This window comes from Oreochromis aureus, linkage group 23 (genome assembly GCF_013358895.1).
Source record: "Oreochromis aureus strain Israel breed Guangdong linkage group 23, ZZ_aureus, whole genome shotgun sequence".
Lineage (NCBI taxonomy): Eukaryota > Metazoa > Chordata > Actinopteri > Cichliformes > Cichlidae > Oreochromis > Oreochromis aureus.
The window spans coordinates 29,780,581-29,852,669 of NC_052963.1; the positions used below are offsets into that span (position 1 = coordinate 29,780,581).

General features: G+C 38.5%; 1 long non-coding RNA gene across 1 annotated transcript; it reads left to right on the forward strand.

Moving 5' to 3' along the window:
• Nucleotides 1–19,207: 19,207 nt before the first annotated feature.
• LOC120436476 lies at nucleotides 19,208–51,506 on the forward strand. The gene is made up of 4 exons (XR_005610473.1): nucleotides 19,208–19,553; nucleotides 23,899–24,020; nucleotides 26,115–26,210; nucleotides 50,994–51,506. It is a non-coding gene; the product is annotated as an uncharacterized LOC120436476 (long non-coding RNA).
• The last annotated feature ends 20,583 nt before the right edge of the window (nucleotides 51,507–72,089 follow it).

Below are 72,089 nucleotides of genomic sequence, written 5' to 3' on the forward strand. Positions count from 1 at the left end.
ATATAAAAATCCAACTTTACAGAGTAATGTGGTTTCTGAAGCTTCATCATGTTTTAACCACATGAGTTGTGATATTTTGGCAGCGCTACTTTTTTAGTTGTTGCAGCTGAATGTTATGCAGGGTTTTGTTTTGCGTGTTGCGCAAGCAGTGGAGTAGGAATTGCAACACTGAGCATCTCTCTGTTTCTCTCTCACACAGACACACACACAACTTTACTTCTTTTACCTTGAGCATTTTATTCCAGACACGTTCAGTTGAACTCCTCCATCCTCCTAGTTCATCCATGATATCTGTCAATAGAGCCTGAAGCCTGCAGCTGTGGAGGTTTACACACAGGCACTCGCACAGGATCAGAGAATGTAGCATAACATTACACTTTCTCTCTAAAAGACACAACCAAACATACAGTTTCTCTATGTATACACACACACACACACACACACACACACACACACGCAAATCCCTAATTAAAAATCCACAGCAATGTGAAACTTTCCTTACCTGGTGATCTCTGTACAGTGTGTACCAGACAGTCGCAGTGCTGACTGAAAGTGTTGGGAAGGTTACTTTTAAAATGTATTCCACTACAGATTACAGAATACATGCCCCAAAATGTATTTTGTAACGTATTCCGTTACGTTACTCAATGAGAGTAACGTATTCTGAATACTTTGGAATACTTAATATATTATCATGCTTTTTACAACTACATGAATGTAGGCGAGACCGGGGATAGTTGTAACGTGGGTCAGTTGTAACACTTCCAATTTCTCCAATCAGGGCTAAGTTTCAAATGATGTGACTCATCCTGTGCATGCCCAATTCAGTTCTGCTATCACATGTGAAAAGTCAGCACATTTTGTCAAACACAGACAATTTAACACGAAAAAAAGTAATTTGTTTGCCAAAAAGTAAGTTTTTCTACTTTATTTCAATTTCTAATAGCATTATCTGCTTTGCAGTTAAACTCATCAAACTTAAATTATGTTACTTGTATGTCTATGGGGATATATTCTGTGTAGGTCTTTAGTGCTAATGTTTTAGCCGTTGGCTGTAATGTTAGCTAGTTCATGGCTATAGGAGTCTGGGTCAGTTGTAACAGCAACAGTCTGGGTTAGTTGTAACAATAATGCAAATGTTACAACTTACCACACTATTACTTTAACTTATATTAAACAAGTTGGGGCAACGACATCAGCAGAGAGAGGTTCACTGGTCACCTTTGTATATGCGGTTAATGCCATTGGCAACACAATTCCTCCACTGTTTGTGTTCCCACACATACATTATGCAGACCACTGTGTCAGAGATGGACCAGTAGGAAGTATTGGTAGTGGAAATAAATCAGGATGGGAGCAAGAAACAGATTCTTTCTGAAGCACTTTGCAAACCACACCAAGGTAAGCCATGATAAAAAGTAATGGAATTGCGATGCTGGTGAACAACTACATTTTTTCAGCTTCATTGTTATGTTCAAAATTGGTGCAAGAGTTGTAGGTTATAATGCCCACTGAGGCCAAACTCAAGGAAGACCAACCAAAATTTATGAAATATTCAGTTGCAGAAAATTCCATAATTTGTCTTTTTTGGGGGGTTGGAATATGTTCAAAAGCTAGATTTCTGCATTCTGTCACACACACACACACATAGCTACATAAATGGCTCTAAGTGCATTCATGTGTTGAATAAACAAAGATTACATGTTAATGTTTTGTCAGTACCCTTATTTCATTGTGTTACATTTCACCCCAGGATATGTTACAACTAACCCAGACTATGGGGTTAATTGTAACATTTCACTCTTTGTGTTTGAGACCATACTATGTAATGGGTAATTGTGCTGCAGAGAAAATAGCTGTACTATTTAATAGCAGAGACATGTAAATACTTTGCATTACATTTTGAATCCACTACCTTAAAAGAGCTCCAAGTTACAGACAGAAATGTCAAAAATGTTACAACTATCCCCGGTCTCCCCTACTATTGCTGTGTGATTTATTACTATTACTGAAGGTTACTCACCATACCAATACCAACTAGATTTTTAAATCCATCCATCCATCCATTCGCTTCCGCTTATCCTTTAGATTTTTAAATCTTAATATAAAATGAGTAACAGTAGGGTGGACATTAGGTAAGGCTGCACTTTTTGCAGTGATCTCGTATAGAAAACTAACTAAACAGGTCCGCGGCTTCGAACTGTAGTAAAGGGACCTCTGGCTAATATGTCGGGCTCGTAGCTGAAAACTAGCTTTACTTTGTTGTCTGGGTCAACTTTGCTAGCGAGAGACAGAGAGAGGCGTTGAAAGGCTGCTCCAATGGAACTTATTGTTTCGGAGGAAAACACAAACACAGTGTACAGTCAAGTTTTAATAGCTTACTTACAGCTGGGCTCGTCAGGCATTCTTTTTGGCTGCAGTGGTTATTATTATATTTACATGCTTCCAGCTCCCGTTTCTGGTCAGTGACAACTCGTACTTTTCTGCTTTCCCTTTTCTCCCTCCCTCGCGCTCACAGACACATCACGGGTATGACAGTCCATTCTCCCTGCAGCACGGACTACACTGCCCATGAGGCTACATTCTTTAGGGCTATGCCTGTAACACTCTGCCTATTGCCTTCATATTAAATAATTTTTTGAATAATAATTAAAAAAAATATTTCTTCACGTCATTATGCGGGCCGCAAGTAGGGGTGACATGGGCCGCGACATTGAGACACAGGGATTAGAGCCTCTTGATGTGTGTTTTGTTTGGGTTTCCACCGGCGTGGAATTACCAAAAATAGAGAGGGGATAGCCTAACATATGAAACAGGAAAAGACCGCCGTGTAATCCATTTATTTCAACAAACTAACTGTATTGTGAATACCACTTTTTTAAATGGTAACTGTAACAGAATACAGTTACTCATATTTTTTAAATACGTAACTCTGGTACATATATTCCGTTACTCCCCAACACAGCTAATTGAGAGGCAAACATGTACACATGCAGTCCTACTGGTACTGATATTTTCAGCCTATATTTTCAGATTGTACCCTGGAAGTACTGGAAGGTCAAAGGTCGTTCCAAAGCAGGGTCAACTACTTTGCAAGTGACTGCAGCAATCTATGCCTCTGTCTTGATATGTGGGGCCATAGGATAGATATCCGGGATATTTTACAGGCTGGTTCCATTGTTTATAAATCTGGTATTACCCACCAAAATCTGCTTCCATGCATAAAGTGCATGTTACTGCTATTGTTTGCATGCATAGTGTGCATGACCAAAATAATAGAACAGATGTGACGTCTTACAATGTAGATATTTTTTCTCTTTGGCAATGAGTCAATGTGGGGTGAAAAAAATATATATATTAAATTTATCAAAGTAATTACAATAATAAAATATTTGCTGAAAAGAATGAGACATTAACTTATCACTACCATGTTAGGATTAGGTAAAGTTTACTGTATGTTAGATTGAAGTTAACTGTATGTATTCTGAGAAAGGATAAACCAGTTGAATTTAAGAAGGAATACATTTAAACTGGTAAACAAAGGTGAATTTGAGTCAAATGTAGGAAATTAAATAATAACAAATTGTCCAAAACTGGTACAGAGAAAACAGTGGAAACAATACTGAGAGTCAAAGATGTAAACAAAAAAGAGAAGGAAAAAAAAAGAAACAAAAATCCAGCTCTGACGCATATATGTTTCACATTTAAAGAAATATTTTCAGGGATGTGTGCTCGCTTCAGGCATGGATTGGAGATAAAAGATGAATGTGCCACTGGGGCATCACTCATTGGTTTGTGAATCCTGCTGTGACGCATCAAGCTGAAAAGTACAACCATCACCATCTTGATGAGATCACCACTGTTGACAAGCTGTGGTAATGGTAATAACTGGAACATTTTAGTGCTGGTGCCCTCTTGTTTTGGTTATCCAGAGGCATGAGTGCTGGAAGAATACAGTGGAACATGCACAGATTTTAGTTTCACTTTGCTTTGTCCTTTAAACCCTGCCAAGATCTGCATTTTGGCATGGCTACACATCGCCGTGGTTCCATCTCTACTAGGACACAGCTAGGACCAAACTAAAGATTGATATGGATAGTAATATGTAGACAGACTGATTTGATATCAGGCTTGTATTCTACTTGTGGATGTAATTTACAAAATCCTTCTGTAGGTTTATGTGGGATTTTAGAACTTAATGTACTCTTTCTTTCTTTTTTTTGCACTGTTTGCAGGTGCTATACGCCTTTCTGTGTCCTGTCCTGCATACACAGCAGTCAACCATTCGATTATCACTGAAGTAAAGAGTACAGGTCTTGTTTTCACTAGCTCCACTAAATCTGTTTCCACACATAAGAATCAAGTTAGAAATAGCCAAGCAGCTGACCTTTTTCACATGTAGCACACAGAATACAGTCCACTACATGTCTCCTCACTGCTGGAAGTTTCCTGTTTGTTTCCAACAAAGGTGACGCCTTGGAAGACTGTGCAGGGTGCCTGCGATTATATTCACCTGGGCTATGGGTAAAATTATTTAATGCTCAATCCAAGCTGGACATCAGTATTCACACAAACAGCTGATGTCAGGTATATATGTGGCTCTAGGTCTTTTCTCATGGTAACTGTCAGTTTAATGCACATTAAACTTAAAGTATAAACACAAAAAGAAACAAAGCTAAAAATCAGTTTAGAGATGATGGTTGGTATTGTACTCAGACACTTTCCAAATGGGGAACTGAAGCCACATCCACATCATTTGGGACTATTTCCATCAAGCGAGATCCTATCTAGAAATAACTGGTTTCATTTTGCCTGAAAGCTACATGTACATATTTATAACAGCAAACTGAACTCAAATTTGGAAATCTAGAGCTCCGTATAAAAAAGAAAAGAGCTTAAAAGTCCTTAACTGTCTTTCTGAGACAGTGTCTAGACTTTATAAGCATGTCCCAAAAAAGCTAAGTCATTTAGTATATGCACTTTAATCACCAAACAATTTGCTTCTGATAATCTATCCTGACCTCAAACAATGTGTCATTTAATTATTTTGTTATCTGTTCAGGACAGAACAGGTGCTTTGTTTGCTTTGAATGCTTTTCCCCCTCTGGGCAAACTACTAAACACAGAGTTGTAAAGAGGGACATATTCTGAGAGTTGCTTCCTATCTACTGTGCAGAAAACCAGCTATAACAAAAATAATTATAACTAATGTTTTCTGATATTTCCTATTACTCCCTGTTGTAAATTATCATTTTAAATATTCTTTTGGTGTCCTCGGTGATTCACAACATTAAAAGAGCATTCTGAATGACTTCAGGCCATCACATTTGACCCTTTTCACTTTCACACTCCCTGTACCTTTTCTAAAAAACAAACCAAACACTATTTTTTTAAAGGTTATCAGGAGTGACACATTCACTGAAGTGGCTGCTTATGACAAAAACTTTGGTGTAGCATTTGTTTTGTTACAATTAATTTGCATTAAATGCGAGAGAGAGGTATTGAACTTAGAACAAGTTCAACAATATTTACTGATTCTTCATAAAAATCCCTTTATTTATTTCTCAATGTATTGTTTTGTTTCTGCTGAGGTAACAATGTCAAATTTTGTTTTTTCGTTTTTAACTCTCACTCTTTGGCTCATATTAGTTTTTCCTTTTAATTATTTACTACTTGTCAGTAAAGATTCCATTCAGTTCAATATTATTTATACAGTGCCAGATCCAGGGATTTGAAGTAATGAAGTACAAATATTTTATTACTGTACTTAAGTAGAATTTTCAGGTTTCTGTACTGTACTTGTTTTTATTTTTCTGACCATTTTTTTACTTTTACTCACTACATTTTCACACAAATATCTGTACTTTACATTCTCCTAACATTAAAAAACAAAACAGGGAAATGACAATTTATGTTTTTAGGACATGGAAGGGGAGTTATTATTTCTCAGTACTGTGCACATTTAAACATCAAACCTATTTGAGCTTAAAAGAAGGGAACAGTGATATATAAAAGACAATCCCATTGGCGTATCCATCACCAGTGCTTATTGCATGCCAAGGGACGAAGGAAGAATGACAAAATGACAATTTATGTGGGGTTAAAGTGAGCTGGAGTTATCTGGAACAGCGTTTCTGGCATTGATGTTAATAAGGAGTGGTCTTGGTACTTCAGCGTCAAGCTAGCGCAACAGCACAAGAGCAAGTATAAAGGAAGTAACGTTTTTCTAAAAGTGGCAGGTCATCTCTATCTGCTCGACAAACATCAGTAACCACACAAAATATTTCTCCGCAGTCTGTCGCACATCGTGTCTGCTAGATAAAGGTAAAGCTGCTGTATTTCCCATTGAAAGTATAGAGTGAGGTAACTTAATTTAGAGAGAGAAAGATGTAAGAAGTTATATTTAAATGAAGCTTATATGTATGTTCAATAGGGAAGATCTATGGTCTCGCTTCTGTTTGCTCCCCTGCCAGCTAAATCTAAGCTTTATCACTCCCACTATCCCACGCTGTCAAGCTGTATGTGTCATCTCCGGTCTAGTCCAATCACCTTCTCACGGCCTTCTCCAGCCTAATCAGCTCACTGCGCCACTGTTATTCTCCTTTCCAGACTCCTTTGTGCAACCCACCTTCTCCCTATCTCCACCTCTCATCACTCAAGCTCCATTTCAGCCACCTTCATCTCCACCACCAGTGTCTAGGCTCCTGGGGTCCTGCTCTAATCCCTTTCACAGCTGGGGTTCCGTTCCACCAAGACGGCCCATTGGAGTCTAACCGCCAAACACCTATCTATATTCTGTTCATCAATAAATCATGTTCATTCTTTCTAATGATCTCCCCTTTTTGAAATATAGTTATATAGTCATGAAGGTAAAGACCGCTCAGGGGCATTTGAAAAAGTAGAGCATAAAAGATTATGTGTAATGTGCTCATTTTTTAAATTAAAAAAAAATGAAGTTAAGTTTTTTCATATTGTGAAACATCCTGCAAAAGAACCTGAGGTTTATACTTTGTGTGATTCTGACGTTGCATGAAAATACCCTGCAGTTTAGTGTAAGATACACACGTCTGTTTAACCGGACCGGTGCACAGTGATTTAGTATTCATAATCAGTGTTAGGTTACAGAAAGAATATGATCAGTTTGAGTTTAAGCTGATGATAGTTGGATTCAGTCACTGAATTCAGCCTTTATACTAACCTTATATTGTCTAGTATAAAGTTGGTGTAAACAGTATACTATCAGTGGAGGGAATTTAAATTAGCCAAGATAACTTGTAAAATATTGGGTTACAGCCTGTTGGATTTGACTGCATAAATCCACAAAGAGCAGTAAACGTCAGAGCAGCAGGAGCAGCAGCACAGATCAGCTGATCACAGCCTGTACACAAAGCAAATCTACAGGACCTCTGCATAGATTGTGATTCTTTTCAACACCCTGAGCCACTATAACCAGTCTTAGGGTCCTACTACCTGCCGAATTCCACTTTTTATTTTATTGTCAATAACATATTGGTTTGTGACATTTGCAAATACTTACATTCCATTTTTATTTACATTTTCCAGAGATTCCCAGTTTTTGTGTTTCAGTTTTTTTGGCAACTGGGTTTGTAAATGCATCAGTAGTGAAAAGAGGGGCGTGGCAAATGTTAAGTACATGATAAGTGCATACATTATATTCTGGATTTAACTAAGAACCGCTAAGGAGAGACTAATACGTGAGAAATATGGTCTCTGCCTAGTTCTGGTCAGTGCTCTCTGTAAATGGGTTGTGTATATATTGTATCTATGTTGTTTGCACTTTGTATTAGATGTCACACTGCATTGCATTGTTTGAGTTACATATTTTTTCAATTACATTAAATTTAAAATAGTTTTTATAACAACACGATAATTCTGTTGGCTGTTTAACACCTTTTTCCAGTATATCCACTATCCCTCCTTTGTACGTGTCCAAACCATGTTATCCTTGCCTCTCTGTGTCTCCAAACTGCTCAAACTGATGTATCTCTCATTTCTAATTATACAATTTCTCTTGTAACATTACAGATTAAACAACCTAATGCCAATATAGCTTTGTAATATTGACACAGCTTGGCTGGCAGAGTACACAAATCAGTCACCAGATTTGTTCATTGTGAGTTGACATAAAATAAATATTTCAGTTATTCCCCTGATTCTTTCCATCTCCGTGTTCTGAGAACTATCTTGGGGGAAGATTTCAAACAGTGCTCTTTAATATTCAAAAACTGTCCAAAAGCTGTATTTAAATCACAAAACGTGATTAGCACACTCTCACAAATACACAATCAGACTGTTATTTCAGATTAGATGGGGAATGCCTCACAGTCATGCATTTTTAGGAAAAAGAACTGTAAATTAACTTCTATAACAAGGTCTGCCATTACTGTGCCATGCACACTAAATGCTCTTAACTGAGAGCCACAACGTGACTCTGGGAAAACTTTGGCTAGCGGGAAACAAGATGTCTGCTATTAGATGGAGACCTCTGCACACTTTCTCTCCTTGCACCAGTGGAGTGTATCATTAATTGACAACCTAGTCATGGAGCTACCCACTGCTAGGATGAATAAGGCTGCCCGGGATGTGCTCGAGGCCTGGAAAGCAACACTTGAAGCGGCAAAGAGTCCACTCACATGAAAATTAACTTCCTGCGCTATCTTCACTGCAACAGAGAAAATGGTGGGGCGGGAAATAGTTCTGAGGGGAGGTGGGGATAGGTGGGGAGAGGATCAGAGAAAACGGGCTGGAAGCAGAAGCAGAGGACTAGGGTGGAAAATAAATGAAGAAAAGCAAACTGGGTGGTGGTGGGAAGGAAAGAAAGGAATAAGTTTTCTTGGACAGGGAGTTTTTACCTTTAAATAGGATGACTGATATTGTGTGAGTGTGTGTTTAAGAAGGCTGTCAATGCCTGGGCATGGTGCTGTAAGAGTGAGCTTTATTTGGCCTACTGAAAGTCAGAATTTAGTTTTTTAATGGTTGGTGATAGGTGTAACCAGTGTCATCGCCCTCATAATATACACACTCTGTTGATGCAGCAGCTTTATATAAAATATATAAAAGTGTGCCTGAAATAAACGTAGTTAATTGCTTATCAGGCCCATCTAACCAACCCAGGTCAGGTCAGGTTTTGGTGCTACTTTTGTTATATTTGTTGTGGTAAACTGAAACAGCCCTGCTACCGCATTGTGAAAGTGGATAAACATCAGAAAAGTGACTGAAACTTTCCAGCCTACAATGACAATAAAGTTCAATGATCATCTTGGCTATTTCCAGTGTTTTCATGCAGTTTTCTCCCAATTCGTCTTTAATCTCAACTGTAATTTTTGTAAATCATAAACTATTTGACACTATCACATTATTTTTATTAACTTTTGGTTGCTTTGTTATAAGTGAGTTTCCTTTGGCTCTGGCTAAAAGTTACAGGTTGAGGTATTTTATTTATATATTTTTGTGTTCTTTCTGCCCTAACCATTCATTAAAGTGACCAGACTAGCCAACTACTGGAGCTGCAGAAACATGTGATGAAGAAAGAGATGTCTAAGAAGTACAGCAAGCTGCCTATACCTGAGGCCTTAGAAACTGCTAAGCAAAGACACACACCCTTGGTCGGCCACTTGAAAAGGTAGACCAGAGAGGTAGAAGCCAGGAGAATAAACCAGCTGTAGTCCACTGAACCATCCAAGGTATACTCTGGGGGCAGGGGAACAATATGACAATAGCTACACCGAGGCTAGAGATTGAGCAGTACTGGAAGAATATGGGAGATGGCCAACAATGCTCAGTGGCTAGCAGAGCTATGAGCAGACCTCTTCAGGTCCTCTGCATCTGAATGAAAGAAACAAAATAAAATTATAATGTATTCAAAACAAACTTAATATGCACCCCCTGTGGGTAGCCCAACCGCAGAACACACTGGTGATCCGGAGCTAGAAAAAGGGCCTCCTTCCAGTGGTGCAAAGCAAAAGCAAAAGGTTACAAATAAAAAACATTCAAAAACCAAATATACATCGAAATGAATTAATTTGTACTGGAGAGGTTTTGTCAGATGGTAACAAAGAGAGGGAAGGTAGTCAGGATTGAGGGGATTGTACTACTTGAAGGAAACATTGCAGATACCGAGGAAGCTAAAAGTACCCAGGAAACCCACTGACAAATGGTGACCATAAAGAGGCCACTAGGAAAGCAGTAACCACCGAATACCTGCACAGAGTAAGTCCCATACACCAGGCAATACCCCATGTGCATGTTGTGCAGTTGTCCAGGGTGGTTGAGAATGATCAAGCTAAAATTCTGTGGGATACAGAGGGACAAACTAGTGATGGCTAACCAACCGGACTTAGCAGTGGTCGACAAGCAGAAGAAGAAGGTTGTAGTGGTAAATGTAACTATACCAGTGATGGCATCATTAGGACTAAGGAACATGAGAAGTTCAAGAAATACCAAGGGCTGAGAGAGGAGCTCGAGAAGATGTGAAGGGTAAACGAAGCAGTGGAGCACTCGGAGCAGTGACACCCCAACCCCAAACTGGGCAAGTGGCCCCAGCAGATTCCAGGAACGACATCCGAGATCTCTGTCCAGAAAAGCACAGCCCTAGGAAAAGCAAGGACACTGCACAGTACCCTCAAGTTCCCAGACCCAAGCTTAAAGGAAAAAAGATTGACTGCAATATTAATCTGTCATGCTTTCAACAAGGCAGTAAAGTGAGGTTATTATTTCTAATAACCATACAAGCAGTAATATTTGGTCATATTTATCCTCAAGATCTTTATGTTTTTTAATATTTTAAACATATAGATACAATTCTGCTTATAGTCTAATTTCACAAAAGTCAGCCCAGCTGCAGAGTGGATATTCAATTGCATCGTTTTCCCTTACACACACAGGGTAACACACACACACACACACACACACACACACACACACACACACACACAAACACACACACACACACACACACACACACACACACACACACACACACACACACACACACACACACATTTAATTTCTACCTAAGACTTCTTTTCCAACCCCCACCCACCACCCCAATATACCCCACTCATTACTTGGTTTTTCTCAGATGCACAGAATCACAAACATGTGAAAAGATTAGGAACAGTCTCTGCCTTCTTTTTTCTCCCTTTCAGTGAGTTCATAAATATTCAAAACCAGCCTCTGCTATTGCTTTGCATAATACAAGACTTTATTAAAACTACTGTGCTGCTTAAAAGTATTCCTTGATGATGGTACACTGGAGGCCATGTTGGGTTTCACACACACACACAAAACCCCACATACACACTCACACACACCTACCTCACCTACCCTTTACCAAAAACGGACCGTAATTCAGATACTTGTAAACCTAGGCCTCACTGTCTCCTGTTATATTTTGATATTAGAACAGCTATACATTATAACATTATTCCGCAGTTGTAGAGATGTGGCTGACACCTTTACCTTTACCGCTGTCTCATTTCCACCATTGAACCATGCTGCTTATTTCTTGATAATATAGAGGAATATTTGCAGTGGTGAAAGAAAATGTGCTACCTTACTGACAAAAGCCACAGTTTGCACTTGCCACACCACTGCATATGTTATAGTATAGTGACAGTTGGTCATTGATTTGGGAGTGACTTTACATTTATCTGAAGCTTGACTGCGCAATTAAAAAATTAAAATTGACCAAACTGCATAAAAAGACATGTCATATCCATGCTCTGTATACTGTGTAATCTGCGATTATGGTACAATAGCACTCAATAAAGAAGAAATCGGGCTAAGCAATTTGTTTGTTGTCAACTATTGGAAAACAAATCAAATGTGTAAACCTTTAAAATCTCGTTTTCATTTGGCATTTTCTTTCTTTCTTTCTTTCTTTCTTTCTTTCTTTCTTTCTTTCTTTCTTTCTTTTTCACCATGAACTAGTTCATCCATTGATCAATTTTCTACAGCTTATCCAAGGCTGGGTTGCACGGGCAGCAGCCTAAGCCGAGAGGGCCAGACCTCCCTCTCCCCAGCCACCACCTCCAGCTTATCCGGAGGAACTCGGAGGCATTCCCAGGCCAGCCAAGAGATATCTCTCTCTAGCATTTTCTGGGTCTGTCTTGGGGCCTCCATCCAGTGGGAAATGCCCAGAACAGCCATACCACACAGGTGAGGTAGGGAGGGGAGGGACGAAGATCGACTGGTAAATCAACAGCTTTGCTTTTGTGCTCAACTCTCTCTTCACCGCAAGAGATCAGTTGAAGATGTGTTGCGGTGAAGAAACCCAGAGGATTTATCTTTCTTTTTCCAACCCACTGTAGCTCACATATTGAATTTACTATTTTTGGGATTTGCTCTGCTCACTGCTCACTCTTTTTGGGAACTTTGTAAGGAATTCTACTTCCTCACAAAGGGTTCCATCCTGCATGGCCAGGGGAAGAATTAAGCTACGGTCGGGGTGATCTCTCTCCTCCACCAAAACCTCATCAAAACTAGTAGTAGATGTTTAGCAACAGTTTAGACTTGATTATTTTAAATCTTCCACTTTTTTCTAAATGTTAAACTGATTTGATTATGTGATTACCAGAGGTGTGGACTCGAGTCACATGACTTGGACTCGAGTCAGACTCGAGTCATTAATTTTATGACTTTAGACTTGACTTGAACAAAGGTTGTAAGACTTGTGACTTGACTTGGACTTTTACACCAGTGACTTGGGACTTGAATTGGACTTGAACCTGTTTACTTGAAAAGACTTGATATTTTACCCAAATCTAAAATTTAACATACATATTATATAAAAAGTGCGGACCATTAATTCACTTTATTCATTCATTCATTCTTACCACACTCCGTATGTATGTGAGCGTGGGCTGTAGCACAGCCAATCAAATTAACCAGATTTGAAAAAAACAAGAACAAAAACGCTCGAGCCAAAAATGCTTCCAAGAGTAATTTCTTTCGGTACATAAACTACGAAGTAGTCAACAAAAACGAAATGCAATATGCAAAACATGCAAGAAGAGAATCACAGACGGAGATGGAACAACTTCCAACTTTGTCCGACATTTGAAGTTGCATAAAGAACGGTAGGTGGTGCTTTTTTTTTGCTTTTTTTTTGCTACGATGAGACAGCTGACTTAGCTAACTTCATCTTATTAGCAAATGTTCTTCGGGCTACGTTGATGATACTGTTTGGCTTTAATGATATGTTTGTCATGCTATTTTAAATCCGGTCCTGCAAGCGCATCCAAGAATAACATGCAACTTGTTAGCTCAAAATTGTCGGTGAATGGTGAGCAGGGTCCGTTTCAGAAAGTGGGTTCTGTAGCTGTACTCAGTCTCTCTCCGTCTCCTCCCCATCATTAACCCCGTAGATTTAACCCAGTTTAGACTGACAAATATTTATTTTACCATCACATCACAATTCAAAATCACTGTGTTTAATTTGCAATTAGTGTATGGTCGTGTTTAACTTTTGCATGTCTGAGCCAGGGAAAGTTTTTTTTTTTGGTTAGAAAATCTGGCCCACCTTAGTGTGTAATTGAGTAGTCCTGCTATACATGGCCTTTTTCTTCTGTCATTTATGTCAATACATCAAATAAAACACTTTGATCTTATATTATTAGCTGTTGTTTATTTGCAAAGGTTATTCTCAACAGGGATGCTAGACAAAAACGGCGTTTTCTACAGACAGCCTAGCATACGCGCTCCCACTTGCGAGTGAAAAAAGAAAAACACCCTTCCCTATTGGTGTTAGAGTTTACCATGTCAGCCAATCAAAAAATGATAAGGCAACATGTGACATTTGGTTGTTTAGGGAGAAGGGAAGTTTTAGGAGTGACACCTGCGACGGAAAGCGGGCGAGCGAAAGAAAGAGAGAGAGAGAGTTTTCATATGTGAGACATTAGTGACGTTTAGCGTGTTTGGAGGCTATAGTTAGTTTGTTGTGTAGTTATTGTTTTGTATTGTGTGTCGGTTAGACTGCTGAATTTCATATTTGATCTAAAAAAGCTGTCAAAGGCAGATTCCAGTGTAAACGCTGTCTCCACATAGAAAACTGGACTGTTGCACCTCCAGTTGTCAGACCTGCAGGGTTTAGGCCTGTGGTGTTCTCCTCTGTCTTATACTGAACACAAACTACATTTTTTGGACTGGCACAAATAATTTGTGTGCCTTCTTATTTGATGCAGCACACCTGATTGTTCTGTAAATAGATTTAAATGGTTATATAAAAAACGCCTGAGGCCTTGGCTGCATTTTTTGGTAAATAGTACCATATAACTTTGTTGTTTGCAAAACTTGTGCATAATTTTTAGAAATGTACAATTTCTATTTGCATTTCAAGTTATGAAAATGATTCGTTAAACATGTAAAAAAATATAACTTTTTTCCACTCGGATTCTGAATTTTTTGTCTGAATTTAGATCAACTGTGCTAATATAGTATACCAAAATGAAAAAAATAACTCAAATTTCAGATATTTGAGGTTGTGCTGTAAATAATGATACCTAACAAGGCAAGAAAAACATATTTTAAAAGTGAAATATAGAGGTAAAATCAAAAGTAGTCAAGAACGGCCAATTATACCCGGGACCCCAGAGGGTTAAAAAAAAGACTTGAAAGGACTTGAAATTCAAAGTTTCGGACTTGGACTTGACTTGAAAGTTGTCTGTCTTGACTTGCGACTTGACTCTGACTTGCTTGACTTTACTTGAGACTTGACTTGTGACTTGAGGATAAAGACTTGGGACTTACTTGAGACTTGCAAAACAATGACTTGGTCCCACCTCTGGTGATTACTATTAACTGATTGAGCTGTTTGCTTTGCCCTTGCTTAATTGTTTAAATAAAACATCCTATCTGCAATTAAAGTTAATTTTGTTGACACTCCCTTTTTTAGCACCACCGGCTTAAATTAGTTTCTGACCTATTAGAATAATACTCATAGGATAAAAGACCCAGACCATTTGAATGGTGACCTGGTCCAGACCTCTGTACTGAGTTAACTGTGATTAAGGTATTCCTTAAAGTATTCCATCTATCGCCAGACTATGTCCTCAGTTGAAGTCAGCAGCACCTCCTGAGTTGCCTGACGGTTTGCCAGAATCACTTCAAGGCAGTTCGAAAGTCTTGTTCCATGACCTCACTGAACTCCTCCCCTTGGGAGCATCCTCCCCTGTCACCTGATCCAACTCACCACCATGAACTAGTATTTCATATACAAAGTTTCTAACATACAGTACAACAAAGCAAGACATTTTCTTTCTCAAACCATAACTTAAGATGATGTTAATCCCCTTGGATAAATAAGTACATATGAAACTTACCTACATGGATATATGTGATGGCTCTGTGGTGCTTAACCATTGTAGACATTTGTGAGGATGGTGTTAATAAACTATTATTCTGTTATCCATCTATTTTGTTAACTGACAGCAAAAGAACAGAAAGAAATGAAAAGGAACTTTAATGGTCAATGCTTATTTTACAATTTTCTGGCTGAGTAAATGAAAATAGGAATGAGATATCTCCTTTATCAGCATAATATAGATATCTGCTTACTTCTTTACTACACTTATCAACCAACATGCCCCCACACACACACACACACACACACTTTCCTTGCCTACGTAATCAGTGCTGATGGTTACAGGGCCAGCTTTTAATCAATAATAATAACTAAAACAATAAAATATAGTTAGCTCTTACACATGTGCCAGCAGTAGCGGTTTTTGTTACGGGCGACACGGGCGGTTGCCCGGGGCGGCATCGTGGTGGGGGGCGGCATCGCGGACATTGGCAAAAAAAATAATAATTATTTTTGCTCGTACTCATGCTTCCCCGACGTCAGCCAGCGCATATTGGGAATGTCATAGGCATCAATCGGTTTTCTATCGCCCATTTGCTGGGAGTAAGGGCGCCCTCCGTTTGCGAGGTGCGCCTGCTGCTTGCGGCACAGGGAGGAGAGGGCGGGGCGGCGGGGGATTCTCTGGCTGGCTGGAGCAGCATCTAATAACCAACTCGCAAAATAAAAGAAAATAAAAACAAAACAACAAACACGAAACCACCAGACATTATGATACAGACTTATAATTTGCACCAATGTTTTTTCGAAATTCTATACGCAAAAAGTGAGCGCGAGAGCTTTGGTGCGCCTCCTCGCTGCTGAAGTCAAAGTAAACTTTATTGCTATATACAGTCCAGTATATAGAGAGACAACGAGGCTCCAGTTACAGCAGTGCAAGTAAACAAACAATAAATATAAGAAGAGTAAGAAAATAAATATACACTTTAGGACCAGGGGTAAAGGGATCAATAACAATTTAAAATGTATATTTTACAGTTTGATGATTTAAAGTCTCACACACAACCCGTCGAAAGGGGAGGGGGGCCTGCTTCTTCCAAATAGAGCACATTTCATTCATAATGTTGTAAATCCAAGCCCATTATGTATTCATGATTTGAATCCTGGGTTGTGCAAAATCCCAGAAATAAACCCTAGACAAAGCGAATCTTTGAACTAAGGTGTAGGTCTGTTAGGTTATGTTGTGGTGATCCTCGAGTTGGGGGATGGGTGTTCATACTGGAGTGCAAAATTAAAACCAATGGAAGATGGACAAGAAAAGTTCAAAGTCATCAGGTGCTCAGTTTAGAAAAAAGAGAAAAGAAGAGGAGAAGAAACGAACAAAAGATACAGGTAAGCAGATGTGTCATTGGATAATGGCAGGTCATCCTGAAACAATCAGAATCAGAATACTTTATTAATCCCTAAGGAAATTATGTGGGTTACAGTTGCTCCAAGAAGAAATTCTAAAAATAGTAACAGTAACAGACTAAACTCCAAACAATACAATATGTTACAGATTTTACACATTTAAGAAATAGCACTAATATATACAGGTCACTCAGTTCTAAATATCAAGGATTAACAGAGGTGATTATAAATAAATATCAAGAAAATTGACAAGAATATTACAGAGTAGAAAAGAGTGTGTGTAAAAAGGATGTAACTATTGCAGTGTTCACACTGTGTTAGATGGAGGAGTTGTACAGGGAGATGGTCACAGAATGATTTCCTGTGTTGTTCAGTGGTGCTTTTTGGTAATCTCAGTTTCTCACTGAATGCTCCTGTGACTAGCCAGCATGTCATGGAGTGGGTGGGAGGTATTATCCAACATTGTCCTTATCTTCAACAACATTTGCCTCTCACACACCACCAATGGCTGTTTGGTAGCGGTTTGCACACTATGCATACGCTCTCTCTCTCTCTCTTCATATGTGTGTATGTGTGTGTGTGTGTGTGTGTGTGTGTGGTGGTGGTGGGGGGGGCAGAGGGAGTGTTCGCCCAGGGCACCAAACAGGCTAGGACCGCCACTGTGTGCCAGTATTCAATGTATCTTCTGATCTACTAAGTTGTCCTTCTGAAAAAATTAAGCTACCTTCTGCTGGAGTGGTAGGCTGGTTTATCCATAAACCTCGTGATAGTTATTCAAAAAACATTTAGAAAAATGACTGATTTAAAAGAAAAATCACAAAAGTAAACACAATAATTACTATTTAAATGTTTGCACTTTTATAAAAATGTAATCCTTGGAGGAAACATCAAGCCTCAAGTTCTTCACAGCAGAATCCCCTGATGGAGGAATGGCTGACACAAAGCACAAAACCCCCCCAGAAAACAACAGACTCAGTCTTATGGCTATTTTTTAACCATCTAACTATATAAAAGAAGTGAGACATTGATTAGTATTTTATGTAAATTGTCATGATGTGCAACTCCTGAACTACAAGCATTTGTAACAAATGATATTATGCATGCGGTTTCATGTGATCCCAGAGGCTTGTTAAATCCAGATTTAGTACAACTCATCAAAAACCCACATCTTTAAAGGCTAACGCATAAATATTTACCTATCCACAGATTATGCAACATATATTGGTATACAGCTGTTTACCAATATATTTTCCTTCTGTGTGGTGACCTATAACAGGTAGTGGTAGGAGTGGTGGCAAGCTTATTCTGGCAGCAATGCATTATGGTACTGTGGGCTCTGTGGTAGCCCAGTTTAACCAGCAGGCTGCCATAGTAAAGGCACTCAATCAGCCCTGAGCCACATACACACCTCACTGGGGGAGGAACACAATGAATAATACACACAGGTTAGAGTTGTTGCAAGTGAATGGTTGACATAAATGGACAGTAAGTGACAATTGACAAGCAGATGCACAAATAGTAAGATACATATACAACTAACCAAACACAGATGGGAAAAACGTATTGCCATTGCACTACTCTTGTAAAGCTGTAATGATTTAAATGCACAAATAGAGGCACAGATTGCAGGATAGACATCCCCAGTGTTGCAGTCAGTGGTATACAGAATAAGTGATGTGTGTAAAGTGTGTAAAGAATGTCAAAGAGAGGGTTTCTCCGACAGCCACTTTTGACAGAGTATCCTGTGAATGGCAGAGTCTGTTGCTGTGTTTGCAGAAAAGTTCACAACTGATTAAAGAGGAAAAATATCCAGTCGCAGATTTTGTTCAATGCTCTTGTGGAATGAGCAGAAATTTGGTTCATATCAGCACTTTGGCTTGAGCAGCTAATGAAGCTTTTGTGAATCTGTGCGGTATGGGTATAACTTGATCTTTAAGGCTTGTTTTTGTACAAAGCCAACAAACTTTCAGAGATTTTTTAAAATAATTTGACATAATTTCACATGTGTCTGGATTATCCAGACACATGTGATTTCCATCTTTTGGTGACCACCAAAGACAGAGTTATGGCTCTTTCCCACACTCATTTCAGATGGAGGTGTTTCAAGCCAGCTGGCTCGTTGTGAGACTTGCTTCTAGAAGTACATTGCTGTAAATCTGGTTTCATTCCAAACAGCCCCAACTTGTTTTTAACATATTAATATCCACTAGAGTATTGGTGATTTATCTAGAGCAGGGGTGCCCAATCATAGTCCTCGAGAGCTACTGTCCTGCAGCTTTTAGATTCATCCTTGTTCCAACACACCTGAATCAAATGAATGTCTTGTTATCAGACCTTTGCCAAACTTGATGGCATGCTGAAGAGGTCATCAAACCATTTGATTCAGCTGTGTTGGAGTAGGGATGCATCTAAAAGCTGCAGGACAGTAGCTCTCGAGGACTAGGATTGGGCACCCCTGATCTAGAGTTTGGTCTATGGTTGAGTTTTTTGGCTCAAAGGAAGGGGAAGCTTGGCTGTTGAACATGCTGATGCTGGAGCAGTTCATGGAGGAGCTCCCAGCGGGAACAGTGGAGTAGGTCTGCTGTCATCAGCAAGTGAGCCAAGGGTCATGTGTTGGGGTTGTTGGGGCAGCCACAGCTGGTGGCAGGAAGTCAGCTGATCCCGGCCCCGAGGAGGAGGCCCTGTGGTGCGTCCCCATTGCAGCCGCAGAGCAGTGGTCGCCAACATTTAATGACGCTTCCCCTTCTGCTGTCTGTCCACTGGTCCCAGTGGCTATGGACACTGCACCCCACTCACCAGGAGGATCGTGGCAGGAGTCTTAGAGGTGAGGACGACCAGGACACGTCCGCTGGGTGTGTCCACAGATGGAGGCGAGACAGGTGCCCGTCTGGGGCATTGTTGGAGGCAGGGTTAGGTGTATGCATGGGGAAATCCACAAATATCCTACAGTACAGCTGTAAATTAAATACAAGTCTTCAGACTGAAGAAGTCATCCAAGTGACTTCACGTTTCTCCCACTGAAAACGCTATGTCCAGATGAACAGAATCAACCTTTTGGGATTTACTTACCTTGAGGATGGATCAAGACAAATCGGTTTAATGTTTGAAGGCTCGCAGTAATAACAGATTTCCTCCTATGCCTTAAACTAAAAGTAACGGGCCTGTTTTGAAAATGTGAGGAGTAGAAAGTACAGATATTTGTTTAAAAATGTAGGGAGTAAAAGTAAAAAGTTGTCAGAAAGAAAACTACTCAAGTAAAGTAGAGATACCTGAAAATGTAGAGAGAGTGGGCTAGGCCCAATGGCTCCCACTCTAGGTCAGGCGATGGGGGTGTGTGGCTGGTTAGGTTAACCCTGTTAACTGTTCTCAATCACCTGGTCTGGAGAGAGAGTCGGCTGAAAAGCCTTCCACTGAGTGTGTTGGAAATTGTTTGCACAAAAAAGCATTAACGTGTGAAAAAACTGTCTGTCGGGCTGGGTCCTTGCTACACATACATGTAACATAGGTTAACTAATGATTTTAGCCCGGCTGTAGGTATACAGTATATGTTAGTGTCACCTCAACTTTGTACATTTTTTGATATCTATAAAACAGCCTCACAGAGATACTAGCTGTAGACTGCAGGCTTGTTTCCAGACCACTTATTGTTATTCACATAAGCTGCTGCCAACTTGATGACTCTGTTGCCACATTTAGCAGATTTCAGACATTGTGGAAAGTAAGTTTTGACAAATAACCACAGGGAACATCGTTAATGTGCTCAGTCTTTGAGCATTTGGTGACAAATTGGAAAGGCTGATGCTGCTGGATGTAGATGTGCACAGCTTTCTTAACAAATTTATAGAGGTCTCAATGCAGCATTTCCTGTAAACAGTAAATCTTTCTTTCTGCTTAAAGAGATTTTTAGCATAGGGACAGTATTATATGCAAATTAGCATATAATGTCTTTTGGCTTCTTTTGGCAAGTTTTTTTCAGCAGCCAAAAGCTAGTCTCAACGGGAGCGAGCTGGCACCACCTGGTCAGGGAGTTGTTCAGGGCAGACATGATGGCGAGTGTTTCAGATTACAAAGCCAAAGAAAAAAAGCTGTTTCTTTGTTGATGACAGCAACAGTTTCCTCAGATGGGAGGTGATGAATCCATTCCATATTGTTTTTCAGCTAAGTCTCAGCGAGGCTGGGAGAACTGGCTCAGTTTTAAAGGAGTCAATAATTACTGAAAAACACACAGATGATGCCTGCAGTGAAGCTTCAGCAGCACCAAGTCCAAATGTTGGCAAAGCGTCTGGATGACACCACCTCATAATGTCTGATTAATGCACTGGCAAGATGGGCGAATAGAGATCTACCTGCCTAATCAGTTTCTGCTCTGCTCTTTTTTTCCATGAATTTGGTTAATTGAACAGAAAGGCTTCTGTCGTAAATTCTGTACCCTTATTACTTATGAGGCTTATCAGCACACTCAATGAGGGCAGCAAAGGCTAAGTGGTAATTAGGATAAAGGAGTGTTTCAATTTTAAAATCACAATTGCTTATTTATGCCTTATTCCATTCCTTGCCCTTCTACTGTCTATCCATATTTTCATGTATTTATTCACATAATGGAAAGTAAATTAAAAACCTCAGGTACACCACCCCAAACACAAACATGTTAAACACCAAGCTGTGATTAAACTAGAGATGTTGCATTGTAGCTCTTGTCTGCTGTGTCTTCTACCCCCTCCCCTTATGTTTATCCTGCTGGGTGACAGTTTTCCACCACTTTACGGCTCTTTGATGTTTTTTGATTCCTACTGTTAAGTATGCTGATTATGTTTTTATGCCTATGTGCTGGGCTTTTGAAAGGCTGCATGCTATTCTGAACAAAAGGCCCATAGCTTGAGTAACAAAGGGACTACAGTGACATCGATATGAGTGAGGGGACAGCTGCTGATGTATAAGGATGCATCACTGATATGATTGAGGACTGTTGGACAACTTTTCCACACAGTTCACAGAAGGCTAACTCCCAGTAAGAAAAGCTCAGGTGTTTACATGAGCTCTGTTCTACTCAAGTGTCCCAGTGTGCCATTAAGCGTGGCAGTCTCTCAGCTTTTACAGTACCCAAACACAGAAACTGAAGTGGCTAAATAACATTGCGCTTTTATTCATGTTGTTATTTATACCCCTTCTGTTCATATTGCCATTTTCTATGTGAGACCAGAAGATTACACGTTTGAAGTAAATTTAGACATAAAATCTTAAGTAAACAACTTCACTTTTCACAACTTCATTGGTTACCAAATTGCTCACTGAGCAGAAAAAAAATGTGCAAGCAACCACATTTTGCAGACAGACTTGCTGGATCAAAGATTTCCTTCATACTCTGTCAAACAGACTAAATATCTAACTAATCTACTGCAAACATTAATCTCCTCTTTTCAACCAAAAAACCTTTTGTCCAATCGAATACTGAAACATTCAAATGCATTTAATATGCCACATAATATCGTATACAGTATTTTAAGAAAGTCAAGTTTTGTTTGAAAATGATTTCTGTAATTTAAGCTGCATTAGGCATAAATTTGAAAAAGGGCAAAAAACATTACTGACTGGACTCATCGTACTCTTCCCTCACATACCCAAGCATAGGCCCATATATACACATTTCATATGCACTCTAAATAGCTGAAAGTACAGTGCATGTACTTTCACATAATCAAAACACGTAATCAAAACCCTGCTTTCCTGTGTTAAAGTTCTCTGTTGACTCACTTCACCTTAGTACCACTATACCTCATCTGATCTCACCGGAAAAGATCCACATTTTTACAAAGGCCAGAGGAGGTGCAATGGTTTAGCTCCCAGATCACTTCAATTACAAAATGCTGAAGGGTTAAGCGTATAATGCGGTCAAAGGCAGGAGGGTGTCCTGTTCAATGGTCTCAGAACGGCGTGTATGCATTTTTGCAGATGATGTGGTCCTGCTGGTTCCACTGAATAATAATCCAGTTCACATTGGAGCAATTTTCAGTTAAGTGTGGTGGGACGTCAAAGAGAATTAGCACCTCCAAGTTATAGGAAATGGTTCTCAACTGCCATGTCTGCAGTGGTACCAGTGGCTTGTAAAGAACAGCAGAAGAAAAGCTGTCGATTTACCGATAGATCACCAGTCCTACCATCCATGGCCACGGACTGAGAGACGTGACCAGAATAATAAATTGTGCATATAATTGGCAGAAATCCACCTTAGGGATGACTGAGGAGCTCAGACATTCTTAGAGTAGATCCACTGCTCCTCTCCACTGACTTTAAGTTGAAGATTATCATTTTAATTTATCTGAATTCCCTCATCATTTAATAATTTATTGATGAATTTGAATTCAGTAACTTGATATGGATCTGTTTGTTGGTACATACTGCATTTAAAAAAAGTCAGGGAAAGAGAGTTTACTGTCATATTTCTGGGTCCTTTTGATCCAGCATTCTGAGTTTCTTGGGTTTTTATGACAATTTGTGTTATGGTTTATTATTTAAGGTTCACATAGGTAATCCTGAGTTTATTCTATGTTAGATTTTGTACTTTTAGGCTCCCCTTGTGTCTTTCCCCTCTGTGTCTCTCCCTGTGTGTCTGTGTTTGTATGAGTTCTCGTGCCTTGTTTCCCCTCCTTGTGTTTTACTCCATCATGTTTATCTCCTCTCCTCCTCCTCTCTTGCGTCATGTTCCTCCGTTGGGCAGGGATAGCTCAGTAGGTAGAGTGGTGGCCCCATGATCGGAAGGTCGGGGGTTCGATTCCCCTGAACAGCTACCCTGAGGTACCCCTGAGCAAGGTACCGTACCTACACACTGCTCCCCGGGCGCCCAAAGGCTGACCACTGCTTCACTGAGTGAATGGGTTAAATGCAGAGAGGAATTTCCCCACGGGGATCAATAAAGTACACTTTCTTTCTTTCCTGTTTTATTGTGAAAGTCTCGTGTTTTCGTGTTGGGTGTGCTTCCCCTGTGGCGTGATGTTAATTCGTGTCAGCTGTGTTCCCCGTGTGTTCTCACGTCCCTCGTTATCCTTCTGTGTATTTATGTCAGCGTCTCGGTCCTTTATTGCTATCTCTCTTATGATTGTGCGGTTCCTTGTGTGTTAATGTGTTATTGTATTGTATATTGTAGTTTGTATGATTTTTTTTTCCATCTTCAGCAAATAAAGCTGTTTTGAGTTCACGTTCTGCCTGTGGGTCTGCGTTTGAGTCCTGCCTGTTGTGCACAGCCAAATCATGACAGTCTACATCAAGCCTAATGATTTCCAGTCACCTTCTCAGAGTAAGTAACAGCTTCTACATTTAAATTTGATCTTTGAGCTTGAGTGAGATGGCCTCTGCAATTTAAGCAATCATACTGGATCAAAACTGAAAACTGTTGGATTGGTGATTCTATAATTAGTTTGATTTCAACAGTATTATTTACACTTCCTGGAACAGCGATAGTCAAGTGGAGCAGGCAACATATGTGCAATAACTGAGTTTTCTGGCTCTTTGGTGTTTAACTAATTTCTCAGTGTCATTTTTAAACTTAGAACAGACAAACAACTCACGTAACTGAACTAATAATGTATTCATGTCTGTATATGATGCTAAAGTCATTGCATCCTTGTATCTGTTAAGATTTGCAGTAATATATGGGAACCCACCACTGAATTTACAAACCTATATACAGTACGAAATGGTTTCCCATGAATTCCTTATTGGTTAGGCAGACACACTAACACCTGTGAACATGCGTGCACGTATGTTAACATAAATTCCTTTTTTTTCTTTTTCTTCCAAAATTGTGGTTGTAGAACAATGTCTATGCTCTAAAGTATTTGCATTGTGTGCTTTAAAACTACTCTACCATTATTTATAGTACATATTTTGTTGCTTGCTTCTTGTGTTCTTGTTTTTTATGTTGCTTTTTACATTTAATAAGAAGACTTTGATAAACTTCTGTTTGTTTTTCTTCTAAATGGTGAACTTGAGATTCTGTAGACAATGAAACCGCAAAGAGTGGGTCACTGTGCCATGCCCTGGGGTCAGTGCACCCGCACGCACACACAGATTTTCCCACTCAGTGCTGTAATAATTAAAGAATCAGCTGGAAAATCTGATGTTCTTTTTCTGTCTTCCTCAGTTCAGAGGACAGATTAATTTCCACAGGTCCCAAACAACTCCAAGCTAGAGGTTAATGGAGTCTAAATAACGTGTAATGTATGAACAAAGACATTAGCACACGCATGTTCCCCGAGGTCTGTGTGTTACAGGGAACAGTACTATTATTGAGAAGTAAGAGCAGAACAAACATCAGAAAAAGCAAAGATACATGGACATTTCGGTGGCGGGGACGGGGGGAGGGTTAGAGTTCAAAGGCATTTTTTAAAATATTTTTTAGTACATAAAACGAACAGGAAAAGCCATTTTCCCTATCCAGTGTATCCTGTGGCTGCCTGAGGGTATAGACACACAGACGCACTAAGGCTCAAAGTAATTTCATGAAACAATGTCCTCACACAAATACAGAAACTTAGTTTGGCATTTAAAGAAAAGCTATCCTAAGCATTCAAGCATCTGCATCAAGAATAAACAAACTGGTAACTAAAACTCCCCCCTTTACACAATAGTTTCAACAGTCCAAAATGCTACAAGATAATTACTGAGCCCACTGGTTTAACAGATGTTCCCATTGCTCTTGCACTGTGAAAACTGGGGAAACAACAGCAGAGCTTGAGAAGCTATAGACCTTTTATTCAGTCGTCTAGGCGATATGCTTTGCCATATAGGTTTTGTTTTATTTAACGATGGTGGATGAGGTTTTTTTTTTGGTTGAATTCATAAATTCTCTTATTTGGGCAGCTGGCTCATTAGTGTGGTTTTTCTTCAGTAGGCTACATTTTGGTAACTCTGTGAGAAACCATTTGCATTAACTGTGTTTGTTTGGATCTAATGTTCTTCATGTGCCTTTTTACTACACCGTGGCATACAACATGTCATGTGGTCTAACGTCCAGAGCAAAAAAGACTTGAATCAAACAGAGTCAGGTATGTGAAGGATTAAAGTCTGTGTGGAAGTGTCTATGGATGTATTTTCTGTGTTGAGAGCTTTTTAATGGTTCCTTATTACCTCTGTGTTGCAAACTGAAACATTGGCCACATTATTTTGATATTCCTCTGTGCTGCACTGCACTTTTATTGTGCGTTGATCTGTCTTTAACCCTCATGTATTTTAGTCTCCATTACCTGTTGGCAGTTGTGTTGGCTCGGCACTGCTGCTGAGCTCACTGTGTACCATAATTTCCATTTTCAGTGAAATGAAATGCACTGAATACACAATATACATGAACACGATTTTGATATTAACCAGTCATTTTGATTTATCGCTGCAGGACAAGTACAGATGAAAACTAAAGGCTCCACTCCAACAAATGCAGCATGCCTGGTGACAATACTGAATTCTGGGTAAAAAACTGGATCAACAGTTGGTAAGCAGACGGGTTTAAGTAAACTACTATAATGTAGGTGCCTTATTGCAATTTTCTAATAATGTGAAAGTATTAAATTGATTTTGGAGTTGAGGCTTGCTGTGTAACAGCCAACAATAAACCAAAAAGAGGATATTTCAATAAGAATTACTCATTTAGAAAGGAAATCTGAGTATCTGGCTATGATTAAAAGCAGGAGCACAAGAATTTAAATGACTAAATATGTAAATTATATTAGCGTCTGAATTTGTGTCTGAGGGACAACGACAGGGAAAATGGAGACAAAGAGGAGAAGAACCCAAGACCTCTGAAAATAAAGAGACGTATGGAGGTCACAGTTTAAAAGAGTGAGAAGTAAAGCACCTACAAGCATCTGTATTTAAGATAACATCGCATTGTCCTTTCACAACATTGCACATTGAAAGATGCCACGTACAGATTGCATTTAAATGTGATGCAAAAGGGCCAATTATCCATATGTGACAATTTAGCTGCAAGACCCATTTAATGATTCCTGTTTTGCTATAAAAGATTCTAAAGGACATGTGGATTGTATCAGTCTGGCTTTGAGAACAGGTTGGTTATAGAGGTGAGTTGTGACACTCTGTTTGAAAGACGGTGTAAAAATAAATAAATTAAACAATCCGGTAATAATGAGACTCGAGCAATCGGTACATTTCTTTGTCATGAAATTTTGATGTTTAGAAAACTCTTGGTAAAAGTCATTAAAAGACCAGATTTAAATTGGATCAATCTGAGAAAATTCAAATTTTTGGTAAAATTACTCAGATTTATCACTGTTATTACTATTTGTTTTTTCCTGTAGCATTTTCTCTTTTTGTGTGTGTGTAAACGGCTGTACTTCCCTTGGTAATTAGGTTTCCTGATGGCAGTTTTTTTTCACCTGCTTTGTTTCTGCCAAATAAAAAATATTCACAAAATATTTTTAATTATTAACCCACTCCAACTCAGTTTTGCTCTTTGGTGGTACCTCGCTGCTTGTTTGTCATTATTGAGTTGTCCATATTTTTATCTGAAGTAAGCAGAGGTGTTTCATCACAGCATGCTTGGGGTGCATGGTTACATCATCAGTCAAAGAGCTTTTATAATTGAATTCAGCCTTGGGGCCCAGCTTTACCAAGGGTGTGATTTTCTGTTTATTTAAAACCTTTGAGACTCTTGGCAGTTACCTGAGCTGTTTGCATGTTTGTTCTTGTACTAACATTAATCTGTGTTGCTTGCAAGAGATCCAGAATGGGCAGAATCGTATAAAAGGGTTTCATTTCTTCTTTCTGTTGTCGATTTGGTGGCAGCAACATTCCATTTGCACCCTTTTCTTTTCAGAGCAGACAAAGACGGCAGTGATCAGCTGAATATCACTTTCAGGTTACTTACAAATTCCAGCAGTAGCTCAGATAAGCTCTGCCAGGAGCCTTGTGAACTCATATATTCTTCACATTGTTATCTTGTGCATGTTATAAGTCATGTAAGAGACTGATAATGTGTAATACTACAGCCTCTAAACTGCCAGCAGGCATTGCAGTGCAAAACCCTAATATACACATGTGCACAACTGTGCTTTTATCAAATGAAAGAAAAGAGTGACACATTTGCAGCGACTTACTCTAAACCTTGAACCATGTCACAACCAAATGCTATTTTAAATTATGGTGACCTCAAAGAGAAACCACTTACCTCAAAATGACTCAGCAAATAGCTTTCTGCTTAATGCAGACATGTTTTGGTATGCCTGGCTAACCAGGTTAAGACACACAATAGGATATATCTTATGGCCATTCCTTTTTAAATCATGCTTGCTTCCCTTTTTGGAGCAGATAACCCCATTACCCCCAACCCGAGCAGCTCTGACCCACTTAACTGCTTTCTGTTTAAAGTAAAGGGGGCAATGAGGCGTGGCTATGTAGCCTACTCTAAGTGATGTAGGGTGGGTGGGGCTGGGAAGTAAAATAAGTCTCTAGAATGCTTAAAAATAATGTGGTTGTGAAGCTATTTATTTTGGCAAAATTAGTTATTGTGTAACACAGTTTAATTTAAACTCAAATTTTATCTCTTTTCAAATCCACTTGATGATAAAGTGTATACTGAAATAAATAATAGATGAAGTTCAAATAAAATTGTGGTGGTTTTACAAAGAGCTGAATGAATCTGTCACATTACAGTTAGGACTTGCAACCCTGTAAAACTCTCCTTCATGCTTAGCCTTGGAACTTAACCTTCTTCAAAAAAAATCCTGCTGGAATATGGAGCCTTTTCAAGTGCAAAAATGTAGAATCACTTTCTACCCCAGTGAAGATGCTCCTTATTTTTTATTTAAAAAAAAAAAAAAAAAAAAAAAGTAAACCATAAGCTTTTTGACTGCATGAATATTTTATTTCAAGTTCATTCTTATCTTATGAGACATTATTCTTGCACTTCATCAGCATCAGATTCACTCTGAACAGCTTAGCGCTTGTGTCTACATCCAGAATTTGTAGTTTTCCACATAACTGTCTCTATCAGTTCACTGAATTGTGATATAATGCTTGGTTATATTTATTTATTTATTGGTGGAATAAATATGTATATAATAGTGTACTGTCATCATACATAAGTACACTATTAGGTGATCTATTTAACTGTATATGGTACACAAACCTGTGTGATGGGGACTTATATTTGAGTAAATCTTCAAACCCAGGTTGATCCTAAAACCCAGAGTTATGAGGTACTGTTGGGGTAGAACAGGAGCAGATAGCCAGTCAGTGATGTTGGAGAGGACATGGACACCTCTGGGGTCTGAGGAACACAAGAAACACACGTTAGGACGACTTGCATTAGAATCTGCCTCGATTTCAGGAGTTAAATCTTTTGGCTGCTTAACAGAATGCAGCTTGTTGATTCTAGTCCAGGCAGTACATTAACATTTAAAGTGAACAGTGAACTTTAAAGCTCCCAGTGTGATGCTGACTGTAATTCATCACCTGAGTCACAGTAGGCTAGCCTATCGTAACTCCAAGGCATAATATTTGTTAAAAAATACAACTCTAAGCTTTTGTCAGGGAATGCATTATTTATTTAATGCTTTAGTTTAAAAATATGTGCCCTAAAATGGGGAAATCAGATGAATCAGAATTCTTTTCTTTCCATGGACTAAATGGGTATTGTAGCTGTTTGAACAAACTATTGCTAATCACTGTTTAAAAACCTGGATCATTATGAGATTGTCAACTAGGAATATAGTTTAAGTGATCTCTCAAACAGTAAGACATTTTACCTCAAGAAGTATCACTCGAAGTGTTTAAAAACAAGCCACAGAACTGAATGTGCAAGCTTTACTGCTTTTGTTATGAATTTGAAGATCATTGCTAATAACTTCTACAGTCTTAGGTGTTTTGATCAAATTTTACCTGTTTTTAAATGATGGTTTTGGAGAATGATTAAGTTGTTAATTCAAACAAAATAGGGATGGAAGAAATACACGACAAAAGAATATGCAGTTGCATATCCTTTAAAACATGAGGCTCCTGTTTGAGTTGGATGTTCTCTCCTTTCCTTCAGTCACGATGACTGTTGAGTATAGGAGCTAGTGTCATAGTTCTTATGATAGTGGAAGTGATAGTACCAGAAGTTTGAGATTCTACTCCTGCAGAGGGACACAGATTGAGTACCCTCCAGAGGAACTAGATAACAAGAGAAATCCAATCTATGATAAATGGGATTGTTGGAAAAGTTCATGTTAAGGTCTGGGGGGCAGTGCAAATGAGTAAAGTGGGGGGAAGAAAGAGAGAAAGAGGAGAGGTGAAAAATATCATCACAGTCTATTAAAGAAAAATGTGAAACAGAGAAGAAAGTCGAGATGGATCAGAGATGTGCAGCAAAGGACAAAAAGGAGGCGGGGGGTAGTAGGAAGGAGTCTGGGGCTTATGGCTTATACTGGGGATTTATGATCTCTGGTTGTGAGGCGGACACATCGCCATCTCTTCCACTATAATTTCATTACAATTCACAGGGGAGAGTTTGAGATTCCCAAGGTAGAGATGCCATTTCTGAGGACTCCACTGATGCATTCAAGTGTTTCAGTGGGGTGTTCTGAAATTACATCAGAACTTGACTCCTATATCAGTCGAAGTGTCCTGAAATAAGAAAATAATAGTACATTGAGGTGAGAAGCACCTCTACTTTGTGTAGTATGCACTGAACTCTGCCCTTTTTTCCCAGTATTTGTGTTCTACTGCAACAAAGTTGTCCAAAACCTTTATCTTCTTGCTATTTCTGAAATGGAAAGCTTTCAAAAACTGAGGTACACTAAGTTTATGTGATTATTATCATTGCCTTATTTTCTGTTGCCATTTCTATTTGTCATTCCTGTTTACGTTTGAAACCGCTCACATTGTTTTATTTCATTCAGCTGTGCCTTATGTCTTTTTCTTCCTGCCAGCTTTCTCCATCCCCTGTCATCAATAATGCAAGCAGTATATCAGAATATTTACTCCTTTTTTGGTTCACTGATAGACAGTCATGGTTGTCATTTGTTTGCTTTTTCTTTGGGGGGAATTTGTCATTTTGCCTACCACTGTTCTGTATTATTTTTCACTTTGAGTGATAAACCAAGTAAGACCTAAAGCTACTACATTAAAGATATGGATTTTAGACTTCACTCTTACACTCTTGTTGCGGCTTCGCAACAGTCCACAATGAGAAAGGTGTAATCTTCAGATCCTATTTTATTTTACTTACCTACTGAGCGTTGCAGCAGTTACTTCTCAGCAATAATCAAGCAATTTAACACCAAGAAGGAACATGTTTTATAATGATTTTTTTTGTTTGTTTTAAAATATATATTTTTTTTTAATTCAGGCTTTACAACATAATCATGAGGCCTAAATATGCAAATCAAGTTCTGAGTATAAAATTGATATCACACTGCTTTAGCTGGAGAAGCAAGTTATTTATGGATGCTGGAAGTTGTAGTATTACTGGTCCTGTTCATTTTCTCTGTAGTCATGTTTATGGCTAATTCAACACTAACCCTGGCTATATCTACTTGTTAGCTCATTGTTGTGGCATCCTTATCCATTTTCAGTGTTCCCAAACAAAGTACATGAAGAAGACATACAAGCTGATTCAAAACAACTTTGCATAAAGATGTATATGAATAGTGTTAACTCAAAACTGTATTTGTAGTTTTATTGCTTTCTGTCAATTAAAAAAAAAGAACAATGCACCACACAAAAAAGAAGAAATTCTGAATTTTGTGACAAAAGTTCCCAAAGAACTACCTTGTAAGATATCTTTTTAGTGGAAAAAATAATGTGCCCTTAGTATGGACATGAGATGTTTTTGTACAGTGTGTCACAAATGTAGGACAATTATTTAAGGAATATCTCCAACTTTAAAAAATCTGGAATTTATGATCTTTGTGTAACCTCATTCTTACTCTGTTTTCCTTTCTGCTCTGCTTTTCATACCACTCCTAATCTCTCTCCTTATTTTGACTAACATCTTAACTTCTTTGCTTTGCTCTGGCTGTGCTCTCTGCTCCTCATAACTCTCTGATTTGCTGCAGTTTGAGATATTTGAGCGCCTGGTCACGCCTCAGTAACTCAGCTCTCTAAGTCCTTACCATTTGTTTCCAATCATACTTTTTCCGTTTTCTTCACACATTTTCTGGAAAACTGATGTTGCAGCCTACTGATTGGCAACAATATGTGACTGAGCGGTTGAGCGATTGTCGTATAATCTATTGAGATGCTGTCCCATCAACAAGTTAAAACTGTAAACAAGAATGAATAGGCAGGGACTGTGGGGCGGTGTTTGGGCAAAATGACCATGAAACATTTAAAGCTATACTTTCAGTTTTCGACTGATTAGAAAACCATTAATGTTCATCATATGAGAAACATGAATGTCACAATATTTAATAACAGTATTTGTTGCGATATTTCAGTTTAAACTAAAATGGTGGAATAGCCATCAGCGAACTCATTGTAATCACGTATCATCATGTTTTCCAAAGTATGGTGTGTACATCACCATAAAAGGCAATGAGAATGTCATGTATTAGTTTATAAATCAAAGTGTTAAAATATTAAAACATATAGGGATACAGATTTACATTTAGTTCTGTATGAGTCTTACAAAGAAGCACAGACATCCAACTCTGTACTCACACACAGGCCTCAAAGCCCAGATCAAATCAGGTCTAAATTTTCTCACCATTTTAATAAGCCTCTCAAAAATACCCTTTCGATTGCTCCAATCATACTGGAAAACTACAAATAAAGCTTGAATAATTTTTGGCTGTGAGGAGTAATGTTTACACTTTGCAAATGAGTAGTTTCTGATGCTATACCAGCCAGAACCATGGGGTATATTGTAGCAAGTACTTCAGAGGATCCATGTTATGTACAGAATTATATATGAATGTTTTTAAAATGTGAAGCAGAAGCCTTCCTGGAAGTAAAGTTGGTAAGAGACTTGCTTGGCATGCGTTTGTTTAAGCTAAATGGCACATTACCAACACATAACTAGTGGAACATATTGAACCTATATACATACTGCATCCTGAAAGTTGCTAAGGACTGAAAGGATGGGGTGGCTGGGTGAGAGAAGGATGCACACCAGAAGTCTCTTGATGTGCTGTATGCTAAAATCTCTCCATGCACTTATCTCACATCAAGCAAATGCAAATGACCAGGCTTGGATGGCATAAACACAGACATCCACACACTGAGGGGCACATGTCCTTAAAACAGTCATGAACACAAAGAGAAGGCAATGTTCCAGGTGGAAGCATTGAGTGAGCCTTCATGTTGTCCTAGGAGCTGCAGCCATCTTCCCTTCCTGGCTTCAGATATAGAGAAGAAGAAAGGAAGGCTAGCCAAGAGAGAGGGGAAAAAATTAGTCTGAACTTGAGTTCTGTCACTGAGGATGTCCTTTCACTCTGCCTTGCTCTTTCTCATTTTCAAGGCAGATGAACCTGGGAGTACCTGCCTGAAATGCTAGGTTTACTTCTGTGGGCTAATTTAAAGACACATCCTGCAACTTCTCCTCTCCCCCGTATTTTGTTTCAGAAATGTCCCATTCTTCAGACTCTCCGATCATCACTGTGGAATGCACAGACAGACATGCTGCTGGAATCAACTGAGGCACTAATAAGGGTTAAATATCCATATACTTAGAACATAATATGAAAAAGCACTTTAATGGCATATACAACTTGAATTCTAAAATAATGTCTTTTAGTAACATGTGCTGTCTTTATATCTGAAGCCTCATATATCTTATTCCTTTTTGTCACAGAGCTCCATCGTTGTCCAAAAAAGCATTAAAAACCCATTAATGAGCAACATTATTCCACTGGGAGACACAGTTATGCAGCAGAATACACAAAGCACCAAATCTGCCCAAAACAGCCCCAGTGCAGGCTTTACTCCCATTTATCATCTTCTGAAAAATGCACTGATGAACCTGTAATAAAGTCAAGCTAAGATAAAAGTATATATCCATGAACAATTTTTAAACTTGAACATCTTCAGTAGGAGAGTTTGAGGTTATTATGTACTGAGACTTGAACGTGGTTTTGTTTTCGTGGAGTTTAAATGAATGAAACAGATCGATAATAATGAATGTACTCTGGTATTGTGATGGGCTTTCAATTGGTAGCACACTAAGATCAGCATCAAGTAGCTACAATCAATTTTGTTTTTATTATACCAACTTATTCATTGTAAAAACAATGTGGCAATAGGAATTATCACCCCAATCTGCAGCTCACCTCAGGTTTGTGGAGCTTCACAGGGAGTTTCTGCTCATTATTTAGCTGTCAGTCTGCAACTTCACTGTTTTGGTTAACCCTCAGCCCTCACAGTCATTTTTCTCTGACTGCAGCTTGTATCAATACATTCTCAGGCACTTACTTAGACAAGCCTATGCTGACTGACGATCTGAACAAAAAGAAAATGTATTAGCTGTCAGTTTCTAATGACAACTCTTGACCTGCTCCTAATGACTCTATTAAGGCCTAATAAGTAACTTGGTGAGAATATAATATTTAAAGAAAAGTTTTTGCTCTGTTTCTGTCTAGTCTTGTAATATTTTGATATTATGCCTTGAGTTTCTGCAGCTTATTCTGTTCTGTTAAAACTATTTTGTATACACGACATTTCACTAATGAACATTTTTGCTGCAATTCTCATATTTTTCTGAGATTATCACTGCTTCATCTTATTTCTTATGGAGTACCTAATTAAAGGCTGTGTTTATGGTAAACCTCTGAGTTTTCTTCACATGAATGAGTTAACCGAACCAGATAATGACCTACTTTCTGATTGCACTTATCCAAGACTGCCAGTATTGGGTTCAATGAAGCAAGCAACTCAAAGAGAGTAAGACTAAAGGCTTCATTTTTTGCAGAGAGCTTTTGGGATACTTTAAGAACACTATTACCAAAGATGATCAAACATGAGACGCTTGCCACATTGTAAACTTAGCACAAGGAATGTCCCGCTGAGGCAACAATGGCAGCTTGATGGTGCAGCATTACCTCCAGCGATGTCCATGCAGGGATTGGTTTGTGTAAATTATTGGCACAAGCATGTGATTGTTACCCATGCAATGTACTCAGTCTTCCTGGCAACTGAGATCCAACCTACAAGGTTATATATTTTTAAAATTTATTTATTCTGGTGCGGTTGGTTTGAAGTTACTGGAACAGTTTCTCTGATCAAGTTTTGGTTGGCGGTAGCTCTGGAAAATGCACCCTTGGCCACTTCTAGTTGTATTATCAAGTCAGGCTCTGTACCTTTATATATATATATATATATATATATATATATATATATATTTTTTTTTTTTTAACTCTATTGTGCCAATCCAGCTAGGCCTCCTGATCAAATACCATCTACACTGCAGATTACTTTTTTGAGGGGGGTGAAGATGGAAGACGGATGGGTCCAAGGATAGGTGAGAGACATATTAATCTAAAGATGGAACAGGGGAGAGAGGGTTATCTGGCTCTTTATAAATGTCTGACATGCCCTCTTCTCTTATTGTTCCTTTAAATGCTCATTCAATACCAGTGTTGCATAATTAAGCCCAACTTCTTCTGTTTTTATAGCGACACGTTTTTAAGTTGCTTATCGCCTTGTGCCTCAAGTATAGCTAACTGCTCCAGCTACACCCTGTTTGGGAATCCAGCTCTGCTGTTACTGATTTGAAGTTTGAAACAATGAACCCAGGGGTTTTTATGGCACTGGTGAATACACATTTACAATTGGTAAGCTTAATGGTCAGCCCCTTAATGGTTAAGTCCAGCAGAGAGACCAGCTGCAATTGATACAGTGGATCATGCTATTTTACACTCTTTTAGAGCAGTGGGTAGGCATTCGGGGCACACCACTGGAGTGGTTCAGGTCCTACTTAGCAGAGCAAACTTTTTGTGTCAGGCTCTGTGACCATGTGTTGTCCTCCGCTCCTCTCTTGTGTGGTGTCCCACAGGGCTCAGTTCATGGCACCCTCCTTTTTTCTTTGTATCTGCTCCTTCTTGGTTTTATTCTGAGAAAACACAGCATTGCATTTCACTTTTATGCCGATGACTGTCAAATCTATGTCCCTCTAAAGGAAAAAGGCTCATATTCTGTACAGCCATTACTTCAGTGTCTTGATGACATTAAGACTTGGATGTCTCTTAATCTTTTAAAATTCAATGACAAAAACACTAAGGTGATGGTTTTTGGTAGCCCCACTGAGACCCCCAGTGTGTATTTAGATTCCTTGGCTCAGTATAATGAGCCAACTGTCACAAACCTGGAGGTCAAAGTGGACTCTGAACTGAAGCTTGACAGTCAGATTAAAGCAGTCATTAAATCTAGCTTCTTTCAGCTCAGGCAGTTGGCTAAAAAATGCCAGTTCTTTCACGGCAGCACTTTGAGACAATTATCCATGCCTTTGTTAGCACATGTGATGTTGTTGTTGTTGTTGTTGTTGTTGTTGTTGTTTAGTTGATTGTATTGAGCTGATGATGCTGATTTTAGAGAGATGTTGGCCTTTGACACCTTGTGAGATGGGTTTTTTTTAGTTTATTTTTATTAGTTGGTTCTATGTTTTTGTTTTCTTAAATATAGGGCTATTTTAATTTGTATTATGCATTTTATTTTTTGCTGTTTTGTCTTATTTTATTGTTAACTTATTTACTGTACAGCACTTTGGTCCCGTGCTGGCTACTTTAAAGTGTTTTATAAATAAAGCTGGACTGGATCAGGTAAAGCAGGAACATTTACATTCTGAGCTGTACAAAGTTTAGTTTATTCCTGGCAGTATTCATGAAAAGTAGCAATTTAAGAAATTGCAATGGCCAAATCAAAAGAACACTTTAAATATCAACCATTCATTACACCTTCAGCAGTTCAATTAAACCAGACGACAAACAAATTATGTCTGCCTTACAACACTGCTTCAGACAACATGTGAGTCGTGAAGAAAATAGTTAAGAAAGTAGCTTTCCCATAAGAGAAATTGAATAAATCCTTTGTCTCTATCAGGTATTTTATATATTTCATTCACAAGAGGTGTAGACATTATCAATCTGAAACAAAGAGTAGCTTTTAGAAAAAATAAAAATAAAAATTGTCATATCGTCTGTCCCAGTCAGACAAAACTAAAAGTAGGATGGTACTTTCTGTCTGACTAGGAAAAATCTGCTGTTGCCCAGGGATTGTATTGAATTTTATTGCATACAGCAAGCAATTGCAAGTGCTTGTAGCAAACAACAGGCTGCCCAACAGTGCAACGCACTCAACCTTGTGGTAACTGCAACACAATTGCCTGGGTTCCCCAGTATGAACCAACCTACCTCCAAACATCCAAAGTCTGACTTGGCCTGACTGTAATCACTCTTGAGCAAAATGCTGAAGGTTCGCAAATAACTTCTAATTTATAATTATGTGAGATTGTCAGCACATTGATTACAATGTGAGTCAGTTTGCACTGATAAGTGCAAGTCATCTGTGAAACATCTCTTTACAATAGGGAACTCCACTCAGTGGGTTGCCATCTGCTCATAGTTTATGTAGAAATACAACCAGAATAAGTTGCTGAATGTCATTTGGCAGATAAATTCTTGTCCTGCAAAATGTGTCGTTATTTGTGGAGGACTTTCCGAATGTCTATTTTATATCTATGAGGTTCTGGCTGGAATATAAATATAAGAAGTCGACATAAATTTCTGTTACAGACAGTAACAGATTTGGGATTTTTAACAACTGACCACAGCTAATTCTATGCAACACTGTTCAGTCACCATCATTCAGCCATTTCCATATTCAAGCTTTGGTCCCTTGGTGTGTAATAGCCTTAACACTTAACAAGGAAACACAAAGCGTGTTGTGAAAGTGAAAATAAAAAACAAAACTCCAAATTTTTTGGATGTGAATTTGTCATGTAACACACACACAGACTGAACATGTTGCATTTTTGTGGAAAATTCATCCTCAAACAAATGCACAGCGAAAAAATTTAAGTTGATATCAAGTGATGATGAGCTGATCCTGATGTTTCTACAAAGAAAAGGAAGAAACAGATTCCCGGTTCATCCATTTCTCACAAGAATTTCATGGTTCGATCCAAGAGTTGAAGCTGTATCACGGCAGCTTTCATTCATATTTAGGGATGTCAGATGGGACCACATCTGAGGAGGCAGAGATTAAAGATTTCAGAGAGCCAATTGACCCAGACCAGCATCTAGCTGTGTGTCTGAGATTCTATACCATTTGTGTATTCTGTAGCGGTGCCCATATTGAGCTGCAGCACATTTGTTGCCAAGTGGTCTGAATGGTCTGATCTTTTTATTTATATCCAAAATGTTAGAAAAATCAAGCTTCTTTTGAAAAAAATAAATGCCACAAATTCATCCAGCAAAATTAGGCGGTCTGTGTGAATGGCTGTATTAAGAACAGCTGAGTTTCTTGGACTTGCTTTGTTTGTTCTTTTTGTCTCCCCCCCCCATTAGTGACTTATGTTAAGTCACAAATGATAGCTAGGTAGTAAACTATATTTTCTAAGTAACTACAGAAATTCGAGAGTTTAAGAGCCACTGTCAGGGATTATTGTGAAGACATACTGGGCTATGTGTGGTTTGTGCCCTTTTCTGTTAGATCTATAAGGTTAAGTCAAGTCTGTGGTCAGAACAAGATGCACACGCACACCAGCTTTGCCCTTGTGGGTTCATTATAAGCACTTTAGCAGGCCTTATGCTGCACCCAGAGGTTGCTAAATAGCCCTGATTGATTAGCTGGTGAAGACCCCAGTCGGCAAGTCCTTTAGCCAATAATCATTCACATACTAGTGCTCATCTGCCCATCTGTCCTACACACTTGCCAATACAGTTTGAGGTACGTGCTGATATGGCGTTCAGTGCCTTCCATTAGACAATACAACCAGTCAGCAGTCAAGACTCCCGATGACAGACGGAGAGGAGAAAGTGTATCAGAGAAATCTGAATCAAAACTGAATCTTGTACAGCTCATAATATGAAAGTTCCCAGAATGTTTCTGTAAACAGAATTACTTTCAAAACTGAAATGGCAATAATCAAAATAAGAGTATGAAAAAAAACTTTTAGGTTCTGTTATTACTTGTATTCATTTACTAGCTTTATGCGTGACAAACACTAAGGACTTCTACTGTGGCACTTTCCCAAATCCCAGCTCCTGATCTGGTGCCTTTCATGTCTCTCAGCATTTCATGCTTCATAGCAACAAATTCACTTTTTAGAAAAATACTTTAGGTGCCTCGTGAGTCACAGTTGTGACTCGTCTAGTTTATTTATTTTCTTTTTTTACTTGGCACACAGAGATATCTTGAATCAAAACTGAGGATCAGTATGACTGATCGGATACACTGTTAATACCCACCAAGCATTTCCTTATGAACATCGTATTATTCATTTTCAGTCTTGCGGCATGGAATCTGCAAGATGTTGGAAACATTCCTTTGAGAAACTGCTCTATTTTGATATGGCTGCATCACAGAGCCTAATTTCCACAGATTTTTCAACTAAAGATCAGTGTTTCCAAACTGCTACCATTACCACACCGTGAAAGGGATTCTGGGTGACCGGCAGGGCCTCTAGTTCATTAAACTCAATGTGATGTTCCCAAAACCAGATTCATATGACCTTTGCTCTTTGATGACAATACTCTGACTGTGGCATTCAAACATAGACCAATCTGGATTAAGCAGTGTGACGTGTTTTTAAGGGGAAAAAAAATCACTACTAACAGCTTAGACTTGGTTCACAAGATATTGACATTGTAGTTGCATACAAGCACAAATTTGATCATATCAAATACACATATATCCAAAAGTTGATTCTGTTCATCTGGACGTAGTGTTTTGTGTGAGAAACGTTTCGTCACTCATCCAAGTGACTTCTTCAGTCTCAACTGACTGCAGGTTTCCCCAATCATATGAACAGTACATTTGCATAATGACTGAAACCAGCCCACTGAAGGAACAATGGGCTGGGAGGTCAAGAAGAAGAAGTCACTTGGATGAGTGACGAAACGTTTCTCCCACAAAACACTACGTCCAGATGAACAGAATCAACTTTTGGAGATTTACTTACCTGGATGATTGAGCATGCATCAAGACATCAAATACACATAGTACATCCTGTCCTCTACTGTATGTAGAGGAAAGGCAAGCTATTCTACTGTAACAGTAAATACTTTTTGAATTCTCATTCACGAATCATCCTACTGTCCCCAAATTTAAATAGCAGTTAAATGTTTGGAGGAGGAGGCCGCAGAGACATACATTTCTCCTGACACAATGAAACATTGAAAGCTACACTGTGACACTCTGTGAATGTAAAGGTCGTCTCCACTGCAGGGAGCTTTCAGGCATGATTGGGAAGTAATTGTATGTTTGTTAATTACATACACCTATACAATTCCCAGTAATGGTAATGCATGCATATCGCATCACTTCTCTATTCATCAGCTTTTTTCATTATGTTTGGTTTGTGCACTGAAGTGCAGTAAAAATGGACTATATTTATATAGCACTGTTCTACTCAGCTCAACACACCAAATCAAATTCACTATACTGGGAAGTCCAGTTCTTGTCTAAAGATAGATCAACATACAAACCGGAGAAGTTGGGGATCGAGCCACTAACCTTCCAACACTACTGTTTGAGCCAATATAGTATTATGCTTTTAGTGTAACCAAAACATAAGTGTCTTCCATCATCATGAGTTTGCTGAGTGTCTCAGCAAACTGCTACTTGATTGTTATTTATCCTTTATTATCCTTTAAGTTTTTTATGACTATTTTTATGACTTACTCATTATTGGACTGTAGAAACTGGTGAGAAATGACATTTAATTTCCCTCTATACTGTATTTCTTTACCATGCAAAGTGACAACCTTCTTGAATCACATGTGATTTTGAGGTGACTGGTTGGCGTCAGGGGTGGGAGCAGAACAAGACAGGTGACTGTAATAATGGTAGACAGAGCCATTTATTAAGCAGTACTTCTTTATGTCACATTAGCAGCTGCTGTAGAATAATTCCAGACTTTCAGAAAGCTGAGCTTCTAGGAAATTTTAACAGTAATATGCCTGCTTTTAAGTGGCAAAATATTACCTGCCAGCACTGCAGGTTAAACTTCTTGAACATAGCCGTGTGTGTGTGTGTGTGTGTGTGTGTGTGTGTGTGTGTGTGTGTGTGTGTGTGTGTGTGTGTGTGTGTGTGTGTGTGTAGGTAGGTAGGTAGGACTCCCTTTTGGCATAAAGAAACCTCCAGCAGAACCAGGCTCAGTGAGGGGCAGCCATCTGCCGCGACTGGTTGGGGGTAAGGGGAGAACGACAGGACAAAGACACACTGTGGAAGAGAAACAGAGATTAATAATGAGGTCTTTAATGTAAGGTGTGACCTGATTATACCACCTCTTGTATGTGAGAAGGATTTTAAATTCTTCTACAAGAAGCAAAAACAAAACTAGTACCTAGATGACATACTAACAAGTCTATAATGGTTTTTCACTCCATGGAGTCATTCATTGTCTATGCTTCATAATCAGATCAAATCAAGATTTATCAGATCAAGCGCCATCTTTCCAGCCTTCAACTGTTCACCTTTGCACCCATGCCAACTAAATCTTCATGTGTAAGTATGGTAATTTAGTTATAGAAGCACTTAAAATCTGAACAGAATCTAATCTTTCTATTACTGCATTAGTGTATTACAGTGCTGCTCTCCTTAATAACAGCTAGTATACATTCATGTGGGATTAAAACTGAATGAACATTCAGCTGTTGCACAAGTGACAAAAAATTGTCATCTTCAAACAGTGTCTGTACTTTTTCAAAGATTGTTCATTATGTCAAAGAAGTATCATTCACCATGAGACAACAGTGAGTAGAGTGAGCACTGAGTCGGCCTTGGGTTAGCAATGGATTCTAGAGCTTGGGAGCAGATTCCAGTGGAAGTGTGGTCTCTTGTCTCGTAGGATTAAAAAAAAAAAAAGGAAAACCTTTTTTTATCCAAATTCTAAATCTCATATTTTTAATTGTGGTAAATAGAAAAATGTCTCTGATTTCCAATTTAATTTCTAATATTATACTTTTGTTAAACCCTTTTTAATTAAAGCTTAAATCCACACATAAATCATTTATTGAGTGTTTGATATCAAATCCAGTATTGTGGTGTACAAAGGCAAAATGAAAAATGTTTTTGCCATTACTTCTAAAAGTATAGCGGAAGTCCTGCTCACTCTTGATTTTGATTGGTCTGTGAGGGGAAAGTGACATCGATAAGTGCAGCGGTGTTCCAAATGTTGAACTGTCAGGTGTGTTTTTGTGCCAAGAACTTTGACCTCCATTATATCCAAATTCTTCTTAGAGTTTGTGTAGAAAATAGATGCTGAAAGCACAAAAATTGCTTTCAGTGAACATAGGCCCTTGGGATGAAAAGGGAGGCTAAAGCTGGGTACGATTTACTCTGATTGGCAAGTTGCTAGAATATAACTTCACAGTGTCCCTCAGTTTCTCAATCAGATTCACCCCTTGCTCTTCCTATCTGCTTTCAAAACACAAAGATTGCAATGGTGAAACCAATCAGCATAAGGCTTCACAGAGGGTCTAACTATTGGGTGAAGCCATAACGGTTACATCAATCTTTCTATAAAGTCTAGTACAAGGTCAGCAACTATATATTAAAAATAACAGCATGTATGCAATGGAAGGTAATTCTAGCCTTAGTAGAAAATGTATAGCTGTCTAATGACAATAATAATCTTTTGAGAATTTTGATAGGGCAACGACCTATCAAATCCAAAAGACTTTATAGTGGATAGGCTATTAATTCACAAGACAGCCTCCAGTAATGTGTGTGTGTGTGTGTGTGTGTGTGTGTGTGTGTGTGTGTGTGTGTGTGTGTGTGTGTGTGTGTGTGTGTGTGTGTAGTCAAGCAAGGCAGTGATTAATTAAATCCTGTGGGAGTTGGAGTGTTCATTGCAGAAGGCAGAGAATGCAGCACATCCGGTTGATAGTTCCCCTACGATGTAATGCATCATCTATTGCCATGGGAGGTGTCTATCAAAAGATTGCCAGTTGATAGACTTTGCCCAACTCACTGGACAATATGTAGTACTGTACCTGGGGAGCCTGGGTGGAATAACAGTATAATCATCTTGTGGAAAATGGAGACCTCCACATACCCACTTTTAGTGACTGAGTTCAGTCAATGTGCAAGTCAATATATAGAATACAGAGAGCATTACTTAGGATGGAGAGCATTCCACATGAAAGACGTGAGCCCAGGATAGAAATTCTCTTCATTTGCCGTAGATTATGTAATTTCTACTGTTGTAAACAGTGGATAGAATCATTGAATGTGCATGTACTTTCATAGTCAATTGAAAAGCTTTCATTATAAAAGATGAAAAACAGCTGGGCTAAACAAATGAAACAATGAAATTAGGTCCTTGAAGCTAACACTACTGAATGTTAATGAACCATGAAAATAAGGGATCAATGTGATTAACAGACACCACAAAACAATGTTATGCAGGGTAATGGTCAAGTAAGTGCATCAAAAAGAATAGAAGATATAACTGAAGCACAAAGTTACTCCATCTGGCACATTCTCTTTGGCAGTGAACTAACTTCACAACAAGTACATGTAATGAACTATAAGTCCAATCTAAAAATAATTCACTGCAGTTTTGACTCAGCATATCAGAGCCAACACTGCTTTGATAAGGATGTCACCTACTCTTGAATCACTGTACATTTTTAGTATACGCTACCAGTCAAACATTTAGACACACCTTTGAATTTAATGGTTTTTCATTATCTTCATGACTGTTTAGTACATTGTAGATTATCACTGAAGGCATCAAAACTATAAATGAACACAAATGGAATTATGTATTAAACCAAAAAGTGTGAAATATCTCAAAACATATTTTAGATTTTAGATTCTTCCAAATAGGTGGTGTGTTTGGGGTTATTTAATTACCTTAAGGATTATTAACGGATTCTGATTCTTCTCCACCAGCAAAGCAGCCCCACGCCATCAAACCTCCTCCTCCATGCTTCACGGTGGGAACCATGCATGTAGAGACCATCCATTCACCTTTTCTGCGTCGCACAAAGACATGGCGGGTGGAACCAAAGATCTCGAATTTGGACTCATCAGACCAAAGCACAGATTTCCACTGGTCTAATGTCCATTCCTTGTTTCTTGGCCCAAACAAATCTCTTCTGCTTGTTGCTTTTCCTCAGTTGTGGTTTCTTAGCAGCTATTTGACAATAAAGGCCTGATTCACACAGTCTCCTCTAAACAGTTGATGTAGAGATGTGTCTGCTGCTGGAACTCTGTGTGGCATTTATCTGGGCTCTAGTCTGAGGTGCTGATAACTTGGGATTTCTGAAGCTGGTGACTCAGATGAATTTATCCTCAGCAACAGAGGTGACTCTTGTGAGCCAGTTTCTTAGTACAGCTTGATGATTTTGTGACTGCCCTTGGGGACACATTCAAAGTTTTTGAAATTTTCCATACTGACTGATCTTCAGTCGGGCAGTGGCTCCGACACCCAAGTTTTTGTGTCAGCCACTGCCGGAGCTGTGTTATACTTGGCCTGCTGGTACCTGTAAACTGCCTCTCGAGTCCCAAAGGCCAGCCCAGCATAATAAGACTCATTTCGCCATCTGATTCTGAGATTACAGGCACAACAGACACCAACGACCTTGCACCCACAGCTCCTTGCAGCTTTGTCAACAGCGGAGGTGTGGAACATGGTCCACTCAGACTCAATGGCCTTGGCGTCCTTCAGAATGCAATGGAAGCACTGCCAGAGGTGGGAATTAAAGATCTCGCTCACCATACACATGGGTACACCATGTCTGAACACCATCTTCTGGTCCAACTTACCAGGTGGTGATCAGTTGACAGCTCAACTGATCTTTCTTTCACCTCCACTGATACATATCAACCAAGGAGCTGTTAACAGATAATATAACATTCTTTATTTTTGGGTCATGCTGTAAAGCACAGTATAACAAAGTTTACATTATATTAAAAATCAACACTTCTATGGTTACTTGGCACTATAATATATTAATATTCAGACTCTTATTATCTTACAGACAAAAACAAAACAGACAATCATAAACAAAAATTAAATATAGAAAATTAATAAGGCAGACAGGCTGTTGTCTTGCATATTGTGTTTCTCCCAGCAGAGACTAGCTCTGCTGGGAGAAAAACTCCCACCAGAAACTCAGAGCTCTGCTGGTTTCTGCTGTTTTAGCTCTGGATAAAACACAGCCATCTATACTGCAACCTTCAGTCATACCTGTGTTTTAGCAAAGTTGCTTAAGTGACTGCCAAAACTGTTAACTAGTGTCGTTTTCAGCTGCTCATCGGCAGTTGCAGAGTAAGAAAAGTTGATCCATCAAAAATTCTGACAGCAGCAGGAAATGACTGTGAGGCAGTTTCTGTTCAGAACGACTGGAGCTGCCCACTGTCTGAGATGATCCTCAGTGTTGTATAATACACTGGGAGGGAGGGTCATTTCTGAATTTAATGTTGTTAAATTTTTAAATAGTTCTTTAAATATTTAAAGATTATTAGTTACAGTGAACGTAGTGTCTGTATCCTTGGCAGTATGCGGTGCAGTTTGTTTGAAAATGTTTCACTCACTGAGGTCCTGCCTTTGCAAAGCATCTCCATTTTACTTCTCAGTGCACACCAGCCACTTGGGGAAGCACTTGTCATTGCTCCTGCTGTTACTACGCCAAGTAAAAAACCTCTGTGAAGCAACGCACTCTTTTATTTAAACTGAAATTCTTTTTTAACTTTAGAAGCCTGGAGCTATGAGCACACACTCAGCCCTCAGAGCTGTCATCAGTGTGTCCTTTCCACAGTAAACAAGGAGAAGAAATAAGCCAGTGTTGTAAAGAGCTCCCCAGTGGACACGGCGCTCACGGCTGATGCAAACCTCTCTTCTTTTCTGTCTCTTCAAATTGGTCTGGGCATTCTGAGCTGACGTAAGCGGGCAGCTCTCATTATGGAGAGGAGGTTGTCCAATTTCAATTGACACCTTATTAATCAGCAAACCATCAGCCTTGGATCATTTTTTTGCAGATAAAGTTTTTAGGGAAAAATGGGGGGGGGGTCAAATATCTTTGAAATGTGCACACTGATAGCATGATATAAACATGTAAGAATTTATCTGAACTTGTGTATGTCCACTTATACACACATCAAGATGAAGGACTATAAAAGGGCAAGCATGTCAATAATGCAGATTGACCACTTAATTCCCACTAGTCCTTCTGTCACCCGGCAACAGAGGTAGCCACAGATCAATACACCTATTACCTGATATAAGAAGAGAGTGAGCAGGGAGTCGGGGTGGAGGGGGCATGGGAGGCAGAGGTAAAATGAGAGCGAGATGCTCAAGGCCAACATGGTGTATCTCATATCAAGATAATAACCCAGGTAGCCTTCTGACAGCTGTCCGGATACAAAATATGATGAGGGACAGAAAGGGGAATACAGCCAACTGACGGCAGGGGAAACACTGTTGCAAGGTGACAGACATTAAGGTATTAGGACAGACGGGTACACAGAGTGAAAAATGACTTGATAAATGCTGAAAATGTTAAAGTATTTTGGTTTTTTTGGTTTTGTTTTTGTATATAAAAAAGCGTGATCAAAAATGTCCTACAGCTTCAGAGAATGTTGTTTGTATTTGTAGTTGCAAAATATAATTCGCAACTGGCTGAATTGCCTCCAATGTATGTAGCTTAAAAATAGATTTAAAAAAAACAAAACAAAACAAAAATATTAACTGATTTAAAATTGGCCATTCTTTTAAGGTCTTCAGCTTGTGCACCCATGAACAGTTTTCAGCAGGGCTGCTAGTTTAATATTTCTCAGTGGATGTTTTTAAGTGAAGACACTTGAAAACTTCCCCTTGCACTTGTGCCCCTGCAGTGAGTGCTTGATCTCCTCCTATCTGTCAAAACTGCGATTCTTTGAGTTCATTTTCAGTATCAGGAAGTGGATGAGATTGCAGAGAGATAAATCTGGCATGTGGTCAAGTCGTTGTGCAAAAATTGTGTTGGTGTTGTAAAAACTGAACTCTCGCACACTGAAACATACCATAGTTTAGCCCGTTGTCATCCCTGGGGGGTAAATTTACAGTGTACAGTCCGATAAAATTGTTGGCTCTTCAACTGAAAACTCCTTGGGTATAGCTGGAGACACGGCTTTCATCACCAGCAATGATGCTCTGCACAAAATTTAACTCAGTCTGAAAAGTAGTTGACGTTTGGCCAGTAGTAAGATCACAGACCACAGAGTAAAAGTGGTCAAAATGGGCCTTCTGGGAAGCATGAACCAAGAAAAACCCCTCAAAAAACAACAACAAAAAAGCTTCAGGAGCTGGTTGTGATCCATGTCTAACTTTTATATGGTGTAAAAGACAGATTTTTTTTTTTTTTGTTTTTTTTTGTTGCATTAATACAAACTTGCCCATCTAAACCAGAAACACTAAAATATTGGTTGCCTTTTAAACAGACAGGTGGATAGGGATGGGAATCGAGAACAAGTTCTTGTTGATTACTTGTTCCCAGTAGTCCAATTCCTTGGAGTTGTTAGCCTGCCTATCGAACCCGCGTATTGGTTCTTGCGCTTGTATTACAATTAGCTGATTTCAGTTTGCATGTCAAAGAAGGAAAATAGCAATGTAGTCTACATTATTTTTAGCATGGGCATGTTATTTTTATCGTGCAAAAGGAAAAGATAAATGGTAAAGTGGAAAACTGCATCTCGGACAGAAACAACCACATTAACCTGCGAACACAACTTCGGTTCTTTGCAAGCATCTACATAGACAGCATGCTAACGCTAAGCTAGCCAAGAAACCAGAGTGAATGCAGAAACCAGCAGCCAGACCCTTAACTTCAACAGGTAACAAGGAGATGAACAGTCAGGCTGCAGCCTTCCTTTATACCTGTTCACGTTTCTAAATCAGAAACACTGTGGCGATCGCTTTTTTGTGCTGGTTTTCATCTTTGCTTTGTGGTCAGCTCTGTATTCTAGTAAGAGGAAGATCTTGGAGATTTGTGTCGGCGTGCGGGGTTGCAGCCTCAGATTTATATTGTTAAAATGGTGACTATAAAACAGTGTGTTTCAGCTATTTTACAGAGTAAAATGAAAGTAGTGTCATGCGTAGTATAAAGAATAACTGTTTCCCGGGCATGATTAAATAATGTACCTTACTTTTACGAAAAGCCTTCTATGTAATATGTGTAATAGATGCTTTTTTGAGTAACAACTCCAACACTGATCACAACAAAGAGGAGAAATGCCTCAACAAACATGCATGAACATTTGACCCACAGCATGCAATTAATTTGCAGGAATGTAATTTCTTTATTGCTGCTTAGCAATGGTGGTGACTCTAAAAACTGAACCAATGAGAACCCAGTGACAATCAAAAGAATCGATAAGTGATGTCGATAATGGGATCGGAATCACTAAATTCTTATCAATTCTCATCCACACAGGTGGATCGATAGATTTTGATTCATTTCTATGTTTGTCTCTATATTTGTGTTAGAAATTCAGCATAAATCAAAGGCAACCGGAGTAAAGACAATATAAGTTTAAATAATGTTTATATAAATGAAAGCAAAGTTGAATCGGAACGATTGCAACCAAACTCTTTTTAAAACTAGAGAGCGGCCTCTAACACCTCTGGTGAAACTGTGGCCCACACGACGAGCCACACTGAAGGATTTGTTAGCATGAAATGGTCTTTTCAGATCCGACTGTTACACTTAATAATAGGGTTCAAGTCTAGACTACAGCACTACTTGTATTTATTCCTTTTGAGCATCTCAAGGGTGAACTTATTCTGGTTCATTGTCTTGCTGCATAAACAGGCTGCACATGAGCTTCAGTTCAAATCGATGACATGATGTCTTCCTTTGAGATTTGCTGTCAGAGAGCAGAAGTCATGTTTCCCTCAATTCTGGCAAGTCACCCTGGCTTTGAAACAGGACATTATCTCTGCAACATCACACTGCCACCTTCATGCTTGACTTCAGGTATAATGTAATTTTTCGAGACTGATGTGTTTGGTTTACACCAGATGTAGCTGGGCCATTTTCTTCCTGTCTTAGTGTGAATGTAGAGTCCCAGAGCCTAAGCAAATGCTGTGGTGGTCTAATTCTTTCCATTTTATCAGTGTACTACAGGTTAGATTTTTAAGTCATCATTATGCTTCTGAAAATGGTCAATTTGTCATAACTTGATTAAAAACAGCGGCTTGGATGTATCTAGTATCAGTGTACTTGCTAACAGTTGATAGGTGTGAGAAGGCGGAAGAGAGGGTGGTCTACTAATCAGAGGATCAGTTTTCCAGTCTGCATGTCAAAGATAAGATGGTTTCAAAATGGTGAACCCCAAGTTGTCCTTTCCATCAGTGTGTAAGTGTGAAATAATGTTCAGTGTGCATAGGATAAAAGTACTCTTTGCATGAGAATGGACAAATGCATTTTGTAGTGTAAATGACTTCAAGTAGTCTTATTAGTTTTGAAGGTTTTTTATTATCTTTTTTGATTTAATAACTTAATGACTGAATACTTTTTCACGTAGGGCCAGCTGATATATAATAACATTTCTGCATCCATACATATAATATGAATAAAAAGCTACAGTGGCCCTTAGAGTGAAACATGTTGCAACATTAGAATCACATACACTGTTTCTATATCAGATATTAATAAACCTTTGGGTAAATTTAGGTACTGAAAAAGAAGAAACTATTGTAACAATCATATCAGGGTCAAAACTAATCATTTATTTTCCCATTGTTCTGGATTTGTTACTTTATGATGATGCAAAGGTCAGTGCTGCTTGCAAACAATTATGCTTCAAAGTTCACCAAAGATCAACTCATGGCAATAAATAAATACATAGATTAATTAATCTCTGTATCAATCAACCAGGCGTTGTATTTAGTAGCTATACAGGCATGTACTCGATGTGTAAATTTTCAGTCATGTTCGACTGAGTAGCAGCTCCCAAAACTTGAATCTCTCAAGATGGTACAGGCAAGTAAACAGTGAGCTGTGCCCTATGCACTTTGGGTGGTAGATAAGAGTCATAAGTTTTCATCTAAGCTGAAACAATGAGAGAAGCACCTCTCAAAGAAGAGCAGTGAGATCTCAAAGCCTAAAATGTTTGATACATCTGAGCCAGTCGCATAGGCTAAAGGACAGATAATCTATAAAGCAGTGTTTGAAATCATCGTCTTCAAAGAGATAACTTTACTCCCATGGGCTATCAGTGTCGCATTGAATCTCGTTCTACCATGGATTTCAAATAGTTGCAAACTCTTTAGAGTTGTGAGAATTGTTGGCAATTGTTTGTGTGTGGGTCTCTGTGATTGTACTGTATTACTGCTTTGTATCAATGTGTCCGTGTGAAAACATCTTAGAGAGGAGTAGACAAAAGAAAGAACAAACAAAATTCTCACAAGCTGGATTTGAACCACATAGATCAATGCTGCTTTAGTGAAGTTACCCTCCATAATGACAGAAAAAATGTTCTTTAAGTACATCTACTAGCTGGGCAGTCACTGAAATGTTTTTTTTTTTTTTTTTTTTTTAGATTTTAAACATCATTGCTGCATATCAAGTATTTTATTTTTCTCTTGTTGGTACTATCATACCATCTCAGTAGACTGATACGTGGGGAAAAACCTGTTTCTGAGATGTCTATACAGTATAAAGTCTAAAAATCGCTTTTACCAAATGACCCATATCGTAGGTTAAATAGTCATTCAAATAAGGCAGTGCAAACTGTTTGTGTTTCTGCACTTAGCACCAGTAACAGCAAAGCAAATTTTAAGTTTGTGACCAGATCTCCTGCACAGATAAAGATAAAGATAAAGAAGAACTTTGTTGTCATTGTAGTTATACAACGAAATTAGTTTGGTAGCTCACAGAGGCCAGCAGCAATAAAACAAGAAGCAGCAATAATAAATAACCGTAGTAAAAGTATAAGATATAAAGTAAAAGGGAGGCACTTAGCACAGTAAATAACAAAGAAAATATAATAGTATTTACATCAATATATTGTGTCATTATTATCATTACTTAACAGGTACAGTCCTCTCAGGGTCCCTCTAAGTTTAGCTTGAGTTTTGTTGTTTGTTTGTTTGTTTTTTTAATCCCAGAATTTTTTTTTTTTTCAGTCTGTGACAGAAGTCATCCCTCAGTAAAGCTAATCAAGGATGAGACAGTGGGTGTGAGGAGGAGGTGGGTGCTGACAGAGAGGTTTGGACAGATGGACGGACAGACAGGCTGTGCTCTGTCAGCACAGTCTGACATGATGAGAAGGGACAGACGAATGGAAGAACAGAATTGGAGAAAGAAGTGAAGTGGAGAGAGTAAAGATGAAGAACCAACACCAGAAGTGAAACTACACACTGAAACACACTAACAGTTCTTTCAGTCCATCCAATCCAACTTTTCCTTTTTCATCTTGTTTGCTTAATTGACTTTAAATAAAATGTATATCAAGTCATGATGTTAGGGGTAAATGATGCGTTTTATTTCCTGTGACACAGTCTTGTGTTTCTGGTTTAAAAATATTTGAAAATGGGGAAAAACTTGCTTTTGAGACAATGTAAACAGACAAACGTTTTCTGAGAATCACAAACAATGAAACTCCAGGTAAATGTGTTAAAATACTGGTAGTTTAAATGTGGGCCATCAATGTTGGTTTAACAAACAAAACCTACAATGAAAAATGTGTGAACAGGGTCTCTTTTACACCAAAAAATGAATCTAATACCAGTTGAAAAATAGACAAAGTAAATAATCACTGCTGCAAGGAAAAGTCCTATTTGGCGTCCAACAGCATCTGCAGAATCACATTCTCATTTTGGCGAGCCAAAGTTTCATCGTATTTTCAAAATATGTGTAAAAGTTAATCAATGTGTTGCCAGTAGGAAACATTTCACATAAAGTGATGTGACTGTCAGCAAAACCATCTGATACTACTGATTCAAGGAAGATGATGACAAAACTGGTTTTGGACTCTACTTTTTGAAGCCTTAATGTTTTGGTTTCTGCCATGTTAACTGTTTTGTTTTGGCATTTGAACAGAGGTAATTGGATGAGAGCATCATAGGAAATTGTCCGGTGACGACATCCAAAAATGTACATGCCTCTGAACCAGACTAATAACAAAGCTATTTTTACAAGTGTTCTGGGAGATTGCGTACACTTTGTACTAGAAGTGATTTAAAGTGTGATTCTCCTGCATTCTCATACACACCTCTGTCATGTAATGTCTAGAAAAGTTCAGTGCTGCAGTTCCTTTCAAACACCCAGAGTCTGAGAATGAGAACTGTAATTTTGCTGTTGGTTGGCTTACTCACTTGGTGTTGTTACTTATTTTATGTTGTTATTTCTTAGCCTTCTTAATGATAATGCTAGGTGTAGAGGAAAAAAAATCTGCTCAATGCTCAACTTTGTGAATTGGAGGCACATCTTAGAAAGGTGGAAAATAAATGCACCAAAATCAAAAGATCAGCACACACCATCCATCCAGCTTTAGATGGGATATTCAAATGAATTTGAATAATGGTCTCTTTAATTTAATACATTTCATTTCATTTATTTATTTCACACTTGGTACAACAGTTCAAACAAACCAACCACACTTTCTATCAAAAAAGCACTACAACCATGTGTGAAAAGGAGCAGGAAGAAGAAAATATTCTTGTTAAACCCTGCCCCCATCTACAATCCAACTTATATTACAAGTGGGCACCAAAAATCAAGGAACAAACTAACATTAACATTTATCTCCGGTCCTAACCCAAACCAAACAACAAATTTACAATCAAAATATACACATTTACAATCAGAATATACCACTCCACATAGTAACAAGGAGAAATACATGCAAAACATTACAAAAAAGGTGGGATTGGGCATGTTTATAGAGGTCACATTACTTCTTATTTTAAGTGTTTGGACCAAAATGCAAATAAATGTATTCTGTTTTTTTTTTTTTTTTTAACATTTTACAAAGACTTACCACCAATTCTGTTTACTGAAGAGTTAAGTATTTATTTAATTATTATTTTTTTAAAATATGGGACTGTTTTTTGTCAACGTTTGGCACAGTGCGTAATTGCTCTCTAGTGTCTTTGACTCAGGTATGCTAAAACAAACTGAAATCGGTGGACACCTGAGAAGTCAAAGTAAAAACAAATAAATTAAAAAGAAAAGCTAATATAATCTGTCTTTTACATAAATTAAAAATATTCAGTTTTGTGCTAAGCTATTAATCGTAATTCAAAACTCAGCAGGAGGATGTGTTTGATTTGATCAGTTTCATTTACATTTATCATCCACAGCACAGACATTTGACTACTTTCAGTACATTAATGTTAACAGTCTTGTTTTAAACAGCTCAACTTTGAAAATATATTGCATGGATTTATGCAATTGTGATTTAACTGACACCTCTAGTCTTAATAGATTCGGGGTTGTGAGGGAGATTGGACAGTCATATTTCATCATATAATGAGATTACTGTTTGTTTGGTTTTTTTAAAATATTCAATCCATAATTTCTGGCATAATCCCACATTTTCTGTTTTTTATTGTTTTGGGTTTATTAAAGCTTGAGAACACAGTTTTGAAAGAAGAGGATGTTGAAATGAGAACCGCAAAGTCAAGGGACTCTAACCCCGAGGCTTACCCAGTGAGGGAAAGAAAGGAATAAACTTTAATTCGATCAGCTGTCCTATATGACATCTCTACAAAACATGAACCTGAATTAACGTTTGTCACTTATATAGTGCCGACAGGTAGGCAGCAACACTCCCAGCTAATTAACAGTAATAAAGAATTTCATTACATTATGGATACACAGAATAAACCCACACAGATCTTACTCTGTTGAAAGGCAGAGCTGCACTAGCGTCCTTTGGGTTACAGGGTTCAAGTGGATAGACCTGAACTAAGAAACATACACACATATCCTATTGAATTTAATGTTTTAAGAACCTCTATAATGTTAGAGGGCACCTAACTTTTTCAGTCGCTATTTACAAAATTGGTGGGGGTATCTGATAGTTCATCAGATTACAGGAACAACAAAAGTACACATTTTATTGTGACAAAGAATAGTAAATCTTTTTTACGCACACACAAATCTTTTTTACACACACACACAAATTCTTTTTACACATACAAATCCTGATTTACAAGTACAAAATATTTATGACCACATTTTGAGCCCATACTAATCTGCCTTTGATTTGTCTAGAGCACACTGAAAGTTGCACTGGCATCCCTTACTTGCGTATTACAAAGGTCTTCTTTTTTCCTTTGTAATGGGAGCTCGATTCTGCTTTACCTTCCTTCTCATATAACCCACAGGTTAATTCTCTGGCCTTTATCTCCATTTATATGCTTTCTTTGAGCCAGATAAAGTATTAATTTTCACTGTTATGTGGGTGATATGTAGTTATATATTTGGCTGATTTGCAGTAATGCAAATATAATCTCAAAGCTTGTCTCTCCGATGCATGTCCTTTTATTTGCCCACCAAGCCTAAATCTGAAATGCAATTTGGGTAAAATAAAATAATGTAATATACAAAATATTTTAATATAATAATAAAAAATAAAAAATGGTTACAAATAAATTGTCTGGGTACAGATTACCAAGTTTGTAGAGTCATGCTTTCTCCAGCTCAGAAATATTTTTCATGTTTTTATTTGGACATTTTTCAGTCTCAAGCAGATCTTGGAAAAGTCCCCCACACTTTTAACTCACACTTAGACTGCTGTTATTTTCTCTACTTAGGTCTCACTTCACTTTTTCAGGAAAAGCAAACCAGACATTAAGTATAGCAAATGAAAACATTTTCATCACTACTCTCTGAAAACATCATATTTATCGAAAATGACAAATGTGTGAATAATGAAAGTGGAGTTAAATACTCAATTCACTCATTTCCTCAGTCTTAATTTTAGAAATACAGTTTTGATATCCAATATCCTTCTCTAGCATTATCACATGTCCAGCTCATCTCATGAAGTCTTCATGCAAAAAAGGAAAAAATACATATATCTTTTTCTTTCCCCAGGCTTTAAAGAACAGCACAGAGACACTTCTCTGACTTGATATATGAGATGAAAAATTATTAGAGAAGGAGGAGAGGAGCAAACATAGGTGAGATCAGAGATGAGGGGTGAGATAAAAAGACAGAAGGGAGAATAGAGAGTGAAAGTGCAAAATGCACTTTCACGCAGAAGTTTGGAAGAAACATAAGAGCTAAACAGCTAAACAGCCACTCACTCTTCTCGTTTTTTATTCAGCATCAATTTTCAGTTCAGTGCACACTTTAATAGATTTTCTTTCGTTTAAAATATGCAAACGCACTATCACACATTGTTTTTCTGTAAATGATCTAGGATATCATCTAGGATGCTTACAGGAAGCTATAAATATTTCTATTGTGTTTTACACGCGCGCACATTTTAGCTTTTGGTAGAAAGGCATGAGGCTTTTAAAATAACTATTTCACAAAGATGCCAAACATAGTGCTACAGCAATTATGACAGAACAAGAAGGTGATAAAAAAAGAAGAAAAAATGAAGAGGAATAAATTTAGTAACCTTACAGGAAGCAGCAAAACCACTCAAAATATGGTGGTGTGCACAACAACCTGCAGGCATCAGACAGAGAGAAGAAACTGGGAAACAACCAGAAGTAACCAAACCTCAGTGAAACACCTTTGCCTCTGACAACCATACTTTACCCATGGGCAGCTCTGTGCTGCCAGTTCCAGTGCCTTCCTATCAATGACTATATTCATTCAATCATTCTGCATATTAGAGTAGAAATAATAAAAATAATACTAAACCACGGGCTGAAAGAGACATAAAACACAAGAGCGAACCATCCATTTGGTGTCCTGTGAGATCACCCGACTTCCTTTACCAAAATACAGCACTTATGTAGATAATCAGAGTTTTGGAACTGATGGCAAAAGCAAATTCCAGATCTTATCACATAAAAACAAAACCAAAGAATTACACAAAGATTTATGAAATCGATATTTCATTTTTAATTATGATGGTTGTCTTAACATCCCTAATCACTTCCTGAAGCTAAAGTGTGTATTTGAATTTTAGGAGTAATGAAGAAACTCACCCAAAGCAATGGTGTAATACAAAGATGAGTTTTTAATAGTTTTTGAAAATAATGAAGCTCTGCTTCACCCAGTAACAATACAGACAGCACTTGTAAAAAATCAGTTAATTTGTGCTGATGAAGATAATATGGAAATTGTACCACTTTATTTTCACTCTGTGGAAATAAAACTGTATGCAAAATACCAATTATACCTTCTTGTATTTGTGTAAAAATTGCACTGATGTTTGCGTATTCCAGTATATCAAAACATGAGGTCCTCATAGCTTTTTATTTTCATTTGATAAATTCACTTGTCTCACTAGAGTTAAAATGTCACACTTCTGGGATTCCCATTTAATTATCTAGAACTGAAAAAGACTTTATTCAGAAGCAAAAACATAAAGAATATAAGAACTCTGCTCTTGATGTGTTTCCTGTTTCTGAGCTGGAGTGTTATGCAGTTAATTAAGTTAGACAGCTGTTCACCCACAACATGACTGTACTGTTTGGAAACCAAATTTTGTTTCCTAAGTAAAGACGGATTTCTGTTCCCCAAGTTAAAATTTCACTCTTATGGGCCAAGCTACCATCTGTTGTGTCTTTTACAGCAAGTAAACGTCTGACCAGTTTGAGTCTTTGGTCTTCTTTTTTATCAAAGTTGTAAGGTTAGTGATATCCTCAAGAATCCAAATCTTTAGTGAAAACAAATGTTTCCACGTATAGCTGTTTTATATTCAGGGGTGAAACGAGTGTTGGCATTGGATGGTTTGGTCAACAAAATGCATTTTATCTGTCAGTAGATAACCTCACATCAACAGAGGTTTTACTTACAAGACTCCAAGTAATATGTAATGTTCTTCAACAAGTGCTTAAGAACAACATTGAATGATGTTGCATACGCTTGTCTCCTGAATCTCCCCTAGAGTGTCAAAATAGTTAGCATTATAATTTTCATTTTTGGAAATTGGATTAAGTTACTGAGAGACAGTGGTACAGGTGCTAAGCAGAGTTTGAGATCCATGGTGAAATCACCGAGTGCATACACAGACACATCTTTTAAAGTGTAAAAACAAAAGAAAAACACAAAGGAAACCACCTTGAGATTCACTACAAATAGTTGTACCTACTTTAATGACTTCCATCAGATACTACAGCAGATGTTTCTCTATCCCAAAGTAACTCCTTTGTCAAACACTGTGTCCTATGTAAAACTGCTGGTAAGAGCAGGAAAAATACCAACCATGGCTGAGGGAAGAATTGGAAAATATACAGACAGGAAAATGTGTGATGATCGTTCAAGAGCCCTACAGATGGGGCTCTGCTGTATTTGAAGTGAAGTTCCAAATGACCAAAAGTTAATCGACCTGTCCTGTAAGTCCACTGACATCAGCGTAGCCAGTGTGTTCATGCTATCCTGTCCCATAGTACTGTGAAGAAATAATTGTCCTCTTTAACCACTCTTTGACTACATGGAAGGGGTTTTGATGGCTGTTTGCATTTATTCCAGTGTTTCAAAGAAGGTTTCGAAAAGTCACCAAAATGACATTGCAAACTCAACTCAAACCCTCCTTTCTGCGGATCATTGGCAAATGTTCACTTGTACAGCCAAAAAATTTCAGAACTAATGAGTTACAAAGTACAAGAATGTCGCAAAGCATTTAACTGCTTTATTATTATTTCAGCGCATTGTGGAGCTAACTGTATAGATACTAACAGATACTTTATCAGACCATGATGCAGGCACAGCATCTGAGTGTCATCTTTAGTCAGCTTGTCCTTCAGTTCTTCTATGAAACAGGAAAAAACTCTCCTGAGCCTGTTGGGTTTTTAGAGGATGCATAGTTTGTTTTTGAAGAAGGCCGCATTGAATATCAACATGCATGAGGCCAGTGTGGGAAAACAGATAAAGAGAAAAGAAAGTTTACATCCCTGCAATGCAGGTGGCCTGCGTTGGACTGACACGCTGTTTCAGGAATGATAATTCCACACTTTTTCATAACACTGTTTCAAAGTGTTTTGATGTTCAAACATGGAAGGTGTAGCTTTCAAAGATTCACCTTGTTTGTCCTCACTGTGGAATCCTCCCGCCACACATTTCATCCAGAACTGCAGCTCTCCTAGGGGACAACCTAGGTAAGAGGCTGTCAAAAAAAATGTATCAGGGCTACAAGATTAGCAGGCCTGTTGCATGGTGAGGTTTAACTCATGGGCGATGTCCAAAGGATATATGAGGAAATGTTTCTTTTAATCTGGCCTGCAAACAAACAATATATAGCTTATTACACAGCTTAATACAACCCTTGTTGTTTTTCTGTATTTATCTGGCAGAAGTCACTGTCTCAGGGACATTTGAGTCCCTTTGTGATTGTGTCCAGAAAATAATAAATCTCTCCTCATTTAAATGTTCGTAAATATACCTGAGCAGAGTCACCGGCCCACAGTTCATCAGTTGTTTCATCAGCTTTCATAGCCATAAGGAGTGTTTGCAGAGTCCAAAAAAAGGCTAATATAATCAAAAAACTCATTTTGGTTAGACTTGGGGGTTCAATTTATTGGAGAAATGTAGACTTCACAGATTGTAAACAGTGATTAATTGCTAGGAATCGGTGAGGTTCACAGGATTAAGAATCCTTTTTTTAATACAGTAAATCTCACAAAGTGAGCCATGTCACCTCCAAAGAGCAAGCATTGTAATGCATGACAGTGTACAGACACGCTGCCATATTGGGTTCTAAATCAAACAATCAATATGTGCTGGAAGTGCAAACTTTCAGGCTTTTCTTCAAAGAGATTTTTTTCTGCATTTATACATAGTCTTTGCACTCAATGGCTGGCTGACATTTAAAACCCATGAACATCACCAAATGCTGTGTTTCCTCCTTTCAGATTATCTATTAGCCCTTTACTGCAGCACCTTCAACTGCTGCTTGTTTGTGGGTCTCTCTGCTTTCAGTTTTGTCTTCAGTAACTTGTTCTAATGGTTTGCGATCAGGTGACTGACTTAACCAATGAAGAATATCTTGTTTCTTTGCCTGGAGAAATGCAGGTTTGTTTTTCAAAATGCTTTGAGTCATTATCCATTTATACTGTGAAGAACTAATTTATTTTTCTGCTTTTGGCTGAATAGATGTATAGAGTGTAGCTGGAAAAAGAATGGCGGACTTTTCATAAAAACATGTAATTGATTAGTTTGTTCATAAGAAGTTAATGCAACTGTTTGAAGTGCATATCATCAACTTTAATAAGTTGTACAATTTCTTATTGATGGATTACTAAACTGTATTAACTGCAGGTTTATTTTCTTCATTCTTTTTATTTTCTTCCATAAGAAAACCTCCTTCACAACATCTAGTCAGGTCATGAATATTCTTGAACAAGGAGTATCATTCTTGAAGTATACAATAGAGAGATGCCTTCATGGTCAAAAGAAAATAAAAACAGGAAAGCAAATTATAACTGGCATTTTCAAAAACTCAAAATAAACACTGTCTGATCACTATGTGATTCTCATAATTATATGGGAAGTATTTTTCACAGCTCCAACCCAGCCACCAGCAGAAGTTTCCTCAGGGCCCCAGGGAGGCCGGGGTCGGCACTGTTAGAAGCTGACTGTACACACCCTCTCCCTGTCAGCTCATGACTAATGAAGCAGAAGAAAAATAATGCAGACATGTTGGAGTGGGAATAGTCTGAGGGTGAAGAGTTTGGAGGAGGAGTAAAAAGAGGCTAATCCATTTGGCGATCTGTCAACATGAACAAGACACAAGATTGTTTTGAAATCTGTGCACTTGACATACCCCAACAAACATGCCTGATAATTGCTGCCTAGCTTTTGATTGGTGTTCAAAGCCAGCAACAAAGCATCCAGTATCCTTGGGATAAAATGTATTTTCTATGGGGCAGATTCATCCAGTACTGGATTCCAGCAGCGAAATTAACACATGGAGCATTATGGAAATGTGAGGCAGCAATAATAATGTTCCTTCATTTAAAAGTTCTCAGCTATTATAATAAATCCACAGCAAAAGCTCAACTCTGTCTATCAACAGACTACTAACCCTGAAACAGCTTTGTGTTTTGGTTCTACAATCCACAGCTTTACCGGTGTTACCAATTTAGCAACTTTGCTGCTTCATTTAGCAACTACAGAGATAAATTGTTTTCAGTAAGTGCAGTGGTGCAGCAGTTGACTAATCAGTATAAACAGACCATCTTTATTTGTGTGGGGAAACTGTTCATCTGTTCGGCTCTTAGGCAATTTAGGTTGACTGTTTAAGCTTGATGTAAGCAACATAGTTTAAAAGTGCTTAGGCAGGGGCAACACAACACTAGAAGAGATGGTTACTTTGAAAACGTGATCAAAAATGTAAGAATATGTTTTCTCAAAAAATGCATAGAGCTGGACGGTTTCATCATTTATGATGCATAATAAAATTAAAAGGTTCATAGACTCCAAATGCATCTGTGTTCACAAGGGACATGGCTGAAAACCAATATTAAAACGATAACAAATGGGCTAGATGTTCTAAGGCAGCACAACATTTGTACAGTAGTGCTGCCTTAAAACCCAAACATTTTATTCAGTTAATTCTATTTATATATTGCAATTTCATAGGGACTGTCTGCAAAAAACAACAAAAAAAAGATATCAGGGCCACTGGATGAATTGGGAGAGTGTGGAAAAGAGGAAACTCTCATGGAGTGAAATCTGGGGCATGGAGTCTAATAGACTAAGTTTCATCATCCGAGCGACATACGATGTGCTACCTTCCCCAATAAATCTGCAGCTGTGGTTTGGAAAGGACCCATCCTGCCCCCTGTGTACAGTCCCAGCAACACTCAAGCACATCTTGGTTGGTTGTAGGACTAGCCTTACTCAGGGCATATACACATGGAGACACAACCAGGTTCTCAGGTGTCTAGCCGAGAAAGTTGAGTGCAAAAGAAAATCCATTAATGCTCAACCTTTCAAAAAACAAGAGGAGTGTCAGTTTTCATCAACATTTGTCCGGGAAGGAGACAAGCCGAGGACAAGCCCCTCAAACCCAGACCTGGGACCGCTGAAGCCCGCCAGGGATTGGCAGATGCAAGTGGACTTGGATCAGAGGCAGAGATCATAACAACTACTCTGCAACCAGACCTCGTCCTTTGGTCTAACTCCCAAAAACTTGCGTACGTCATTTAGCTGACGGTACCATGGGAGCAAGCAATTGAGGAAGTATTTGAGCGTAAGAAGCTGCGGTATGCCAACTTGGCAGCTGAGGCAGAGGACAGAGGCTGGAAGATCAAGGTGGTGAAGGGGCTTTGTTGCCAGTACAACAGCAAAACTGCTTAGAGAGATTGGGATCAGAGGGCAGGCGCAACAGCAGGCTATAAGAGATCTAGCTAACACTGCTGAGAGGACCAATAAAATGACATCACTTGGGCAGCTAAGGCAGTCAGCTAACCACAAGAGAAAAGAAATATTCCGCTCTTCTCCCCTCTGCTCTTCTTCCCTTTTCTGGTAGGCAGTGGGGAGGTAGAGCTTACAGCCTGATCCGGCGGGGAGGTGTGGGACGCCAGATCAGGCGCCTCCCTTCCGGCTCTCCTCTCTGCTCTCTCCTATCTTGTCCCTTTTGTCTTACTTCTCTCTATCACCTTTTCTATCCCTTTGAAGAAGTTAGGCTCCATAAATGCAAAAGAGGTAAGTATTATTTCTCAGTTGCAGTGAATAGATAGAAATAAACTGTAGGAAACCAAACAGAAGAAAGAAGAAGAGAAATAACAATTTAACATAAACCAGTGACACACTCCAGGGCCTGATCAACCCTGGCAGGGCCTCCTTGGATGAGGGTGTCTAGTGATAATGGCCGAAACACCCGATGAAACCAAGGTCCACTACTGACGATGTGTCCCAAATTTAAAATGATAAGCTAGATCAGATCTCTAATCCCTAAACCTAACCAAGGAAGGAAAATGGCAGATTAGCCTGGGTAAAAGACCAAAGGTTGAGGCACGCAACGATGTGTGCTGCTGGCAAAGTTTCTGGGCTGCCTTTCCTCATAACAGCCATCCCTCAAGAGTCTCTCCATCTAAAGCAATGCATTATCAGGGACTGTAACATCTAGTCCTTTTTACTGAATCGGATGTAAACTGTATGTTGGTTTTTCCTATAACAACTATTGGTATACCTAATGCTGGACAAGATGCAGACAGTGGACTGCTACAGTGGGGGGTTTTTTGTGGGATTTTTTGGTGCGGGCGGAGTGGGTGGGTGCTTTGTCATCTGAATTTAAGAGCCATTTCACAAAACTATAATCTCTGCAATTGCAGCATTGTTACTTCTACTGGGAAACAAGTCGGTGAGAAGAAGGTGATGATCAAGATGGGAAAACTTAGAGGAAAAAGAATGATGTAAGGGAAGCAAGGGACAAAGAAAAGAAAACAAGGAAAAAGAAAAGAGGTCTTATGTGAAGAGGTTGCAGAAAAGAGACACAGAGAGTGCAAAATTTAACATGAACACAATATATATCTATATATATCTATATATAGATATGTATATGTGTGTATATATGTATATGAAATATATAATATATTATAATTTATAATAAGTGGAAAATAGGTGAAAGAAAAGCAGAAGGAATATATAAATAGAGCCAAGAAAATGAGGTGAACAAAATTACTGAAAAAGTAAATTTACAGAAGAAGAGTGAACATAAGGCAATGCTGAAAGAGAGAAGTGAAGAGGAATTGAGGAAGCTTGTCTTGTGTGAGCTGCATGCTACTGATGGACTGCTCGATCTGGTGGACAAGGTCAAGAAAACAATCTGAACGAACCAAACCTAAAACACTGTGTCACTGACCTTTTTATCTTTCCAAATCATGCTCCAAGTGATCCTCAATACAACCATAGAGCTGCACTGGAACTGAATTCTCTATAACTTAATAAAGTGAACTGAACTCAAGAAACGTACGTAAATCATGCTTCTATACAGGGCAACGCTGAGCAGACTAAATAGAATTTAAGTAACAAGATGACTAAATTTCTCGTTCTGTTTCATGGCTCCTTTTCTTAATCACAGGCGAACCACAAACTTGGATATCCTTGCTCTACAAAAGAGTCTTTGAACACAGTCAAAATGTGTGCCTAGAGCACACAAGGCCTTTGAGTTTCTCATAGCCTGTAGGTATAAGAACCTAAGGGAATTGGTCTAAGGTTTACCTTTTCTTTTTCGTCTGCATTAAACAAACCAGAGAATTCCTTCATAAGTGAAAAGACACAGGCTGTATTGAAAGCAGATGTAATCAGTGTAGTTCAGTTTATATTGCTTTTGAATTTTGCTTTTAATTTACATGTGCTGACTTTTAAACGTTGACATCAACAAAACAGTCCCACATGCGGTATGAGGTTTATGGAATGAAACAAAAGGTGAGAGCTCAGAAGCAAAGGAATGATTATCCAATTTTAGATTCTAAATGTAATATGAAAAGAAGCATGCTCATATTTTGAGCTTTCAACAACATATAATTTAAAAAAAAATTATAGAAAATTAACAAACGTGTCTCTTGAAAAGGGCTTTTTTAATGCAGGTGTTGCTCTCTCAGTGGTCAACCATGTGCAGCAGCAGAGTTTGTTTTCCTTGTTTGTCATGTGATCCCATCCCCTTCCAGTACACTGCAGCAGTTAATCACAGTCTTAGCAGAGTGCTACTTATGTTCATGTTCACCTGAAAGTAAGTGAAGGCAAGGCTTCACTATAAGCCATCCACTGAATCAAAGCATGTTGCAAATCTAGGCCTCTAGAGTTTGCATTCTGAACCAGGAATGACCATGGTTTTATTGGTTTTTTTGTTTTCTTTCCTTCTCATTAGTGGTTATATTGTCACATTGTTGGAATAATTATACAACTGAAAAAAATGCATAGTTTGAATTCTTTAAATTCATGCAACATTTGTTACAGTTCAACCCCCAAACAATGCACGAAGAGCGAAATAATCTTGCTGAAGAGCATTACAATCAATACTGAGCCGTTCAAGCCACTGCTTGCACAGCAACGCCTGCTTCTGATTTTTAACATACTGAAAGAGAAACAGTTGGTGCCAGAGCCACAAGTTGTCTCATCCATCAAAGAAAAACTTGAAATCCACTTGAAAGATGACTGTACTGGAGCATTCAGAGATGAAAACAAATCTCACAACAAACTGTTTTGTTGTCTGAGAAATGAACCAGCGGAGCATCTACAAATACATCCTGAGTATGATATGTGACAGCTCTAATGTACACGGCAGAATTGCAGTTAGTGCATCGATGATCTCTTCAGACACTGTGCTCTTTTCTGTTTGAAACAAGGGACACAGCTAATGCCAGAGATTGCTTTCTGTATATGACATTTATCATTGTATATAGTATCTAGGAATTTACCATAACAATCATATAATACATGTCACTGCTGTGTTTACAGCCCCAAGGAAACATAAAATATGAAAATGTAGTAGACTAAAATATGAATCGGTTATTATCCAACTCTTTCTAACTAAATGTTTTAATGTACATTTCCTTCCATGAATATACCAAGTGAGGATTCTGTCTAAGATGCTGCAATGTTTTCATCAGGGGAAAAAAGAAGCACTACTGCTAATAGAATGAGGAACAAATAGAGGGCCATATGACATCCCTTAATTTTGCTTTTTTTAAAACTTTGGCCCACCCGCATCCCTGACAAGGATAAGCCCCACTGATGAGAAAGGGCTTCCCCACCTATAACTTTTCTGCACTCATAGCTAAGTGTGATATTTAAACCTGACACAGTCAAGAACATGGCTTTGGTTACTGTGACACAATAAAGGACCCACCCACACAGCACTGTAGGTTAAGTGTTTTTATTTCCAGCTGTCCTCCTGTTTCACACCACGCACAGTTTTGTCTTCTGGTCCTGGCGACATACTCAAATGGGGAGACATGATCACATGATGGAGGTCAGCTGTGTGGGTCAGCCTCTCCTGACACCACACCTTCAACCCACTGCTAAATCTCCTGCAGCTGAGCCACAAACCACACCCCACCACAGTTACATACTGAAACTAGCCCACAAAAATATATATTTTATGTCTCAGTTATAATTCCACTACAATACAGATACCTGCAGAGACTCACTTGAATGTGCTTATAATTACTGTCACAGCTCTGCGAGGCTCTCTGTCTTTCAAGCAGAGACACAGCGGTTCTAACAATAACTTCTCAAACCTTATCTTTGACTATACGCTTTATGGCTCAGTCCACGTTACACTACTGCTCAGAAACCAGCAGGACTTTTATTTCAGTAATAAACGTGTGGTTCTGTATGTGTGAGTTTGTAAATATGTCAGTATCTATAATCTGTCTGTCTCTCTTTTTCCAAGCTATAGAATGTTGTGTGTGTAAATAGTGTCAGATTTGAAATTTGTAATGTATTGAGGGCAAATCTAGAGTGCAATAGGACTTCTTGCAGGCCCAGGATCAAGAATATCTTATTTTGCACTCTACAACTCAGTTGACTAGCCACCATTATGTGGAACTAAACATTAAAATCAAATGGCTGGTTACCTTTGTCCAGTAATATTTTCAAGGTTTGTTCATCCAAGACGTCGGTGTCCTCAGTGGCCTGATTTATTGAAGTGGTCCCTGCCAGGGACACAGCACTAGCCGGTCAGTTGTCTACTGAAATCAGGCTGATATTTTTTCAGCACTGCCACAGCAGAGAAATTAGTTTTTCACTTCCCTGTATAAATTCTAATAAATCGTAATGCAACGTTTGCATTTATCTGATGTAACTGAGTCAAGAATCAAAGGGAACTAAATCAGGAGATAAATGAACGCTCAGTTCCTCCTCACTGTGCCAGTGGATATCTGGCTTTGTGCTACTCAATTAAAAGTTGGGTTATAAAGGTCCTGCATATTTTATTTTAATTTAATTAAGTCATTTGGAGAAGAGATAAACAAATGCAGGGGCTACGGCAACAAAGTCCTCTTAAACTTATGCAAAGAAGAAAACAATCATTCGGCATGTGTTGTGTGTTTTGAATGACTTGTTCAAAGTGGCTTAAAAGAAACCAGTATCTCGCTCAAAGACACTTCAGTCTGAGCAATATGTGCTCAGTGGTTTGCTGAATTCTGACCTGCACACATGCTTAAGGCGAGCTTTGGCATCTTCATCCTTAGGCAGCTTTGCCTTGATGCAGCTGATGGCAAGGCTGAGTTCCTCAGGGTCTGCACACTGCATCTCCATCAGCACATAGCCCTTAGAAGTAAACTAGGACAAGACCAGGAGTCAAGACTTGCTAAAGGTTTATGATTTATGTTGAGAAAAGGGACTTGATTTTCCAATAAAATTGCTCCATAAAACCAGAATATCACTCAGTGGAATCAATTTTCCTGCAGACACAAGGACAGCACTTTGCAGAAACCAGTCTTTATGCAATTTTCCTCTGGGCAATATTTTTTTTTCCTTCAGTGCCTGGTTATATCCTTGGTGTGTCTGCAATGATGTAACAGGTGAGACAATGGAACAGCAAAGGATGCATTTATTCACATTTTAGTTGGCACACATTTTGTCACCAAAATGGACTTATGTAAATACCTGTAATACCTTTTAAAACTGCAAATTCCTGCAAAAATCTATGCATATCTGTTCAAAATTATAATAACTCAGTCAAACAAGATATGTATATAGAATTAAAATTCATAACTTGGGATCACTACTTTCCTGAGTTGCTGTACAAGTCCATCTTAAGAACTGGATATAAAAGAGGGGGAAGTCGAATGGAATCTAGATTACATTTAGATTACATTTGTTTTTTCCTCTTTTAGTTTTACCATACATCTTTTTTTAACCCCATTTGTTTCAGATTGGGCTGTGGCAAAGACACTGACATATAAAGGAGGACTCAATTATTCAAATATCACCACCTCTCTTTGATAACTGGGAACTTTTAGCACAAAGATTGTATTTCTTTTTTTTTTTCTCCAGACTGACAGAAGCTGTGCACGGGACAACAACAGCCATCACCAAAATATTGATCTTAATATTTATGTATAACTCTCTTAAAAAGAAAAAATGATCAGATTTTAACATAAGACTGGACATTTGCAGTTGGTAATAGTCTCTCATAATTACATAACCATCTCAATTCTGTAAACATTCTGTTGCGTTTATTTCTCAAATTGCAAATTGCAAAGCCAGACATGCCAAGCACCTCCAAATGTCAGTTCTGTAAACATAAGGGATAAGTTGATCTGTGATTCATGAGTTTCAGCACCACTTTTTTCCCCAAATATCTATTTTTAAAGAACCCCCCTCACCTCTCTCTCATTTCACCTGTTGCTCCATGTAACCGGTCATTATACCACTCCTGCTGCAGATATACAACAAATTAAATCTTTCTTTCCAGGTCTCTGAAACTATACTAGAGAGATGAACACAATTCTTCAAAAATGTATTCCCTCATTTCGTGTTTTGATGAAAGTGGAGGAGAGTGCTGTCTTTATCTCTGCCAGGTGGTTATTTGGGTTTAGATCTAGTGACTATAATTCTTGTTATTTTCGCATTCATGAAGCCATTCAGCGACCCTTTATACCAGATGGATACAGACACGATGATCCTGGAAGAGACCACTCCTATAGGGCTAGAAGTGTTTCGTTATAGGTTAAAGACAATAACTCAGGATGCATTTGGATTGTCTCACTGAGGGGGGCAAAGGTTAAGTTTTTTCCTTTAAGTTGTCAATTGTTTGTATGAGTATGTAATGAATCAGCTGTAATGAATTAACAGTTGAAAAAAAAAGCTTTGGGGGAAAATAGAAGTTTTATCTTGGTGGCTTTGCTGACCTTTATGTCAAACTAAACAGACAAAAGAAAAGAGAAAGAAACGACTGAAACGGCATCAGGACCAATAATCATTTGGCCTGAACTCCTTCATCCTATTAATGAAGCAGAAACAATGGCAGTTTTTGCTTTCAGTGATGGTGCTGAATGGGAACAATGGACAGGATTTTCCAGAACAAGCACCATTATAACTGCTTAATGCAAACTGCTTTTTCAGAAATCTTAATGAGACCCACACTATCTGTGGTGCTTTTGTCTCTTGATTTAAGCCTTAAAACTGAAGCATGACCATCAGAATGTCTGACTGATGTCGGTTTATGGTAAATTTAAAGACAATTTAGACCACAGTAATTGTTTCAGACTGGAAGATTTCTTCGCTCAAAGTGAGACTCGTCTTGCAAGTTTGCTGAACATTATGGGCACTTATGATAACTGCAGGACAATAGGGAATTACCTATGCTCAGTTTTATTGCATTTTTCATTTTATAACAAATGCTTGTATAGTGTCTCTTGGATAAATTGATAGATTTTTTTTTAAGATTTGTGAAAGATGGAGGTTCACTGTGAAGTGTGAACCTTTTTGTCATCACTATCTTGGTGGCGTGACAAGTGAGAGGCAGATCAGGACTGACAAATAAAGGACAAGCGCAAGATTATACAATAGTAAGTAGGTAATCATGTGTTAGACCCATATTAAAGTATTATCTGTCTCTTTGACTCTAACTGAGACTGTAATTTACAAAGCCAGTGTTGAAGCTAGCAACTGAGAAAATTAACTCATCAGAGATCAAAGGAGCAGCAAGGCTAGTTTCCCATAGATGTCAATACAAGCAGAGTTGTTTGCCAGAGGAAAAAGAAAAAGATTTGGACTTGTAAGTGCATAAAGTACATTCGGGTGGTACATATACACTGCATTGCAATCTATGTTATAATTATGCATGTGTCTGATTCCTGGCATATATTACATTTACTCCAGTTTGGGCCATAATCCACATCCTCTTGGGTGCAGTCATATTTTGCAGCCATATGTTGTCATCTGTTTCAGCTCCCGAATAGGGAGTATAAAACAGTAGATAAGGCCCAACAGTTCGCTGCATTGGGTTAAAGGGGGAAAGGGAGCAGTGAACCGAGGGTAGCGACCTGTGAATTGTGATGTTGCTTCTGTTGCCCATAGCTTCAGGTGCATGAATAAACTCAACAAATATAACAGTAAATCAACAGTAATAGTAGTTTACAGGTGTTTTTTTTTATGTTTTACTATGTGTGCGTGTGTGTGTGTGTGTGTGTGTGTGTGTGTCTGTGTGTTCAAGCTTTAAAGGACATACCTGCAGGGCAGTGTAGAGGGAGCTAACTGCTGCTATGTATGTTTTCTTACTGTAGTAAAGGTTGCCATCGTGCAGTAATACACACAGCCTTTGGTCAATTGGAGGCAGAAAGCTCAGATTAGGTGCATGGCTTTGATCGCTTGATTTATGGGTCTACCTCCATGAAAAGGAGGAAGAAGCGATAACATGGAAAGGGAGGGAAGCCTGGCAGGAGGAAGAGGAAGTAAAAAGAGCAAGTACTTGTTGAAAGCAGGGAGCATCGGCATCCCATAAGCAAAACTATTCTCTAGTGTCTTGAGGGAGATGCACTGGGGAGAAGTCACAAGGTTAGTCCTCCTGGGAGTGTGTTCTGTTTGTTTCTCTCCATTGTGATTCTTTACATCATCTTTCTCCTCAGTCTTTACATCCTTTTTTTCTTGGCTAATGTCAAGATACTGATTTGACCTTTTAACCTCTCATTCTTTGCTCTGTTTCCATAGGAGTGGTGGCTGTTGTTGGATGGGACATAGGCATCTCTGGTTTTGTTGTCCTTTTGCTGAATCTCATTTTTCTTTCTTTCTTTCTTCTTCTTTTTGGTTATTAATTTTTGTGCAGTGATCACTCATGAAGCTGCAGGGATACACGTTCAATTATGAAACCTTCCACCAAGTCACAGCATTTATATGCAACTAACTGGCAACAGCAAAAAGAATAACACACAAACAAGTTGATACAATACTGTATATGCAAGATAGATATAGCCACTATGATGTTACCTAGTAGGTAGTGACTTGAGTGTTTTAGCCCTTCCTATAAAGTCAATTCTGTTTATTTGAACGTTGTGTTTTCTGTAGAAGAAACATTTTGTTATTCATCCAAGTGACTTCTTCAGTTTCAGCTGACTGCAGGCTTCTCCAACCTTGTGAACAAAACATCATGCTTCAGTACGAAACTTAGTGATGTTTGTGGCGTGACGCGCAGCATCGTAACCTCTAATGTTGTAAACTGTTGGATGTGCTTGGGGGGAAAAAGCTATTTTATAGCATGAAATAGTGCTGATTGCATCTTGCTGACATCTGCTCTGTCAGTTGATTTATAAAGTGTTCTACTTGCAGCTAGCAAACAAATACATTGTTCTTTCCACATATGTAAAGACTATAACTCCACCAGCTGTAAAGGTCAAAACTGTTGTGCCACACATGAGTGAGTAAGACGCAAAGAGCCTATGGTAAGAATATATAGCAATTTAAAACACTTGAAATTATGAAACTCATGTAGTACCTTTAGAGTAAGATATAGGGTTTAGGGTGTTTTATTATACTAATGTCTGTGCCCCATGCTGTCTTGTCTGTCTATACACTGTCGTTTTTGAGTTTTGTTTTTTAATGTGTGTATTTACTGTATAGACTGTTCGTGTTATTGAGTCTTATTTTGTGTTTTACAAGCATAACTATGGATAGACATTGAAAACTAGCTTAGACGATAAATGCTATCATGTGTGGCATGCTTCATGTACTGTAAGAATTCCATTATTCCTTTCTTTTTATCTTTCCTGACTGGTTTTTTTTTTCTAGTTGTGCTTTTGTCTTTGTCACTACTGGTATCATTAGATGATATCTGTGGCCCACACGTGTTGCACAGGTAGTCCAGCACCTCCAAGATGGCTTATCCATATGTGCTCTCACAAGAAGGTTTTCTGTTTCCCAGCACAGAGGAGATAACAGAAGATGAGCAGTTACATGACAGGGTCATAGAGGGTCCAGCGTCAGCTCATTGGTATGATTGGTATTTACTTGTTTGTGTGAGGAGGAACAAGAGGAGCAACAGCAGAGCCGTTCAAAAGAACCTCAACTGGGCTAATCATGTGCATGATTCTGACTTAATGCAGGTGACATGGGGATCTCCCATCATTTAACCCTCGGAGGTTAAATGATGGGAGAAGCGGGCACACTCCGTTTTGTGTAACTATTTTTAAATCCCTGTAGAACCGGAACCTCGTAAGCTAGCGCAATAATTTTTTTACATATGAAACCGGAGGAGTTGTACTTACATCTTATGCCATCAACTTGTGCTAGGTCATGGTTTCCTTCCACATATAGCTTTGCAAAAATTGCATGAAAAGTGCTTGCAGGAACAAAAACATAATATTCCAGAAACACACTTTGCCGATTCGATCAGCTGTTTGTAACACTTCCTACATTGAAATAGACGTCAGCGCAAACGATCGCATGTCCGCCATTACCTGCCCGAAACCGGAAATGATGTCATTTTCGCGGAAAATGTAGTTTTTTACTTGTAGGCCTTGAAAGCCTATACTGGTGTTTTTAAAAGTCATGTTTGACTTTATGCTCTGCTGAATAGTTTCTGGGATGCTTAGAACTCAAATTGCACTGCTTTAAATAGTTTATTTTGATGCACATGCTGTTTTTATAGGATTGTTTTTCGTTTTTTCTGCAGTATATAAAAATTGGTGTATCTCAAAAATAAAACTATGAAGACACTCAAAATAAATTTCCTGTGGTTGTAAACTATTTTTTGCAACTGTTTTGTATTTAAAGTTTTGAGGGATAAACCTCCCAAATTTCTCTAATTAGAAATATATCTAAAAAAACCCAAAAAAAAACGATTTTCAATTTTTCTGTAGTTTATTGCACTTTTTTGCAATTTATGTGGTTACTATGGATTTAATGCATAAATATTATTAAAATTTGGGCTATAACAGTTGTATTGATGTATAGCAACTTGAAATGCTCCCAAAAATGGCACTACAGCATGTAAAAATATAAAGTAAGCTCTGGCAGACTTGGTTCTATGGTAGGTCTTAAAGCGTTAAAGGGACCTGTGCTCATAGCCCACCAACATGCAGGTGTTTTTCAGGATGGGTTTTTTTGTTTTGTTTTCCGTTGGGCATGTCTGAGGATATTGCACAGCTGTTTCTGAGTTGGGCTTCCACTGCTGCCTCTGAAGACTTTCTTGGATCTCG